Source organism: Euphorbia lathyris, chromosome 5 (genome assembly GCF_963576675.1).
Source record: "Euphorbia lathyris chromosome 5, ddEupLath1.1, whole genome shotgun sequence".
In the NCBI taxonomy this organism is placed as follows: domain Eukaryota; kingdom Viridiplantae; phylum Streptophyta; class Magnoliopsida; order Malpighiales; family Euphorbiaceae; genus Euphorbia; species Euphorbia lathyris.
The window spans coordinates 8,103,272-8,175,360 of NC_088914.1; the positions used below are offsets into that span (position 1 = coordinate 8,103,272).

At 35.4% G+C, this 72,089-nt stretch overlaps 3 protein-coding genes, 2 long non-coding RNA genes, 1 other non-coding gene and 1 pseudogene across 7 annotated transcripts; 6 read left to right on the forward strand and 1 right to left on the reverse strand.

Moving 5' to 3' along the window:
- Nucleotides 1-11,347: 11,347 nt before the first annotated feature.
- LOC136231269 (uncharacterized) lies at nucleotides 11,348-16,331 on the forward strand. The gene is made up of 2 exons (XR_010689741.1): nucleotides 11,348-11,782; nucleotides 15,970-16,331. It is a non-coding gene; the product is annotated as an uncharacterized lncRNA (long non-coding RNA).
- Nucleotides 12,363-14,326, forward strand: LOC136229024 (receptor-like protein EIX2). The gene has a single exon (XM_066017567.1). It carries the CDS (start codon nucleotides 12,363-12,365, stop codon nucleotides 14,046-14,048), a length of 1,686 nt encoding a protein of 561 aa, XP_065873639.1. The 3' UTR covers nucleotides 14,049-14,326.
- On the forward strand, nucleotides 14,090-15,065 carry LOC136229025 (receptor-like protein EIX2; annotated as a pseudogene).
- Nucleotides 16,332-19,576: 3,245 nt separating the features above from the next.
- LOC136229658 (putative F-box protein At1g67623) lies at nucleotides 19,577-20,335 on the forward strand. The gene has a single exon (XM_066018578.1). It carries the CDS (start codon nucleotides 19,577-19,579, stop codon nucleotides 20,333-20,335), a length of 759 nt encoding a protein of 252 aa, XP_065874650.1.
- Nucleotides 20,336-31,181: 10,846 nt separating this feature from the next.
- LOC136231739 (U4 spliceosomal RNA) lies at nucleotides 31,182-31,332 on the reverse strand. Its single transcript, XR_010690105.1, has one exon. It is a non-coding gene; the product is annotated as a U4 spliceosomal RNA (small nuclear RNA).
- A 26-nt stretch (nucleotides 31,333-31,358) lies between these two features.
- LOC136228639 (uncharacterized) lies at nucleotides 31,359-37,272 on the forward strand. Of its 2 annotated transcripts, XR_010688789.1 has the most exons (3): nucleotides 31,359-31,676; nucleotides 36,063-36,257; nucleotides 37,139-37,272. It is a non-coding gene; the product is annotated as an uncharacterized lncRNA (long non-coding RNA). The 2 variants fall into 2 exon arrangements; XR_010688788.1 differs by lacking the exon at nucleotides 37,139-37,272 and having other exon boundaries at nucleotides 36,063-36,381.
- Nucleotides 33,070-36,052, forward strand: LOC136228637 (receptor-like protein EIX2). The gene has a single exon (XM_066017085.1). The coding sequence runs from the start codon at nucleotides 33,270-33,272 to the stop codon at nucleotides 35,652-35,654; it is 2,385 nt and encodes a 794-aa protein (XP_065873157.1). The 5' UTR covers nucleotides 33,070-33,269; the 3' UTR covers nucleotides 35,655-36,052.
- Nucleotides 37,273-72,089: the final 34,817 nt, after the last annotated feature.

Genomic DNA, 72,089 nt, shown 5'->3' on the forward strand with positions numbered 1-72,089 from the left:
TGTCAGAACCACAAAAACATCATATGGATGCAGCCATACATGTCTTGAGGTACTTGAAAGGCACTATGGGAAGGGGCATTTTCTATCCTCAACAAACATCTATGTTGCTCAAGGCATACTGTGATGCTGACTGGGCAGTTTGTAAGGACACAAGAAGATCAACAACTGGCTACTGCATTTTTGTTGGTGCTTCAATGATTGCTTGGAAGAGTAAAAAGCAATCCATTGTCAGTACATCTTCAGCAGAGGCTGAATATCAAAGTCTTGCAGTGACAGCCAGAGAAGTGAAGTGGATTTCTTTCTTAATGAAAGAGTTCAGAATTTCGGTTTCATTGCCTATATCAATTCATTGTGACAACACATCTGCTATAGCAATTGCAGCCAATCTAGTTGATCACGAGTGAACTAAGGATTTTGATATTGACATTCATTTTGTAAGAGATTATGTGGAGCAAGGTTTTATTGCTACACCACATGTTTCAACTCTCAATCAGCTAGCTGATCTTTTTACAAAGATAATGACTGGAGCACAGCTGAACACTTTCTTATCCAAACTTGGTATTGTAAACTACAAACCAGTTTGAGGGGGGAATGTTGAGAATTAGTGATTCCAGGATACTATAATGAGGTGTCAAGCACATGAATAAATCAACAGAAGTTAGTTAGTTTGTTAAAAGTTATTAGCTGTCACATTCTTTGTGTATATAAGATAGTTAACTAGCTGTACTCTGTAATTCATTCTGTTATAACCATTTCGTTGAATATCAATACAATTCACTTTCTTCTTCTTCCATTTCTGTATTCTTCAATATACCTTGAGTTTGAACATTATTTCACCTTATAAAAAATATCTTGTCATATTATCTTCAATTTTAAAATAAAACAAAATAAAAAAATATCTTATGTCATGTTAACTTCACACTCTTTTTAGTCGTTTTCATGTCTTTATGAATCTTCACACTATCACTTTATTCCTTTATGGATATTCAGGCTATCACTTTATTTCTTTATGAATCTTCACGATTTTTATAGTCGTTTTCAGCATATCTTCGTATCTTATATTGCCATTAATCTTGTTTTCATGCCTTTATGAATCTTGTATTTTCATACGTTTATGAATCTTGTATTGATATGAATCTTGTATCTTGTTTTCATCATTTTCATATTTTATATATTTGTATACCAATCTTATACTAGTCGAAAACTCGTGCGATGTACGAGATATGAAACTTTTATATAATTTAAATAAATAAATTGACATATTTACTTTTAAATAGTTTTATATCATGTTATGAAAAAATTATATTATGTATATTTGAAATTAATATATATTTTTTAATAATAATTCAAATTAAATTAATTTTAAAAATAATTAACTACTTTTTTTTATAGAATTTTAACTAAAGATGAATGATTTATTTATTTTTACAAAATTCAATGATTTGTACTTTTTAGAAATTTTAATACATTTTCATATTCCAAATATTCTGTGAAACAATAATAATAAAATAGCAGATTAATTAAGAAATATATTAGAATTAATAAAAAACCAAAAATTAAATATTACGAATTTTTTTTTTAAATGTAACATATTGAATTGATAAAGTTTCTTCATATACAACATTAGAAAAGTATTGATTGTAATAGTTTATAGAATAATATATTGATGTGGCTTCCATTTTAACATAGATTGTAATTCTTTTGTGTCGTAGATGTAATATTTAATTTTAATTGTAGTTTAATTCAATTTTTCTTGATGATAATTATTTTGGTTGATGGAATTTCATGATCACCAAGTATTCGAATTCAATTATTCATTCTGCTACAATAACTCATTATATCTAATTGAATCAGTTTAAGATGATGATTTCTCCTATTTTCATCTCGTAATATCTCATCAAGACATTCGATCAATTTGTTCTTCATTATTTCACTATATAGAATATTAGCCATACTCGCAGATATCACTTATTTGACTTCATTAATATTTTCTAATAATTATATATTCTTGAATTTTGTAAGTAAGAAAAACAAACAAAAGAATTGAAAAAAAAATGAAGGGACGAAAAAGATAATTAGGAGAGAACCATCTTCCTCTCGGGTTTTTTTTTGAAAATAAGAGAGAATGTCGAGACATAAGCGTATAAAGAGCAGAGTGAAAATATTTTTTGCTCATTAATTAAACATTTTATTTTTTCTTAATGAAGTATTAAGTCCATAAATTAATTTTAGTTAAATAGAATTAAATCGCAATTGTAACCACTCAGTAGAAAAAAACATTTTATAATTAATATGTGAAATTAATTATATTAATTAGAATCATTATGCTCAACATTTGAGAATTTGAAGAGATTCAAATAATAATATTTTCTTAATTAATATTTTTCAATAATTTTTCCTATGATCATATTTCATTTTCATCTGTTAAAAACTCTTGAAATACTAACAACTTTGTCTGAATCATAATATAATAGTAAGGGTTGCGATTACGAAGAGTCTCTGCTAGGGTTTTGGCGCAGGCCTCTCTACCGCCGCCCCGCCTCACTACTGCCGTCGCCGCTCTTCTGCCTCCGCTCTACTGCCGCCGTTCCTCTTGCACCGATCTCCCTCTCGCCGTCACTGTGTGTTCTGGTGGGTTTTATTTCGCAAGATCGTTTGGGAGCGGGTTCGTTTGGAAGATCCGCCACCTCTCTTCCGCCGCTCCTCCTCTCGCCGTCGCTCTGCTTTCGCCGTTTTCTTTCGCCGATCTCCCTGCCCCTGGATCTGGTGTTTTGCGGATGTGTGACCGTGCCAAACATTTAAAATCAATATTTGACAATATAATTATCAAATTTGTTAATAATTTGAGGTACATAGATGCTGATTAATTTTAACCAGAAAGATAATCACTGGGCTTGGTAATCTGCTAGGGTTCTGGTTCTCTACAGCTCTGTCTGAGTTTTTTTCTGTAAGAAGCCGCAGATCTGCCGCCGGTGGTTTTCGGCTTCTTTTTGTATTCAAGTCTTAATTTTTTGGACGGTTTGATTTTTTGCCTAGGGTTTGTGTGGCTTATGTGATGGAGATGGATTGCTCCATTGCCCATATTTTTTCTAGAACATCTTTTTTAAAAAATGCCCGGCTCGAATCTAGTAAAGCTATGAATTGTCCTCCTTCGCGACCCGGGCCCTCTGCTGGCCCTAGGTCCTATGCGGCTACACTTGTTGATGCTGTTACTTCTGCGGCTATTTCTCCGGATGTTCCTCTCCCTATGAATCAACCTCTTATATCCGAAGAAGGCGGTTTTAAAGCCGTCAAAATACAACAGGATATTTACAATGAAAGACTCGATCTCTGTAAGCACTCTATTATCGGGCATATCACTCTGGCTAAAGGGGAATCCCCTTGGAAGCAACCGGACTTGAAGGCCAAACTTTCATCTATTTGGGGTTGTTCCCCTAATTGGAAATTGATTTCTTTGGGCAGAGGTTTTTATCACATCATTTTGTCACCCGCAGAGGCTCTACAATCTGTTTGGAGTCGTGGTTCAATTACTCTTAGGCCTGGGATTATGCGTTTCATTCATTGGAGCCCGGGATTTAATCCGGACTCTCACAAATCAACTTCTGCTCAAGTTTGGGTCCGATTCTACAATCTCCCTTGGTAATTCTGGGATAAGCGGATCATGGCAAGCATTGCAAGGGCGATTGGGGTGCCCATTCTTTTTGACAAGAATACTATGGAGGGTGAAATGGGTTATTACGCTCGTATCTTGATTGATGTTGAGCTTTCTAAGGAAATTCAATACAAGCTAAGGGTGGATACTGACACCTCTATGTATTGGATTTCCCTTGAATATGAAAGACTTCCTGACTTATGCTCCACTTGCCATTCCATTGGTCATTCTGCTGGAGCTTATAGGAGAAATCTTCGCCGTGAAGAACCTGTTGTAAAAGCAAAGAAATGGGAAGCAAAAGATGGGATCTCCCGAGCCCCGAGGTAGGTCTGTTACTCAGATTTGGCAACAAAAGCCAGGAATTCACATTGATACTGGTGAATCCTCTAAAGAGGCTTCTCCCAGCTTAGAGTCTGACAAGCCTACTAACCGTGAATTGCAGATGGTACTATAGTTCTGTCAAGATAAGTGAGCCAGTTCTAGATTCTGATTCTGGAATGACCCCTGCCTCTCCTTCTCTTGGCTTTCCATCTTATCAGCTTGATAAAGATCTGGGAGTCTTGGGTTGGCAAACCTCTCATCCCAATCCTCAAGATTCTGAATTTTCTAATTTGCAAATCATTGAGCATTCAAAAATCAGTGATAGTTTGCAGGTGGTTAATGATACTGAGGAAAAGACTTGGTCTAAAGTCCAGAAAAGGAAGAAGCACAAGGATAATAACATTCCCCTTGAGGTCAGTGGTAAACGGCATAGCAAGCCGCCTGTGCGGTTTCAATGATTGTGTTATTTTGGAACTGTAGGGGCATCGCTAATGATCGCACTCAACGAGCCCTGAAGCTTCTGTGACAACAACATTGTCCTGATTTTTTGTGTCTTGTAGAACCTCTTGTTTGTTTTAGTGACACTGCTGATCGGTTCTGGAGATCTCTAGGTCTTTCTCTCTTTGCTTGGAATGATAAGGATTCGCCGACTCTTTGGCTTCTCTCTAGGGATGCTTCTTCTATTTCTCTTCATTCTTCTCATACCCAACATGTTACTGTTCAACACCAGATGGGTGACAAGTCTTTTCTGCTTTCTTTTGTCTATGGTAGTAATCTGGCTTCTGAAAGAAGGGAGTTGTGGTCTTCTCTTTATAGTTGTGCCTTTCCAAATAATAATTGGTTGGTGTTTGGAGATTTCAATGCTATTACGGGCTCTCATGAGAAGCTTGGTTCACCTCCTGCTGCTGGATCCTGCAGGGAATTCAGGAACTTTATTGATGATTGTGGTCTTATTGATATTGATACTTTAGGGCAGAGATTTACTTGGTCCAATGGTCGACATGGGGCGGCTCATGTTGAATGTCGACTTGATAGAGCTTTACTGTCTGAGGGTTTTTTTGGATTCTTGGGACTCTATCTCTTGCACGGCTTTGGCAAGGTATAGTTCTGATCATCCCCCGATGCTCATTCAATGCAGATTTATGGAACCAAGGATTGCTAGGTTTAGATTCCATGCAATGTGGATCACTAATGATTCTTTAAAGGGGGTAATTGCTAATCACTGGACTACTTCCCACATCTCTCTCCCTCCTGCTCAACTTTTATGTCATAAACTTCGCACTCTTAGGCCTATTCTCAGGGAATGGAATAAAAACGTGTTTGGCAGAGTTGATTCTAATATTCACCTGGCAGAAGTTCATCTTGCAGATATTCAAAAGCAAATTGCTGAGCAAGGAGATTCTCCGGAGTTGAGTAATGCTGCTTCTGCTGCCTGCTCCAACCTTGATTTACAACTCCTTCGGCAGGAGATGATGTACATAGAGCAAAGCCATGTTAAGTGGCTTAAAGAGGGGGATAGAAACACTAGTTTCTTCCAAAAGTCTGCTAGAGTTAGAAAGACTTGGACCGACATCAATCACTTACGGATTATCGATGATGGTCCCACTTCTGAGACTGGAATATTATCTGATCATGTTATAGAGTATTTCTCTAATCTCTTTCGTAGTTCTAGGGAGCATATTGATCTTTCTCCAATTAATGAGGTAATTCCCAACTTAGTAACTTCTTTGGATAATGAGGAATTAATTTCTAAACCCTCATTTGAAGCTATTAAGGACACAGTCTTTTCCATGGATCTGGACAGTGCCCCTGGTCCTGATGGTTTTGGGGGTATTTTTTATCGCTCATTTTGGGATATTGTTGGGATGGATGTTTGCAATATGGTCAAGGCTTTCTTTGATCATGGTTGCATCCTGCCTGGTTTAAACTCTAGTAGTATGTCTCTAATTCCTAAAGTTGCTGAAGCGGACAGAATTGAGAATTTTCGGCCTATTGTAATGATTAACTTTAGTTTCAAAATCATCTCAAAAATTCTGGCTGATCGCCTTGCAGTTATTGCTGCAAGGATTATCTCTCCCAACCAGTATGGTTTCCTTAAAGGTAGAAACATTCATCAGTGCATTGTCTTAGCTTTTGAGGGTGTTAATTTGCTTGTCAGGAAGCGTTTTGGTGGACACATGGCCTTAAAAATTGATATTTATAAAGCTTTTGATACTTTAGATTGGAACTTCCTTTTGGATGTACTAGATTCCTTTGGTTTTTCTCTCACTTTCAGGGATTGGATCCTTAACATTCTGGCTTCTGCTCGTATTTCTGTGATGATCAATGGTTCTCCAAAGGGTTACTTTTCTTGTTCTAGAGGGGTTAGACAAGGGGACCCTCTTTCTCCTATTCTGTTTGACATTGCTGAGGATTTTTTCTCTCGTTGGCTTGATAAAATGGTGAGGGAGGGTAATTACTCTCCTATGTATTACTCTGGAGGGAACATTTTTCCCTCTCATCTTCTTTTTGCTGATGACATGCTCATCTTTGGAGTGGCTTCCTTGAGCAACATGTATGCTCTCAAGGATTTCTTCATGCTCTATGGTCAGATATCTGGCCAGCAGGTTAGTTGGAACAAATCTGCTGTCTTTTTTTGGTTCTCAGGTGAGTACTCCGAGGAGGGTTCGTCTTGCTCACTGTCTTGGTATCCGTTTTGAGTCTCTCCCTTTCAGTTATTTAGGAGTCCCTTTATTTATTGGAGCTCCAAGGGCTCGTCATCTGAGCAGCCTTGCAGACAAATTTCTCTCTCAATTTAGCAAGTGGAAAGGTAGCTCTCTCTCCTTTGCAGGGCGCTTAACTCTAATTAAGTCTGCTATTACTGGTTCTCTGGTTACTCTTTCTTGATCTATAAGTGGCCTGTGGGATTGTTGAAGAAGCTCAATAGAAGTGTGAGGAATTTCCTTTGGTTGGGTTGTATTGATAAGAGGAAGCTAATTACGGTTCCATGGCAAACTTGCTGCAAAAGTTTGGAGGGTAGAGGTTTGGGTATTAAGGACTTTAGGATCTTTAGCCAGGCTCTCTTGGGTAAAATGTGTTGGGATTTAATTCAAGGCTCCAGTCTAGCTATTTCTCTGATGAAATCTAGATTCCTAGCTGTCTCTGGTCTGCCTAAAGCTACCATTGCCCCTTCCTCAATTTGGTCTTCTTGTAAGTTTGTTTATTCATTCATTTGGGATCAGACCTTTTGGTGGATTGGCCAGTCTTCTACTCTCAACTTCTGGACTGATCGGTGGATCATTCCATCGGTGGCGGACAGATTGGGTCTTGATCAACAGGAAAAGCGTACGCGTTATAATTCTGCCGATGACTTTTTGACAAATTCAGAGTGGCTTGACTTTACTCTTCCCTCAGTTGTTCAAGATAGTATTCGATCTATTCACGGGGGTAGAGATGATTTTGATTTATGCGCTTGGCAACCCTCTACGAAGGGTATTTTCTCTGTCAAAGAGTATTATTCAGTTATCAGTCCTTGCTCATCGGTGGACTAGTATAAATTTGTTTGGAATGATCACACTCCCCCTTCTCGTTCCTTCACTTTCTGGAGAGTTTTGCATGGCCGGGTTCCGACTCACGATTTCCCGCAGCGTCTTGGAATCTCTTTTGCCTCTCGATGTGCTCTTTATGGTAGGGATGCTGAGTCCATTAACTACTTATTCATTAGCTGTTCTTTTGCAGATTCTCTTTGGAGAGCCATTGAGATTCATTTCGACTGTTCTTTGCCTCGATATTCCCAATTCATTAATTTCTTCAGCTCTCTTCGTAGCATTCATTTTGGCTCTCAAGTGTTGATGATCTGGTGTGTTGCCGCTGTCACTTGCATATGGTTAATCTGGCATTGCCGGAATGAAGCAATCTTTAATGACGTTCCTCCTTCTATTCAACACTCGAAGATCATCCTCTTCCAAAAGATTCAAGAGTCCTTTGCCACTTCTAAAGGTTTTTGCTCTTCGCGGAGAGATGCTATTGTCTTATCCCGTCTTCTGGCTTCTCCTAGACCGCCTCCTGCTCCCAACATTATTCCAGTCCATTGGCTTAAACCTCCTCCGGGGTGGGTTAAAGTCAATGTGGACGGCTCTGCTTTTGGCACTCCTGGCGAGGCTGGAGCGAGAGGTATTTTTCGCAACTATCGAGGCTTTTCCAAAGGTTGTTTTGCTTTCTCTACCTCTCCATCTTTTGCTTATTTGGCTGAATTAAGAGCCGCTATTTTTGCAATTGAACTTGCTTGGGAGAAAAATTGGCACCAGCTTTGGGTCGAGTCAGACTCAATGTATGTAGTTAATCTGATTCGTCATCGTTCCTTGGATGTTCCTTGGAGTATTCGACAAGAATGATTGCACTGTCTCAACATTTGCTCTAGGATGAACATTCTCTTTTCTCACATCTTTAGGGAAGGTAATAGAGTTGCTGATGCATTGGCAAAGTTTGGAGTCTCTTCCTCTATGATCAATTGGTGGCTTTCCGCTCCTGCTTTTTGCCACAAGTTTATCAATGATGACATTTGTAGTATTTCTCATTTTACGTTTTTCTTGAATTTCCTAAACTTTTCTCTTTCCCCCTTCTTTTGTTGGTTCTCCTTCCTCTCCTCTTGTTCAAACACTCTTTTTTCCTTTTTAATATATTTGCGGGTTTGGAAGTTCTTGGGCCATGGGTGCTCACCCAGCCCTAGTTCTGTCTCGTCCCAATTTTTATAAAAAAAATAATATAATAGTTAAAAATTATATAAGCCAATGTTGCAAAAGCAATTATCTCAATATGCATAATTAATGTACATTTTTAGGATTTTGAGCATCAAAATTTATTTTTATTTACCTTGATTTTGAATTCGTATCTAGCATAATCCACATTCATCAAGAATAAGCGTATTAGACGCTTACAATCTCCTTGTCTAGAAAATTGGGAAAAAATAACTTCTTGATAATAATAATAATAATAATAATAATATAACATAATTTATATTGAAATAAACTTCATTGTAAGTATTTTGTAAGTATAATATTCCAATATCTCTTTAATATTTTATTTAATATGTCTCAAACTTCAATAAAAAAACTATCATGTGAAACTTTATATCTATTTGTACCAAAATGCATAAAAATAAAAAATACAATCCATATCAATTAGCTAAACTCAAACTAAAAAAATGAGTGGATTTCAACATGTTCCGAATTATAAAAATTAATCTAATTTCAATTAAAACTAAAAATTGAGTTCATAAAAAGCCGAAAATCTAAATTTTAGTTAGAGTTAACAATCAAAATGATAACACCTAAGAACATATACTAAAAAAGAATGCAAATATACAAAATCTTTATTTTAGTCATTTTGAAAAATAAATAAATAAAAAAGAAAACATGGATAAGATAGCTAGAGGTATGGAATCTGGATAACGACAGAAATGAATTTTCATATCTGAAAGATGAAACTACAGCAACAATTGTTTAATAAAAATAAAACAACAGTACAATTGAGAAAGCAAAAAATTGAGTTCATATAAAGCCGAAAATCTAAATTTTAGTTAAGAGTTAGCAATCGAAATGATAACACCTAGCAACATATACTAAAAAAGAATACAAATTTATAAAATCTTTATTTTAGTAATTTTGAAAAAAAAAAGACAAATAAAAAAGAAAACATGAATAAGGTAGTGAGAGGTATGGAACCTGAGTGACGAAAGAAATGGAATTTCATCTCTGAAAAATGAAACTATAACAACTATTGTTTAATAAAAAGAAAACAACTACACAATTGAGAACAAAAATAACTACAACATATGAAAAAAATCGAATAATTACATTGAGAAATATAAAAATTTCTTGTAATTTTTGACACTTTTGTGTTTTCCGGTTTTAGTTGTTCATGCATCTTCTATTTCTATCGGATTTCTTCAATTGAAACTATCAGTTTGAAAAAAAAAAGACAAATAAAAAAGAAAATATTGATAAAATAGCGTGAGGTATAGAACCTGGGTAACAACAGAAATGAATCTGAAAGATGAAACTATAACAACTATTGTTTAATAAAAATAAAACAACATAATTGAGAACAAAATAACTACAACATATGAAAAAAATCGAATATTTACCTTCAGAAATATAATACTATCTATCGTGACCAATGAATATAATAGTAGAATACTATTTATCATGCTTTATATAGAAGTTTATTTGTGACTTTTGGATTTCCGTTGCTTTGTGTTTTTCATTTTCCCGTAACTCTTGCTTTCTTTTATTATTTTAATTAATATGTTAGTAATTATTTAATATATTATAAATATAAATTTGTTATTTTTAATTAATTAAATATTTATTTTTAATTAATTAAATATTTTTAATCTGATTTTTTTACTACGTTGAGAACTCATCAAAAAGACATTTAAAACACTTCTTCTCATTTTTCTCTGATTCCGTAATTATATATAGTATAGATTGGTAAAATATTGGTATGAATCTTGTATCTTTTTCATTTTCATCGTTAAGATATGAATCTTATATTGGTAAATATTGGTATGAATCTTATATCTTTTTCATCGTTTTCCTGTTGAAATCATGCTTTTATAATTTCATCATAGTTTTCATACCTTTAGAATCTATTTCATTGTTTGTCTTTATAAATTTTGTACGACTTAGCATGTAAATATGTCTTTATGTTACTCAATTCGTTTCATATTTGCATTTATGTTACTCAATTCATATTTATGTCTTTCTAGATATTTATTTTTGTCCGTTTCATATTACATATCTTTTTTCATATTACATATCTTTCTAGAGATTTGTTTTTGTTTTTGTTTCATATTATAGGATCAATACACATTAAATTACATTCTACGTGCTATAAAACGTGAATTTATAGCGATTAATTAAAATAATAGATTTATTATAAAATAGTTAAATAGATCAATAAATAAATAAGGAAAACAAAATCTTTTTCATAATATTCCTAATTTCAATGCAACTTAGGAGCCGAGCTTTGGCCTGTTCAAGCTCGGCTCGCTATAAAATTAACGAGCTCGAGCCCGAGTCTGAGCCGAGTTTGCTATAAAATTAACGAGCCGAGCTTTAAGCTTATTTCGGTCCAAAATCCTCTTTTGGACTTGGTTCATTAAGAAAATTTATATTGTTTATGAGTAAATTGTTTGTATGTTATAATTAATTATATTTGTGAAGTTTGCTTACAAGTAATAACTCTTTTAATTTGTATATATAAACAAGCCTTTAATGTACTTCTTCAATTTCTAATCTAATTAAAATATGAAACATTTTCGTTAAAAAAATAAAAAATAGAACAAAATAATAAAAAAAAAAACTTATATTGTAAGGCTTTGCCCCAAAGGGAGCCCTTCCAGAAATTCTCTAGGCTCAGGTCAAGCCCAGGCCTCAGAGGGGGTTTGGAAATAGTTCTCTAGGCTCAGGTCAAGCTGCGTCAATGCCCCAAGCGCAAAGAAGCTTTTCAACTGTGTGGCGCTACCATATTTATAGTCACACAGGTCCCTGCTTCAGTTCTATCTGACCGATGTGGGATAAATATCAGTCTTCAATGCTCTTTACTGCTTCTCCGATTTCACCAAACATGGCACTAAAATTATTACATTATTACACCTGAGCTCAAGCACCAAAATTTCAGGTCCTTCACTCAGATTTTGTTCAATTCAAGGGAAAAATCATTGTAAATAGAGGTGTAAATTATCGGGTTGGACTCTCGTTCCACATCATAGTATTGAACTTCAGATGCAGCGATGGAATGCGGATTTCCAGAATGAAGCAGATATAGGTAGCTTTGTTTCAGTATGTAGAATTCACTTAATTCTCTTTATACTCCTACTCTTTAGCTGGTTTGTTGCTCATTTTAGGGTTTATTTTGGACTTTGCCCTCTGTATTCCCTGTTTCTTTTTAAAATATTTGTCGGGCATCTTTTGATGTGGAGGGCGTGAATATGAGTTATATTGATGATACTTTTGAGTATTTGAAATTCAATTTCATGATTATGATTATGGTTATAGTTATCTAAGTTTGTCAATAACCATCAGTTTTTGTCACTTTGTTTGATTTCATCATAAAATAGGGCTTCTGTCTCATGTTAGGGCTACTGCTACATTTGACTTCTCACTACAAGAAATGCATAAAAAGTTCATATTTTCATTTTCAATTGGAAAATGAAAGCTACTTCAACATTCAGGAACTTGTTAGAGGTAGTTTTCATTGTCAATTTCCATTTGCCGTGCTGACCAGCTTTCTGAAAACTGCCACTGGGGGTGAATTTATTATTTGAAGATAATTGTGTGTGAAAATTTATTTATATTTGGCTATTTCCAAAACATTTAACTGTTAGAAAATTCTGAATTGTGTTTCTATGGCGATTAAGAGAGTCTGCTTCCAGCTTTTGTTCACCCTTTTCCTATTCTGGAAACTTTTTCCTCTTGAAGCTAATAAATCTATTACCAATGCCACAAATTCTGAAGTGGGTTGCATTGAGATAGAGAGGAAAGCACTTCTTAACTTCAAGAAGGGTCTTAATGATAATGATTCTTCAGGTCAGCTTTCAACTTGGGTTGGTGAAGATTGCTGTAAATGGTCTGGAGTGTGGTGCAACAAGCAGACAGGAAATGTACTCAGGCTTCAACTGTCAAACTTAAGTGGTAAGATAAATCCTTCTTTGTTTGACTTGAAGCATTTGAACAACGTTAGTCTAAGTTCAAACGATTTTGAAGGAGCCCCAATACCCAAATTCATTGCTTCTTTTAGTGAATTGAGTTATCTTGATCTCTCCAATTCATCATTTTCCGGACGGGTTCCTCCTCATCTCGGAAACTTATCAAACTTGCTTTATCTTAATCTCAACGCAAATAACAAGATGTGGGTTTCTGGTTTGAATTGGATCACTAAATTCTCTCATTTGCAATATCTAAATCTAGGAGATGTGGATCTTAGTTTAGCATCAACCACTTGGCTGCATTCTGTTAGCATGCTTCCATTTCTTGAACAACTCCATTTGCCTCGTTCCGAACTGCAGAACTTTCCTGATTTTATACCACAATCAAATTTTAGCAATCTTAAAATCCTCAACCTAGAGAACAATCTCCTCAACACTTCATTTCCTCAATGGTTGTTTAATATTAGCACCCTTCTGAAACTTCAATTCATGGGTTGTCAAATTATAGGGTCTTTGCCCGCTGATGGTTGGGGAAAATTATGCAACCTGGTATCTTTAGATCTGCCTTATAATGAACTTAGTGGTCGAATAGATGAGTTTTTTGGAAGTTTGTCAGAATGTAGCAATTCGAGCTTGGAGGAACTAGATTTCTGGGATAACCAATTAAATGGAGAGATACCCGAGTCAATAGGAGGGTTTAAGAATTTGAAAATCCTATGGTTAGGGGAGAACTCAATTTCAGGTTCAATTCCACCGTCTATTGAAAATTTATCATTTTTGGAGTCATTTTATCTACCTGCCAATGCAATGGATGGGACTCTTCCTGATACCATTGGGCAGCTATCAAATTTAGTCTTAATAGATCTTTCTAGAAATTCTTGGAAAGGTGTTCTGTCTGAAACTCATTTTCTTAGGCTAACAAAGTTAAAGACTTTTGGTGTGTCATCTCTGAGGATGTCTTTAGCTGTTAACATAAGTCATGATTGGATCCCTCCTTTTAGTCTTGACTACATGGAAATCTCTGCTTGTAATTTGGGTTCAGTGTTCCCTTCGTGGATCGAAGCTCAAACGGATCTTTCGTTTCTGATACTGAAGGATGATGCTCTTTGGGGTGAAATACCGGATTGGCTTTGGAAGCTTTCTCAAGAACTTATATCTCTAGATCTTTCTGGTAATCAATTCAAAGGCAAAGTGCCGAGTTCACTAGTTTTCGGTTCTGAAGCTTGGGTTGATTTGCATTCCAATTACTTGGAGGGCTCACTTCCAATTTGGACTAATGTCAAGGATCTGAATTTAGATGACAACACATTTTCTGGTCCAATTCCTATGAAGTTTTGTAAAGAAATGCGGTTGTTAAGAACCTTCTACTTTCTGGAAACTTCTTAAATGGAAGCATTCCTCAATGTATAAGTGGTCTAAAAGATTTGATGACCCTTGATCTTTCAAACAACAATTTCTCTGGGAATCTCCAAATTCCGTGGGAGGAATTGAGTGTACGTGTTGTGGACCTATCTAAGAACAATCTAACCGGTGAAATTCCTTCCTCAATATGCTCCTCACCCAACCTTAACGTGCTGAAGTTGTTTGGGAACCATCTTTCTGGGGAAATCTCACGGTCCTTGGAGAACTGCACAGGCTTGAACATCCTTGATCTTGGAGAAAACATGTTTTCCGGAAACATACCGGAGTTGATTGCTGAATGGCTACCGGATCTTGAAGCTCTAGACCTACGGGGAAACTTGTTTGACGGAATCTTTACTGAACAGCTTTGTCGTCTTTCATACCTCCATATCTTTACTGAACAACAATTTCTCAGGATTCATCCCCTCTTGTATCGGCAATCTTTCTGGATTACAATCTCCTTCTCTCTACTTCCCTAATGTTATATACTCACTTGTATTTTATGAAGAGAAGTAGGAGCTGATTATGAAAGGAAGGCAAGTTGAACAGATTCGAATACTTGGCATTGTAAATGTGATAGACTTGTCAAACAATGATTTCAGGGGAGATATTCCTGAAGAGATAGCAGATCTTGCATATTTGGGTTCGTTGAATTTATCCTGGAATCACTTGACAGGAAAGATTCCTGAGAAGTTCAGCGACTTGAACCGACTCGAAACTCTAGACCTCTCCTGCAACAAACTTTCAGGTCCTATTCCTCTCAGCATGGTTTCTATGACATTCTTGAACTACTTGAACTTGTCAAACAATAACTTGTCAGGGCCGATTCCGACTGCAAACCAATTCCAAACTTTCAATGATCCTTCCATTTATGTGGGTAACTCTTATGATGATTTTCCAAGGGTGAATGATGTTGAAAGTGAAGACGATGATTGGATTGAAATGAAATGGTTTTACATTGGAATGACTCCAAGGTTTGTTTTAGTTTTGTGGACAATGTGATGTACAGAACTTGTCTGTTTTTTAGGAAAATTCTAGATTGGTCCCGGACCAGATTGATCAGGGACGGTTGAGATCAGATGCAATGGACCTGACCGATGGACATAAAACATGAATGAAAAAGTGAACTTTTGGGAATTGGAAAAACCAGAACAGGTGCTTCAATTATAATAGGAACTCCCTTTTGTTTATGTGATAGATAGATGTGTATATAATATGAAGGTTTGTAATTCCTCAATGTTAGGATGTTTTTCTTTGAAGGTCTGTCTGTAAATCATCAATTTGAATAACAGGTTTTGTTGATATGAGAAATACCAATAAATTCATCGAAATAAATGATCAAATTCGTGCTTTTCTATTGTTTGCTTCCAAATAAGGAGAACATGACTATGTAATGGTTTCTTTGCATTTGCTTGCTTTGGCTTTTAGGCCTTGAAGCTTGTTATGATCTTCTGTCGAGTCGAGTCGGGTCTTCCGCTGAAAGTTTGAAATGCATTTTCACCTTGACAGTTGCTAGATAAATTCTTTATGGGGATTGTCTATTATCTGTTTGAAAGAGCCATGTTGACTTAGTTATGTTATGTTCCAGCAGTATGATGTGCAGAACAAAATTTAGGGGGAGGATGAAAATGGCTTTCTTGTTGTTGCTTCATAATATGTTTCTAGTAGGGTGCACACGCCCATACTTTTGTGGGATTCATTTGATGTGTAGAACTAAAACATGTTGGCAGAAATTTTCCTACACTTTATGAATAGAGTGGTTGGCATCCATAATAAGAACAGCAATTTTAAAAACTTGCTATAAAGGAGAAAAAGATTAGACGTTGTGGTGGTTTAGCTATAAACTTGTTATCTACAAATCACTATTACTCGATATGGATGGTAACAGCTAGGTTTTGTTCTGCAGGTTCGGCGTGGATGGTTCTTACCCCATTCATTTATAAAGTTCGACAGGATTATCTTCAATTTTCCTCTTGATGGCTTTTGCGGAAAGGAAGATTACATCCGTTGATAGAGTATATAAAGAAATGGTTCGGGCAGAAAAATAGGTAGAAGTGGTTCGGGCAGAAACGGACTGAGGCAGATGTTTTTGTAATCTTGGAAATATTCTTTTTGTACCCTTATTGGGTTTATATGTATAGGAAATATTCCTTTTGTAATTCATGCCCTTATTGGGTTTATTATATGTATAGGATTTTTTTTTCAATCTGCTATTTGGGTTTAAATGAGCACAACATTGTGAGTTTTATTATATGCAGGTTCTATTGTCTTCTCGTAAATCAAGTGTCTGTTATATAATTGTATTTGTCTATAGGGGTTGAGCCATTGACGTGGGTTGTAAGAATAAACTGACACTAATGACAAAGACATTGGCGTTGTTAGGGTCAGTTGTTCGTAATAACCAACACCAATGTCTTGTAATTGGGGTTGTTTGTTTGCTAACAACCGAATACCCATTCAATTATCGAGAAAAAATGACATTGGGTCGATTGTTTGCTAATGATTGACCCTAATGACATCCTTTAGCGTCGGTTAGAACCGATGTTAAATACTTTATTATTGGCGTCGGCTCTACAATCAATGCCAAACTTTAGCGTCGCCTTTGGCGTCGGTCACAGAACTGTCGGTAATTACAAAAAAAACTGTCCCTAAGCCTTTTTTTTTTGTACTCAGAGAGAAAAGTCCAAAAATGATATATGTAATTTTACAAAACGATGTTCTGTAGTAATTGTAATTCTAAACAATTAGAATTCTTAAAATTTTTTATTTTGAGACCGTCAACTATCATTTTGAAGTCATTTACTTTCATTAGAGGTCATAATCTTTTATATTAATAAATGTAAAGTTGAGTGACCATAAGTGTAATTTAGCCTTGATCTAAATACTCTTAGAAACATGGTATAAAATGCGTTGAAGATAATAAAAGTTTGAGGTATATTTCATAAAAGTCACTCATTACTTCTTTTTTTTCATTAAAATCATTAATCTTCATGTTTGGCTTTAATGGTCATTCCAACATATTAATAAGTATCGCTCACTAATTACTTGACTTGACTGTTGGCGGGTCTCTTTAATATGTTGTCCGGAAAGAGGAGGACGTATCACATGAGATAATTGAGTATATACCAACTAAAAGTTACGTCGGATATATCTCACTTTTATGATTAACATAGTAGAAACATGTTAAACACGTAGTACATCTAAAATCATATTTTAAAAAAATACATCATTTATTATTATTCTATTTAGAAGATCGGTTTTGGATTTTCGATAGCCATGTAATTTTTTTTAAGAAAAATGGTCAATTAATAAAATAAAAATGCAATATTTTAGAATTTAATTACCAAAAATTACTTTTTAAAAAATTACTAAAAATTAAATAAAAATAATTCTCCTTACATTTTATAAGTTAATATATATATAATGTCACAACCTCAAGGATGAGTGGACAAAATTCTTGTTTTAATATTATATTAAAAAAGTAAATTACACCGGTCCACACTGGAATTTGCTCATTTTTTCAGTTTCACTACTAAATTTTAAAATTTGTAACATAAAAGTCACTCGACTAATGTTGTGGCCACTAAACTTTAACTAATGCCTTATTAACAACCTCAAACTTAAACTGTTCGAGAATTAATGTTGTTTAAAACGACATTTACCATGAAGCCACATTTTTTATTTTCCAAAATCACAATATCTGGAGCTTTCTCTCTCTAAGCACTTACTTTCTCTCTTAACTAAACAACACCTAAATGTAGGACTGTAAATGAGTTGAGCCGCTCATGAGCAGCTCGGTAGTAGGCTCGATAAAAGCCTGGTTCGACTCGAGTCGGCTCGATTTGTAAACGAACCGTTCATGAGCACGATTTATTGGCTCGATTCGTAAACGAGCCGAGCTTGAGCAAGCCAAAGCTCGGCTCGAAAGCTCGCGAGCAGGCTCAATTAGAATATTTATGAATAAATTTCAGCTTCATAAAAAACTATTGTTATTAGATGAGTTCGTTCACAAACATAATAAATGAGTAATATACAAACTATTTGTAAGCATCTTGTTTATTTATTCACGAACTTTGCTTGTGATCTTGTTTATGTATACAATTAAAGAGCTATTTGCGAGCAAACTTCATAAATATAATTAACGTTTTACCCATAAACAATTCATGGTTAGATAATTTTCTTAATGAACCAAGTTTAAGAGGATTTTAGGCTCGAAGCTCGACTCGAGCTCGTTTATTTTCTAATGAGCTGAGCCGAGTTTGAGCAAGCTAAAGCTCGGCTCGGGCTCGTTAATGTTATAGCTAGCCGAGCTTGAGCAGGCCAAAACTCGGTTCAGTTCGGTTCGATTACGGCCCTACCTAAATGATCAATTTTGAACAAGTAAAATTACTTAGAATATCATCAATTTTTGGAATTTTTTATTTTGAGGCCTTAATGATCATTATGAGATGTTGAATGAAGTTTAATGACTATAATATTAGAAAGTGTAAAGCTGAGTGATTTTTATACTATATCTGTTCCATAATATTTGTCTTTTAAGGTTAAAACACAAGAATTAAGAAATGAAATTAATTTTTAATTAGAAATCTTTGTTATCTTTGATTAATTGCATCCACTGATTAATTTTTATTTTTTCTTAAAATAAAAAAACAACTTAAATAAGGGTATATTTGGTAAAACATCAACTTAGAGTTTGTTTGGACGGAGTGTAATTAAAGTAAGGTAATGTAAGGAGAAGTAAGTGTGTATGAATTAACTTGTTGTGTTTGGATGAATGGAAGGTAAGGTAAGTGATGGTTTAATAATGTAATTATATATAAAAATTATTTTTATATATTTTTATTTGTATAAATAAAATAAAATAAAGTAATTTTGGAAAAAAAAAGATATATACCATTGATTCCCTCCAATTTGAGGTGTAAGGAAAATTACCAAAATTCACCCCATCTACCTTCACTTACTATGCTATTCAATTACATTGATTGAATCAAAAAGTCAAATAATATGGAACAAAAAAAATTCTCTAGAAAGACAAATATTATAGAACGGAGAGAGAATTGTTTTAAAGTTTAGTGGTCTTACGAAAATGAAAATGAGTAGTGTCCATGAGTGTAATTTACCCTATATAAAATGTACCACAAAGTTAAAAAAAATTGTTACCAAACGACGTCAATGCATAGTGATTAATTGTTTCAATAATCTAGTGGTTTAGTTATGTGTCATTTTATAATGTCGTTTCATCAAAACACTATGTCGTTTTAAATCGAAGCAACTGTTCTGGTTTATGTAATTCCCAGAAATGCACTCTTTCATTAATAAAATAGGAATACAAAATAAAATAGAAAGCAGAAAAAACAAATCCATTATAAATAGAAATCCTAAACCAAAAAGAAAACAGAAACTATTCCTAATCATTCAAGGATTAAGATTATTCATCCATCTATATATTAAACATCTCCTTCTTCCTTCCTTATCTCTACAATTTGCTCATTCTTCTACGAATTCAATCTTCAATGGCAATTCTAGCTTCAAAAAAACTTATAACCAAACGGAGAAGAAAAGAGAAACATTCCGACTTACCAATAGAGTTACTATCTGATATTCTAGCTAGAGTTGCTTCAACATCATGCACCGATCTTTTCAACGCCAAATCAACCTGCAAAGAATGGTTCAAAGGAGCATCAGAAGATTATGTTTACGAACATGTTTCAATTGATTCTTTACCCGTAATTCCATGCAGGAATACGAGTAAACCCGTTGTCTCTTTTCTCGAGAAGTGCATACAAGTCGGAAACCCTGAATCATTATTCCGACAAGGAATGGTTGATTATTTCAGCCATTCAAAACCGGATTCCGGGCTTGAGTACTTGAGAAAAGCGAGTGATAAAGGTCATTTGGAAGCCAAATATGTTTATGGTATAATTCTTGTTTGTTATGGCGGGAAGTTTAGGGAACAAGGTTTGAAGTTGGTTGGTGATTTGAAATACGAATTGGTGGATGAATGTAGGGAGAATGTGAGGAAGGTTGTTCAACCGATATGGAAGCGTAATTTTATAGTTGAAGCAGGAGAAGAAAACGAGTTGAGATTGAGAAGAAGAAATTGTGGTTGCAAAGAAAGATCACCGAGGATGAAGAAGAAATCAATGGGATGGAGAGATGTGGAAGAGTTTGATGATGGAGTTTCATGTAATGGTTGTTTATGGGATACTGAAGCAACTCGGTTCTGTGGTATGCTTAGAACTGGCAGGTTCTCTTATAGATTTGTTTATTAACTTCAGTCTTACTGTAGATACACAAATAAATTTTTAGATTTAGGGTATTTACAAAAATATTGTTCCTAGTTAAAAAAATTTTTTTTTTCTTTTTTAGGCAATCTTAGTTTAAAGTTTTTATTAATGTTCATTGTAATAGATACTTTCAGGAATAAAAAAACAGGGAAAAATACCGTTTGCCTTAGGAAGTATGTTTACTTGTGTACTACTAACCATTATTCTCACAAAATTGGTTTAAAATTCTCCATACATGACATACGAAAATCGCCAATAAAGATTACGCAGAATATAATTTGTAAACTCTGGTAAATTGAATCGATGAGATGACATTCAAGTTTGAAATAATAAAAATTCCGATCAATTTAGATAGAAAAAATCATTGAATGATAAAGATTATTGCACATCCTAATCTGATGACAGTAAAAATGTTAAATTCATCAATATCTGTAAATATCTGTAAAAATGTAGTCAAATATATATGTTGCTCTTTCAATAAAAATTCTCAATTTTTCATTTTTATCAGCAAATAATTTTAAGCAATATCGCATAGTCGGTTAATTGTCATAAAAAAAATCACATTAACTCTATAATTATTTAGTTTTAAATAAATATATAATTATTTAAATTTACATCTTTAATATTTATAAATTGAATCAATCTTGTTGTTAACTATAATTTTACTTGGCAATCACGAAATAAAAAATAGATGTACATATATGAAAAAATAAAATAAAATAAAAAATTCAAAAAAATATGCAGTATGTATATGTGTTTTTATCTGGTTCAAAACATCTGTTACTATTACTGATGAATGATTAAAAAAAATTGTTCAAACTTTCAAACATTCAGAGTAAAATATATCTAACTCCTTAGACAATTTTTACATACAAACATAATTAACAAAACATTTTTCATATTGCATTAGAAAGTAATTTTTTTAATATTTATACACGAGTTGGTGACAACCCTAAAGCTCCAAATTGATTTTTTTCATTCATTTACTTTCATCCGCAGTCATATACATAAAACCTCTATAAATTAATAATGCTTACCTCTATAAATTAATAATGCTGGGACTATAAAATTTTATTAATTTATAGATATATTAATTTATCGAGGGTAAATTGACTAAATTGGCTTAAATCGAGACCAGAAAAAATTATTATTTTAAAGAGGTTATTAATTTATCGAGTTTATGAAGGTTTTACTGTATTAGTAAAGACAAAATTAAATAATTTTTATATTAATAAATATAAAATTGAGTGGTTATGAATATAATTTAACCATGATCTACATAGGTAAAATGGGTTGAAGATAATTAAAGTTTGAGATATATTTCATAAAAGACATCAACTAAATCATATTATCAAATTTAATTCTTAATATATCATTATTTTCTATATATTACAGATTAAATATGATTTTACATTCTAATTTAAAAATTCTGGACCTAATTCATAAATTTTAAACTCAGAAAATATATCATAGACATCTAATTTACAAATTCTAATTCTTTTTTTTTTTTTTGATAAAAAGAGACACTTGTATTAAAAAGAATAAACAGCATCAGTTTGAATACAAGTTGAAACAAACAATGGGAAATCTTCAATCAAAATTTCCTCATGTGATAGAGTAAAAGCCCAAGCAGCGAGAGAGTGTGCAACCGTATTGGCTTGTCGCTTCTCATGAATGAATTCTATCTGTACAAAAGCTTGTGCTTCCTCCAAAATATCAGTAACAATCACTCCAATCCAATTAGAAATAATTTCATCTCCACGTAGGAGACGAATTGCAGATAATGAATCTGAAGCAATTAAGACAGAATGGAAACCAGCATCTTTAACAATTCTGACCGAAGAAAGGATAGCCATTAATTCCGCATGTAAAGCAGATAATGCTTTACCAATCGGTCCCCCTCCAGATAATGCGACGAAACCAGTTGAATCCCGTACGACCAATCCAAAAGCAGCATGGTGAGATTTTAGAGAAAATGAAGCATCACAATTCACCTTATATATGCATGATGGAGGAGCAAACCACTGTACATTAGATGATAAACTCTGACCAGGTCCGAAATTCCTATCTGCTGAAGTTGTAGTTATTAAACCTGCCGCAAAACCCTGCAACGTCGATCTTACACTTTCTGCAGCCACTTGAAAACCTAATCGTTTCTTACCATGAACCATTTGATTCCGTTCAAACCACAAAAACCAAACCATTCCATAGAATAAAGCAGCTTCTTCCCGTGAAATTGATGATAAAACAGCAGCAAACCAGTCTATGCAGTCAAAACCTGTCAACTTATGTACCATAACAGACAGATTTAAAGATTTCCAATACAACTTCGTGACAGAACAAAATTTAAGCAGGTGAATTATAGTTTCCTCAGCCATTCCACACAAAGGACATCTATCATACAACGAAATTCCTTTTTTAGAAAGATTATTAAAACATGGAAGGATATTCTTCGCTGCACTCCAAACGGTGTGAATAAATTTGGCCGGTGCATGTATTGACCATAAAATCTTCCAAAAATGTTGGAGAATGAAAGATGTGGAACCCAAAGAAGATGATAATTGCAAATATTGAACTGCAACTTTATATCCTGATTTGACCAAATAATCACCCTTTCGTGAATGCTTCCAAAACATTGAATCTGCAACATTCCGTCTGCTTAAAGGTATTCGTAAAATAGCCTCAGCCACCTCAGATGTGAAACAAAAATTGATTAAATCCCTTTTCCAACAAAAAGAATCAAAATCAATCAAACCTGAGACCCAATCAGATGGAAGATCATTGAGAAGAATCAAAGGTCGATTACAAGGAATATCTGGTATCCATCTAGAGTGCATAACCTTCACTGAGCGACCCTCTCCAATCCTCCAGCAACTTCCATCAAGAATAACATTTCGAGCTTGCAACAGGCTACGCCAGACATGACTTACACAATAACCAACTTTAGCTTCCATCAACCCCTGTCTTGGAAAATATTTATGTCTAAAGATTTGGGAAATCAAAGAATTTGGGTTATCAATCATACGCCAAACCTGTTTAGCAAGCAATGAAAGATTAAAAGCAAATATATTTCTGAAACCCAAACCTCCATCTTCCTTTGGTAAACATAATTTTTTCCAACTGAGCCAATGAATTCTTTTTGAACTAGAGTCATGATTCCACCAAAAGCGAGCAATTAATTGTTGTAACTCATCACAAAAAGTTTTCGGAAGCAAAAAACAACACATAACATATTGGGGGATAGCTTGTGCCACTGATTTAATCAGAACCTCTTTCCCCCCCTCGTGATAGGCCTTTTTCATGCCACCCACTGATCCTTTTCAACATTCTGTCTTTTATAAAGTTAAACACAGCTTTTTTAGATCGACCCACAATCGATGGAATTCCCAAGTATTTTGCAAATGAAATCACCTCTTTAACACCCAAATGTTCAACACAACGAACACGACAATCAGCAGTCACACCAGAACTAAAAATAACATCTGTTTTATCATAATTAATTCGTTGCCCAGATGCCTGCTCATATACCCAAAGTAGAGATCGGATAATCTCACACTCTGTTGAATTGGCTCTAAAGAAAAAAACATAATCATCCGCAAAAAATAAATGTGAAATTATGGGACTAGTCCGACTCACTCGAATACCATGCAATGCTCTATCAGATACAGATTTCCTAATCAATGTTGAAAGCCCTTCCGCACAAATCAAAAACAAATTCTAATTCTTAAACTATATTAAAAATGTTGATTTTACTAGTTTGATATAATTCAAACTCATTACTTGACATAGTTGTAAATAATTTTTCAAATCTGAATTTCTGTGTAAATTTTTGTTTTTAATTAAAGTTGTTCAGAACGATGTTTACCATGAAACCATATTTTTTATTTTCTAACATCACCGTTTTTTGAGCTTTATCTCTCCTAACCGAATAATAGTATATAAATAACCTCAATACGGAAATTTTGAAGAATTAAAGTTAGTTTAATACATCAGTTGCCCCATGAACTTGTTAGACTTTAAAAATAGTAATAATTAAAATAAATAAACTTATAATAATAATAATGGTTCTAATAATAATAAATAATGATTATAAATAGTGATAAATTACTGAACTAAACTGAATGTTACTGAATTGAATTGAACTGAACTGAAATTACTGATGCTGAAATTAAGGTGTTGTTTGATAAAACTGAAAATTAAGTGCTGAAAAAATAAGTATTGAATTTTAAGTGCTAAATATTATAAGTGATGAAAATTTTGAGTGATATAATTATTATAAAAATATTAGTCGATAATGTTTAACTTATGCCTAAGTAACAAAAGAAAAATAGTATTTCAAAAAAATTAACAAAGAATAGGGTCTCAGGGATCGCCGTAAGCAAGTTTAATAAATCACTAGTTTTTGGCCCGTGCGATGCACGGATTCATCTTAATATATAAATATTAATAAAAATACAATCTAATAATTACAATTAATGACATAAATGTGTTATATAAATTAAATATTATTATTTGATTTTCACATTTACTTTAAATAATATTTTTATAGATAAATATAATAATAAAATAAAAACTAATATATTATATATTATATTATATTTTTTATCAGTAAAAAATGAGGAAGTGACACATCAGTTCCATCGTTACTGTTTTATATTATATATAGAATATAGATATGTAGAGAATTAGAGAGATTTTAGGGATTAATTTAAATTCTGTAGTACTCTTAGATATATGGGATAAAATAATCTTTTTATAGATAAATATACATAATAAAATTAAAATTAATATATTAAATTTTTTATCACTAAAAAAGGAGGAAGTGACACCTCAGTTCCATCGTTACTGTTTTATATTATATATAGAATATTATATATAGATGTGTAGAGAATTAGAGAGATTTTAGGGATTAATTTAAATTCTGTAGAACTCTTAGATATAGTACGGATAAAATAATCTTTTTATAGATAAATATATATAATAAAATTAAAATTAATATATTAAATTTTTTATCACTAAAAAAGGAGGAAGTGACACCTCAGTTTCATCGTTACTGTTTTATATTATATATAGATGTGTAGAGAATTAGAGAGATTTTAGGGATTAATTTAAATTCTGTAGAACTCTTAGATATAGTACGGATACAATAATCTTTTTATAGATAAATATATATAATAAAATTAAAATTAATATATTAAATTTTTTATCACTAAAAGGAGGAAGTGACACCTCAGTTCCATCGTTACTGTTTTATATTATATATAGATTATATATAGATGTGTAGAGAATTAGAGAGATTTTAGGAATTAATCTAAATTCTGTAGAACTCTTAGATATAGTACAGATAAAATAATCTTTTTATAGATAAATGTATATAATAAAATTAAAATTAATATATCAAATTTTTTATCACTAAAAAAGGAGGAAGTGACACCTCAGTTTCATCGTTACTGTTTTATATTATATATAGATGTGTAGAGAATTAGAGAGATTTTACGGATTAATTTAAATTCTGTAGAACTCTTAGATATAGTACGGATACAATAATCTTTTTATAGATAAATATATATAATAAACTTAAAATTAATATATTAAATTTTTTATCACTAAAAAAGGAGGAAGTGACACCTCAGTTCCATCGTTACTGTTTTATATTATATATAGATTTTAAATAAATTTTTAACGAGACAATTTGGAAGAGAATTGGTATGTTCTAATCTCTAATAAGATTCCTTCTTTCCTAATCTCTAGTATAATTTGCTATTTCTTCTACGATTCAATCATCATGACTATTCTAAGTTCAGAAAAACTTATAACCAAACGTCGAAAAGAGAAACATTGCGACTTACCAACAGAATTAGTATTTGACATTCTTGTCAGAGTTGCTTCAACATCAATCACCGATCTTTTCAATGTCAAATCAACTTGCAAAGAATGGTTGCATCAGAAGATTACTTTTTTGAGCGCGTTTCAATTGATTCTTTACCCGTATTCCATGCAAGAATACGAGTAAATCCGCCATCTCCTTCCTGGAGAAGTACATAAAAGTCGGAAACCCTGAATCATTATTCCGACAAGGAATGATAGATTATTTCAGTCATTCAAAACCTAATTCCGGGCTTGAGTAGTTGAGAAAAACAAGTGATAAAGGCCATGTGGAAGCGAAAAATGCTTATTGTATAATTCTTGTCTGTTACAACAGAAAATTTAGGGAACAATGTTTAAAGTTAGTTTGTGATTTGAAATCTGAATTGGTGGATAAATGTAAGCACAAGGTGAGGAAGGTTGTGCAATGGACGTGGAAGAGTAATTTTATAGTTGGAAAAGGAGAAGAAAAAGAGTTGAGATTGAGAAGAAGAAATTGCCGCTGCAAAGAAAGATTACTGTGTGGAGATGAAGAAGAAATCGATGAGATGGAGTAATGATGAAGGGTTTGATGGTGGAATTTCATCTAATGGTTGGTTACGGGATAATGAAGCAATTCGGTTTTGTCGGTTTTATCGTATACTCAGAACTTGTCTGGTTGTTTATTAGTTTTCAGTTTTTATCTAGTACAAAAAGAAACATTTAGATTTAGCATATATACAATAATATTCTTTTAGTTGAAAATTCTATAAATACTGAGATATTTGAATGAATAATTTTTTTATTATGAGAATCTATATATAATATAAAACAGTAACGATGGAGCTGAAGTGTCACTTCCTCCTTTTTTACTGATAAAAAATATAATATATTAACTTTAGTTATATTATTATATTTATTTATAAAAAGATTATTTAAATTAAATGTGAAAATAAAATAATAAAATTTAATTTATATAGCACCTTTATATCATTAATTGTAATTATTAAATTATATTTTTGTTAATATTTATATATTAAGATGAATCCATGCATCACACGGGTCTAAAACTAGTATATAAAAATATTGTTTGCCATGTTATCAATTCTAATATCGTCGAGAAAGATCAATTTTATCCTTAAAATTGAAGTCTAAAAGATACAAGTTAATTATAAAAAATTGGATAAATTCCAAAAACAACCCCCGTGGTTTAGTGTTGTTCAAAAAAAACCCTTGTGGTTTGTTTTTACAAAAAAAAAGGACCGCGTTATACGCCGTTACACGAATTAAGGAAAATGACTTAACACTGTTAAATGTGATGACGTGGCAAGGGGTAAAACTGTCCAAATTAAAATAAAAAAAGAAAATAACAAAAAGAAAATAACAAAAAGAAAATTAGAATAAATAAAAAAAAATCTTGGACCACCATTTTCTTCTTCTTCTCTCTTCTCTCTTCTTCTCTCTTCCTGTTATTTTCTTCTTCTTCTCTCTTTCTCGATATTTTCTTCTCCAAAACTAATTGCTCTACTATCCTCGGTGATTCTCAAATCTCCGATCAAATTGTTCATTCGTTTACCACCGATTATACAGTTCTGAATAATCGAATTGACGGTTGGAAATGAGTTTCTTCTGGCATCAGATATGGAATGAAACATGTACAAATAGCGGTTACACTTGAGAAACTCTGTACAATGGAATGAAATTTTGATTCTCCTGATATCGCAAGCCACCATGAAAGTTGCAAAGTGTTTCATTGTTTACAAGAAGATACTCATATTTTATTTCCGTAATTGTATTTCATGATTTTCCTTAATTTTGTGTTGCCTCATTTTTAAAATTTGAGAATTCTTCTGAAACCTCAAATGGCCGGAGCAGTGCGGGACGTTTTCTGTGAGAGATTCTGTTGCAAATTATGAAATTTTACTGGGTTGATTTCAAAATATCAAAACAGACTGGGTTCAATGAGTAATTCGTTGAAGATGTGCATAATACTAATTTCCAACGCTCACTCTCAGAGGACCATTCCCATCCTCGGCGACGTTGTTTCCGTCTTCCTCAGATTCATCTACGCGACGCTGTTTCCGTCTTCCTCAGATTCATCTACTCCTAAAGGCTAAATATCTTGCTGTTAGATTTAGAAATATTCAAAGAGGAGGAGGAGAATAAGGAGAAGGAGAAGAAGAAGATCTGTAGAAGAAGAAGAAGAAGGTTAGGAGAAGAAGAAGAAGATCTGTAAAAGAAGAAGAAAAAAAATTTGGACAGTTTTAGCCCTTGCCACGTCATCACATTTAACTGTGTGAAGTCATTTTCCTTAATTCGTGTAACGGCGTATAACACGGTCCTTTTTTTGGTAAAAACAAACCACATGGGTTTTTTTTGAACAACACTAAACCACAGGGGTTGTTTTTGGAATTTACCCTAAAAAATTTATATAAAATGCATACTATGTTATTAAAAAAATTGTAAACAACCTGTACTTGCTTTATTTTATCGATAAACTTGTTTGGAAGGTTCGATGTGATAGTCGAATAATTGTCAAATCAGGATGTTTAAATTTTCGGTTGTACAGGGGTAAAATTGAACTTGTTTGACAATGTTAAGGGTATGCACCATATCATACATTAAGGTTAAACATACACTTCTCTAAAAACGTTGGGGCAAATCTAGAACTTAATCTCAAACATTAAATATGAATTATTTTTTGGTAAAATAATAGGTAAAATTTGAGAGAAATTATCAATGTTATAAGAATCGGACTGGATATCAAATCGGATTTATAGAGGGATCACGAGTTACTTTATATATATATTATTTATATATTATATATATATATATTATTTATATATATTATATATATATAATTAATTTAAATTTTTTTTATAAATTATATTTATCCAAAACAAATTATAAACAACTTTTGATTTGTTATTTTTTTTTTGTCAACTTGAACCCTTTGGCCCACCCAACCCGCACATGTCCGCCTTTTATGGGTTGGGTTTGGACATTCATATTTCATATTTGGTCTGGTCCGATCCAAGCCCGGTTATGCCCGCACATAAAATAGGTTAGGCTTGGGATTGGTCTCAAAATCCCAATTGAACCCGACCCGGCTCGATTTTATGTTAATCTAATTAGTTGAGATTATCGAATGGAAAAACTTAAGAGGTTATTTTAATTTTTAACCGATCAGGTGGTGTATTCTAAAAAAAAAGAATTACTCTTCTTGCCAGAACATATTAGATGGGTGGACTAGGCCGAGCTTGGAAATTACATTTTATACTCTAGCCCAACCCGATATAAATATAGGTGGACTGAGTGGTTTAGGACAAAGTAATTATATGTAAAGCCTAATTAGGCCCGACTCAGCCCATGAACAGGTCTGGCTTAGAATAACTTGAATCATGTCAACGTATTCTATGCCATGGGATTTTTTTAACAGTATATTATAAACTCAAAACGGACCATTGATGAAATTTTATGAGTCCTATGCGAAATAAGAGATAAGGGCCGTTATAAAAAAAAACACAAATTTCTATTTTAAACTTTTAAGACCTAAAATATCATATTATTTGGTCCATTTTTAGGCCTGAATCGGTATTATAACTACATTTATAATTAAAAATTTACAATATTATAACTCGAACCCGTGACTTCTTGGTCACACGACAACAACGTTTACCGTTACGCCAAGGCTCACTCTCACACACACACACTCTCTATATATATATAAAGAGAAATTTGGAAGCCTGATGATAAATGCGAAATTAATGTTCAAAGGGGTTCTCCATGTTAAAGAAGCCATCCCATTAAATTTGAAGATTTGAACCTTATCTTTTTTTTTTTTATAAAATACTATTCATGATTGTTAGCATGATCGATTTATCAATTGCTCTTTAACTACCAAACTTAGAAAATTTTAAACATTAAAACTGACTGTAAATATTAAAATATTATTTCACCTTATAAAAAAATATCTTATGTCATGTTATCTTCAATTTTAAAATAAAACAAAATAAAAAAATATTTTATGTCATGTTAACTTCACACTTTTTATAGTCATTTTCATGTCTTCATATTTTTATAAATCTGGTTTTCATGTCTTTGTGAATCTTCACGCTATCACTTTATACCTTTATGGATCTTCACGATCTTTATAGTCGTTTTCAACATGTCTTCATATCTTTGTATTGGAATGAATCTTGTATTTGTCAGAGATAAATATAAGATATATGATTGAATCTTAACTATCAGCTCGAACTTTTAGTTCAATTGGTTTCATGATATAGTATCAGAATCTCTAGGACTAAACAGTATATTATCAAGGAGATAGAGTCAAATCAGATCAACATATATCAGTTCAATTGGTTTGTATGAATCTTGTATCTTTTTCATTATTTTTATGTCTTTAGAATTCATCATTTGCCTTTATAAATTTTCTACTCCCTCCGTTCTTTTTTTTTGTCATTTAAGGTTTTTCATCAAAACCAATGTATTAATGAGGTAATTAAAATGATTTATGCAATTAAAATGACTTACTTTTCTCCTATGTATTAATGAGGTAATTAAAATGATTTATGCAATTAAAATGACTTACTTTTCTCCTGATCTGTAATCTCTACTTTCTATGCAAAATTTCAAAATTTCTCTTATTAATTTTTATGGTTTAATTTAAATAATTTACATTTATTAATTTTTATGGTTTAATTTAAATAATTTACATTAATAACTATGATATATAAAATTAGAGAAAGCATTGTACTTACCAAAACAAAACAAATTGAAAAGAACTAAAACGTCATACATATAATAAAAAATATAATAAAAAAACAGGAAAGAGAGTATGACTCAGCATGTAAATATGCTTTTATGTTAGGATTTATTGTTTAGAATTTTCTCAATGTACTTCTTCAATTTTTAATCTAATGAAAATATAGAACATTTTCATTAAAAAGAATAAAAATAAAAAAAACTTAAACTTGTATTGTAGGGCTTTACCCCGAAGGGAGCCCTTCCAGAAATTCTCTAGGGCCCAGGTCAAGCCCAGGCCTCAGAGGGGGTTTGGAAATAGTTTTCAACCAGCAATTGACGCGCCTCGGTTAGAACCTCACTAGCTGCGTCATTGCCCCAAGCGCAAAGATGCTTTTTGCTGCTGTGGCGCTACCATATTTATATTCACACAGGTCTCTGCTTCAGTTCTATATGAGCGATGTGGGATATATATATCACTCTTCAATGCTCTTTACTGCTTCTCCGATTTCACCAAACATGGCACTAAAATTATTACATTATTACACCTGAGCTCAAGCACCAAAATTATACTCCCTTCACTCAGATTTTGTTCAATTCAAGGGCAAAATCATTATAAGTAGAGGTGTAAATTATCGGGTTAGACTCTCCCGTTCCACATCATAGTATTGAAGTTCAGATGCAACGATGGAATTCGGATTTCCAGAATGAAGCAGAGATCGGTTGCTTTGTTTCAGTATGTAGAATTCACTTCTCTTTATACACCTACTCTCCTTAGCTGGTTTGTTGTTTCATGATGCTCATTTTAGGGTTTATTTTGGACTGCCCTCTGTATTCCCTGTTTCTTTTTAAAAATTTTGTCGGGCAGCTTTTGATTCTGATACATTGGGACAAGGTCTGGAGGGCGTGAGTATGAGTTATATTGATGATACTTTTGACTATTTGAAATTCAATTTCATGGTTATGGTTATATTTTATCCGAGTTTTTCAATACCGTCAGTTTACTTTTGACTATTTGAAATTCAAAAAAGGCTTTTGTCTCATGTTAGGGTTATGGTTGAAACATTCAACGTTTCTCTTATCAATATCTTTGAAACTATGGAGGTTGAAGCTAGAAAGTAATGTTTGCATAAGATATATGTTGATCTGATTTGACTCTATCTCCTTGATAGCCATAGGACCACAATTAGAAAATTAAACTAAAGATGGTTTTTTATTACTTCTCAAACAGCAGTTCATAGAAACTTGTATATAGTAATAACAAGATAACTTGTGAGATATGAACTCTGAATGGAAATTTACATCAAGACCTTGTCAAAGGCTTAAATGAATATATACTTAAATAATAAACTCCTGCTTGTGACTTTCATTTCGTTGCTGATGGATTCAGTGTCATCTTTAGGACATGTGGGAACAGTTTATCCACATTGCAAGCATACCAGTTTAACTTATATGCCATTTTACGACATGTGGAAACAGTTTATTAGTTAGGTAGGTCATGTCCAGCCATTATTTTATGAAGCCAGAAAAGTTGGAACCTTAGATTGTGATGGGATTTTTGTGGAATTATTCTACTGCTACATTTGACTTCTCACTACAAGAAATGCATAAAAAGTTCATATTTTCATTTTCAATTGGAAAATGAAAGCTACTTGAACATTCAGGAACTTGTTAGAGGTAGTTTTCATTGTCAATTTCCATTTGCGGTGCTGACCAGCTTTCTGAAAACTGCCACGGGTGAATTTATTATTTGAAGATAATTGTGTGTGAAAATTTATTTATATTTGGCTATTTCCAAAACATTTAACTGTTAGAAAATTCTTATTGTGTTTCTATGGCGATTAAGAGAGTCTGCTTCCAGCTTTTGTTCACCCTTTTCCTATTCTGGAAACTTTTTCATCTTGAAGCTCATAAATCTATTACCAATTCCACAAAGTCTAAAGTGGATTGCATTGAGATAGAGAGGAAAGCACTTCTTAACTTCAAGAAGGGTCTTAATGATTCTTCAGGTCAGCTTTCAACTTGGGTTGGTGAAGATTGCTGTAAATGGTCTGGAGTGTGGTGCAACAAGCAGACAGGACATATACTCAGGCTTCATCTGTCAAACTTAAGTGGTAAGATAAATCCTTCTTTGATTGATTTGAAGCATTTGAACAACCTTAGTCTAAGTTCAAATGATTTCCAAGGAGCATCAATACCCAAATTCATTGCTTCTTTTAGTGAATTGAGTTATCTTGATCTTTCTAATTCATCATTTTCCGGATCAGTTCCTCCTCATCTGGGAAACTTATCAAACTTGCTTTATCTTAATCTCAATGCAAATAACAAGATGTGGGTTTCTGATTTGAATTGGATCACTAGATTCTCTCATTTGCAATATCTAAATCTAGGGGATGTGGATCTTAGTTTAGCATCAACCACTTGGCTGCATTCTGTTAACATGCTTCCATCTCTTGAACAACTCCATTTGCCTCGTTCCGAACTACAAAACTTTCCTGATTCTATACCACAATCAAATTTTAGCAATCTTAAAATCCTCAACCTAGAGAACAATCTCCTCAACACTTCATTTCCTCAATGGTTGTTTAATATTAGCACCCTTGTGAAACTTCAATTCATGGGTTGTCAAATTATAGGGTCTTTGCCTGCTGATGGTTGGGGAAAATTATGCAACCTGGTATCTTTAGATCTGCCTTATAACGAACTTAGTGGTCGAATAGATGAGTTTTTAGGAAGTTTGTCAGAATGTAGCAATTCAAGCTTGGAGGAGCTAGATTTCTGGGATAACCAATTAAATGGAGAGATACCGGAGTTAATAGGAGGGTTTAAGAATTTGAAAATCCTATGGTTAGGGGAGAACTCAATTTCAGGTTCAATTCCATCATCTATTGGAAATTTATCATTTTTGGAGTCATTTTATCTACCTGCCAATGCAATGGACGGGACTATTCCTGATACCATTGGGCAGCTATCGAATTTAGTCTTAATAGATCTTTCTAGAAATTCTTGGAAAGGTGTTCTGTCTGAAACTCATTTTCTTAGGCTAACAAAGTTAAAGACTTTTGGTGTGTCATCTCTGAGGATGTCTTTAGCTGTTAACATAAGTCATGATTGGATTCCTCCTTTTAGTCTTGACTACATGGAAATCTCTGCTTGTAATTTGGGTTCAATGTTCCCTTTGTGGATCCAAACTCAAACGGATCTTTCGTTTCTGATACTGAAGGATGATGCTCTTTCGGGTGCAATACCGGATTGGCTTTGGAAACTTTCTCCAGAACTTATATCTCTAGATCTTTCTAGTAACCAATTCAAAGGCAAAGTGCCGAGTTCACTAGTTTTCGGTTCTGAAGCTTGGGTTGATTTGCATTCTAATTACTTGGAGGGCTCACTTCCAATTTGGACTAATGTCAAGGATCTGAATTTGGATGACAACACATTTTCTGGTCCAATTTCTATGAAGTTTTGTAAAGGAATGCCATTGTTAAGAACCTTGCTACTTTCTGGAAACTTCTTAAATGGAAGCATTCCTCAATGTATAAGTGGCCTAAAAGATTTGATGACCCTTGATCTTTCAAACAACAATTTCTCTGGGAATATCCAAATTCCATGGGAGGAATTGAGTGTACGTGTCGTGGACCTATCTAAGAACAATCTAACCGGTGAAATTCCTTCCTCAATATGCTCCTCACCCAACCTTAACGTGCTGAAATTGTTTGGGAACCGTCTTTCTGGGGAAATCTTGCGGTCCTTGGAGAACTGCACAGGCTTGAACATCCTTGATCTTGGAGAAAATATGTTTTCCGGAAACATACCGGAGTTGATTGCTGAATGGCTACCTGATCTTGAAGCTCTAGGCCTACGGGGAAACTTGTTTGATGGAGGCATTACTGAACAGCTCTGTCGTCTTTTTTACCTCCATATATTGGATCTTGCCAACAATGATTTCTCAGGATTCATCCCCTCTTGTATTGGCAATCTTTCTGGAGTTCAATCTCCTTCTATCTATTACCCTAGTGTCATATACTCACTTGTATTGTATGAAGAGAAGATGGAGCTGATTATGAAAGGAAGGCAAGTCGAACAGATTCGAATACTTGGGATTGTAAATGCGATAGACTTGTCAAACAATGATTTCAGGGGAGAAATTCCTGAAGAGATAGCAGATCTTGCATATCTTGGTTCATTGAATTTATCCTGGAATCACTTGACAGGAAAGATTCCTGAGAAGTTCAGAGACCTGAACCGACTTGAAACTCTAGACCTCTCCTGCAACAAACTTTCAGGTCCTATTCCTCTCAGCATGGTGTCTATGACATTCTTGAACTACTTGAACTTGTCAAACAATAACTTGTCAGGGCCGATTCCGACTGCAAACCAATTCCAAACTTTCAATGATCCTTCCATTTATGAGGGTAACTCTTATCTTTGCGGGGTTCCGTTGACAACGGAATGTTCGAACTCCAATGCTGATGATTTTCCAAGGGCGAATGATGTTGAAAGTGAAGACGATGATTGGATTGAAATGAAATGGTTTTACATTGGAATGGCTCCAGGGTTTGTTTTGGGATTTTGGGTTGTTTTTGGGACTTTGGCAATAAAGAAGTCTTGGAGACATGCTTATTTTAGTTTTGTGGACAATGTGAATTACAGAACTTGTCTGTTTTTTAGGAAAATTCTAGATTGGTCCCGGACCAGATTGATCACGGACGGTTGAGATCATGTGTTTTTTCTATCATATTTTCGTACAGTGTATATAATATGAAGGTTTGTAATTCATCAATGTTACAATGTTTTTCTTTGAAGGTCTGTAAATCATCAATTTGAATGACAGGTTTTGTTGATATGGGAAATACCGATAAATTCATTGAAAATAAATGATCAAATTCGTGCTTTTCCATTGTTTGCTTCCAAATAAGGAGAACATGACTATGTAATGTAATGGTTTCTTTGCATTTGCTTGCTTTGGCTTTTAGGCCTTGAAGCTTGTTATGATCTTCTGTCGAGTCGAGTTGGGTCTTCCGCTGAAATTTTGATATGCATTTTCACCTTGACAGTTGCTAGATAAATTCTTTATGGGGATTATCTATTATCTGGATGGTAACAGCTAGGTATTGTTCTGCAGGTTCGGCGTGGATGGTTCTTACCCATTCATTTGTAAAGTTCGACAGGATTATCTTCAATTTTCTTCTTGAGGCTTTTAAGGAAAGGAAGATTACATCAGTCTGATAGAGTATATAAAGAAATGGTTGGGGCAGAAAAATAGGTTGAAGTGGTTCGGGCAGAAACGGACCATCAGCGGACTGAGGCAGATGTTTTTGTAATTTTGGAAATATTCTTTTTGTAACTCATGCCCTTGTTAGGTTTATATGTATAGGAAATATCCATTTTGTAACTAATGCCCTTATTGGGTTTATTATATGGATAGGAATTTTTTTTCCTTCTATCAAGTGTCTGTTTATATAATTATACTTGTGTATATTGAGCCATTGACGTCGGTTGTAAGAATAAACTGACGCTAATGACAAAGACATTGGCATCGGTTGTAGCGAACAATCGACCCCTATGACATCTTTAGGGTCGGTTATTCGTAATAATCAACACCAATGTCTTGGAATTGGGGTCGGTTGCTTAACAACCGACCCAATGACACCTTTAGGGTTGGTTGTTCTAGAAAACTTATTCAATTATCGAAAAAAAAATGACATTGGGGTCAGTTGTTTACTATTGGCATAGGTTCTGCAATGCCAAGCTTTATTGTGGCTCAGTATTGGCGTTGGTCGCAGAACTGTCGCTAATTACCAAAAACAACCGTCCTAAAGTCCATTTTTGTACTAGTGAGAGAAAGCTCCAAAAATAATATTTGTAATTTTAGAAAAAACGTTGTTCTGTAGTAATTGTGATTCTAAACAATTTTAATTTTTGAAAATTTCCATTTTGATCGTCAACCGTTTTTGAAGTCATTTACTTTTTTCATCAGCGGTCATAATGTTAGTAAGATAAAGTTGAATGTCTTTAAATTAATAAATGTAAAGTATATTTCAAAAAAAAAAATGTAAAGTTGAGTGACCATGAATATAATTTAACCATAGTCTAGTGTAAGGCATAAATTGACTAAGTTTAACTTGATATTTATAAGGGATTTGGGTGTTATTTATGCTATATTGCAAAGAATAAGGACTGATTAATGTCTTTATGCAGATTAGTAAAGATAAATGCTAAACACGCTGGAAACAGCTTGTTTTGCTACGGCCAAAGAGGAGTGGAGCCTTTCTTATGTACAGCGGTTAAACGCCGGATTATTCAATGACGGACAGCGACAGATCAGAGGTGGCAGAGGCAGAGACAGAGACAGAGCAGCAGGTGGAGAAGTGTAGAGGCGGCATTACCTAAAGAAGCATGATGACATGAAGTATCAACCCTTGAGTGTTCAAGGGTCAAAGGATCTTTAATCATTTTAGTTTATTTTTGTTTTAGTTTTTAGTTGACTTGTTTTTCTGGAATGGTACGAAGGTTGTACCATTTTTGCCCCTGTCTTTCTCCTTTAAGTAGGCGTAGCAAAGGAAAGATAGGGAGTTCGGAACTTTAGTAATTTTTAGAAGTAGAATAGTTGTCTGTAGAAAGAAAGAAAAGAGAGCTCGAATGGAGTCTCTTAAGGTTTCAAGAACTACCGATTACTCACTGCTCGATATGAGTGAGTAGTCTATTTTGAATGGGCACGGCCAGGCCGAGCCGGTAATGTAAGTTTTACATCGTTTTTAATGAATATTTAGTATTTTGTCAATACTGTGATTGATGAGGATTTAACTTTCATGCCTCGGCATTTATGCATGTGTTAGATGGATGATAGGACACTGCTTACATCTTCACGGATATCTCTATTAATCTCCCAACCTCGAAGCTGACCAGTTAGATGGTTGTGTCAAGGGTTTTCTTAATCAGAAATGCAGTTTTGTTCTTAATGCAAGAAAGAACGTATCTTTAGGACGTTAAAGGTTCTAGTAAATCTTAGGAGCTTGAGAACATATGAAAGTTGACTCAAGCTCACATTAAAACTGATACTTTGGCTTCATTGGCATTATCTTGGATTCATTGGAATGTTGTAAGGCTTAGCACAACCTGTTCGGCAGTGTCGAGCCTATTCTATTTTCTAAATCATTACCAAGTTATCTTATTTCTTACTGCGCCAGTCTTCTTGCATCCTTCGTAACCAACATCACACAATCAAATTAAAAAGGAGAAACATGTTTGACCCACACGCTGTTTAGCAACAATTTCTGATAGACATTTGAATCTCAATCCCTGTGGAGACGATACTTAACTTATCACTTTATTACTTGTATCTAGTGCACTTGCTAGAGTCTCATTTGAGGACAACATCTAGATACTCTTAGAATAATTTAGCATAATCTAGATACAATAATTTCATCAGCGATCATATGACAAGTTGTTGAAAAATATTAATTAAAAAATATTATTATTTGAATCTCTTCAAATTCTCAAATGTTGAGCATTTGATTCTAATTAATAGAATTAATTTCACATATTAATTATGAAACTTTTTTTCACGTATTCGCCTATCTCTTGTCAGATTCCTCCTGTTCTCGTCTGTACTTTTCCATCGCTTCCTGTTGCTGTTGTTGGATCCTTTCGAGAATGATCTCGAAACGGTCTTTCACTGGTGGACCTGTTCGTCCATCCTGGGCCTCGAGCTGGTTAACTGTCTCAGCTACCTGTTCGGTGGCTGGGATTTCTTCGAGCGTCTCCTGTCCCTGGACGTGCTACTCTTGGACACTTCCTTTCCTGTCTTTTTAGGAGGCACCCTGCGTGTATAAACTTTCAAAAAAAATCTTTTAAATTTGGAAATCAAAAGAATGAACAAGTTGAAACTAAATGCAAGCAATAGTTTAAATGTGCAAATGACATTTTTGAAATTGAACTTCAAGCAAAAATTCAAATAATATTCACAAATTTGAAGCTAAATGAATGTGATGATTTTGATTGATAGGGTTGAATTAAAATTGTAGGAAAGGAAAATCAACCAAAATATGACTCAAAATTAATTGAAAATCTTGGATGAAATTATAAATATGGCAAAGCCACGGGAAACAGGGTGCTTAAGAAAGCTAGGATCACGAAATTTTTTAGTGCTCAGTGATAGGCATATAATTGATCCTAATAAACATACCTTATGTGATAAAAATGGGGCTAATAAAGGTTTAAGATTGCATGAATAGAGGGCTAAAAAGGGTATTATGCAGATCTTGATTGAAGAAGCCAAAATAGCTGCCGTGCAGTCTGTTTTGCAGCAAAAAGGAAGAAAGCAACCTTCGGACCAACGGATAAAGCTGCGACCTGATACGGACAGCGACAAGAGGGAGCGGATCAGGAGTAATCGGCCTAAAAGCAACATGATGATAAGAAATTTCAGACCTTGAGTGTTCAAGCGTCAAACAAGCAACCACCCGTTTTTAGTACCCGAACAATTTCTACCCTTTTGAGAACAATCTTTTAATTGTAATATTTTAGTTTTATATCTTTTTGGGGGGAACCTTCCCTCCTATATATTGAGAACAGAAGTGGAGGGAAGAAATGTTCTTCTTCCTTGGATAATTTTGGAGAGAGAGAAAAGCTCTCTAAGAACTGAAAGGAAACTATTTTAATGGAGCATCTCTGCTTAAGCTCAGGCTGTTCACTCTTCGCTATGAGTGAGTAGTCATTTGAATGGGCTAGGCCAGCAATGGGCTGGTGCTGTAAGTAAACTTATCCTTTTTATGAATGAATGTTATTATATGTTGAAGTGTTTGATGATGTTCTTGAATGCATGTTAAATACATCTATCCTAGTGATCAATGAATGATAGGGAACTTCTTTCATTATCATGTATCTCTCATCAAACTTACAAGACCCGAAATAGGAATATAAGGGAATTGTATCAAGGGTTTTCTAGATAGAAATGCTGCTTCATCTGTAATGCGAGAAAGAACCAACTTTAAGGACGCTTAGAGTTATAGTAAGACTTATAATCTTAAGAACACACGAAAGTTGATTTAAGTGAGCCTAAAGCAGAGACCTTTACTCCGCTATATTACATTCATGAATAAATAGGTGAAAGTTATGATATAAGCAACCTGTTACCACCTTGGCTTAGCCTGTTCCTTCATTTTATTGTTACAAACCAACATCTTTTGACCAAAAAAGTAGTGACCCATTCAAGTTAGTTATTTCTGATCAAAACCATTTTCAACCCACGAAAGAAGTTACGTTACCACAAACACCCTGTTTTATAAAGTTTTTCTGCTAAAGTTATTCATCAATCCCTGAGGAGACGATACTCTACTTACCGAGATATTACTTGTATCTAGTGCACTTGCGAGAGTCTACTTTTAGGACAATAAGTTTTTGGCGCCGTTGCCGGGGATTGAAAGCAACAACTTTTCTGAAAATTTCTATGAAACAAGGTATTTTTAATCTGTTTGTTAATAGTGCAGCAAAAGTTAGTTCTGTCTTATAGTATATGCGCAGAGCTGGACCACCAGATTTTCCTATCGATCTTGAACTAGAAAGAACGTGTAGAAATCGGGCGGGGGCTAGACGAGCTAGACAAAGAGAAAGGCAGAGGCAAAGAAGAATGGCTGGCCGAATACCAGAACAACCTCCTCCAGAAGGAGAAGGTGAAAACAATAACCCACCACCAATGAGAATAAGAGATTACTCGAGACCTACCACTGAAGGACTCTCATCATGTATTGTGATTCTAAATAAGGGGAACAATATGTTCGAAGTCAAAGCATCTATGATACAGATGTTACAAGTTGTTGTGCAATTTAGCGGGTACCCTAATGAAGATCCAAATTCTCATGTGCAAGATTTTTGTTACAATGTGAAACACCTTCAGAACGAACATGGGAGTTGCCGATGAGGTGATCAGGTTGAAGTTAATTTCCTTTCTCTCTGAAAGACAAAGCAAAGAATTGGCTGAAGGATTTGCAGCCGGGATCCATAACAAATTGGCAGGACATGGCCAGTTTTAATTAAGTACTTTCCACCTAGACAAGCTATCAAACTAAGAAATAAAGTGTCTCACTTTGTGCAAGAAGAGGACGAGTCATTGGCGGAAGCTTGGGAGAGGTATAAAGAGATGTTAAGGAGGGTACCAAACTATGGCATTCCGATGTGGATGCAGGTACAAAACTCTTACAATGGGGTCACCAACACGTACAAAATCCAGATTGAATCCACTACAAACGGTAACCCGGAGGATCTTGAACCGCAAGCCCTATATGACCTCATGAGAGAATGGTAAGCACAAGTTAGAACTGGCATTCAGTTAGGAGTGATGGCAAAAGGATTCCAGAATCTGACACAGTCTCCAAGTTGACAACACAAGTGGAACAACTTGCTAAGCAAATTAGCAAAATGAATGTATCATCCATTCATAGTGAACCACCATTCTCTGACGAATGTGATTTCTGTGGAGGGCCCCACTTCAATATCAACTGTCCAGGACTGAAACAAAGGAAGTCTAACCAAGAACAATGTGATTATGCTGCCTATAATCAAAGAAATCCACCCAACCCCTATTCAAATACATACAATCCTGCCACCAGGAATCATCCGAACTTTGGGTGGACTCAACAGCAAGGCCACCAGGAGCAGCCTAGATACCAACAGCAGCAAGGAGGACAATACCAGAGGCAGCCTCAGCAACCTTACAAACAGCCTGTTCAGGCCAAAGAGGAGATTGAACCAGACTTGAAGACCATGATGATGCAGTTTATGAAACAGACCCAGGCGTCCATAAAATTTTTGGAAACCCAGGTACACCAAATGGCAGCATCATCTTCATCAAAAGGAAAAGGGGTTATTCCAAGCAACACTGAGCCTAATCCAAAAGGAGATGTCATAGCCATCACACTAAGGTCAGGTAAAGAAACCTCTAACCTTATGATATCTAACAAGAGTGTTGATACTGCAGGTACCTCTAAAAGGGCTAAAAGTGTGGATGAACATATTGTTCAGGACAAGGAAAGACCAGTTTCTACAGACCAAGGGTCTGATCTGAGCCAGGAGGAACATGGGAAGAAATACTATCCACCTCCTCCCTATGTGCCACCCGTGCCTTACCCAGCCAGATTAATGAACAAAAAGTTAGAAGAACAGAATTCTAAAGTGTTGGACACATTAAGGAAATTGCATATCAATATTCCATTTGTGGAAGCTCTTGCTCAGATGCCAACCTATGCAAATTTTTTGAAAGACATTCTATCAAACAAGAAGAAATTGGAGAACATCTCCATGATCCATGTAGTTTGAGAAAACTCAATAGCGTATTATTGGAACAATAGGTATTTATATACAAAGTGGTATAGATGCTAATAGGTCCCTGAACTAATATGCTAATAGGTCCCTAAACTAATATCTATATACAATTACATACATTACACTCCCCCTCAAGCTGGAGCATAGATATTTGACATGCCCAGCTTGTTACAAATGTAATTTACCCGTACCCCATTTAAGGCTTTGGTAAAAATGTCTCCAAGCTATTCATTGGTGCCAATGTAGGTTGTAGCAATGATGTTTTCTTCTAGCTTTTCACGAACAAAGTGACAATCTATTTCAATGTGCTTCGTACGTTCATAGAACACAGGATTGGAAGCAATATGAAGAGCTGCTTGAATATCACACCATAATTTTGCCAGAGTGGTGACGTCGAACCCAAGTTCGGAGAGGAGATGGTGAATCCACATAATCTCACACATTGATTGAGACATCGCTCGATATTCAGATTCTGCACTGGAACGAGAAACAACATGTTGCTTCTTACTCTTCCAAGAAATTAAATTACCTCCAACAAAAACACAACAACCGGTAGTGGATCTCCTATCATCTTTGTCTCTTGCCCAATCTGCATTGGAGAAACACTCAATCTGGGTATGACCATAATTCTTGTAAAGTAAGCCCCGGCCAGGAGTTCCCTTTAAGTAGCATAAGATCTGTTCCAGTGCAGTCCAGTGATCAACAGTGGGAGATGACATAAACTGGCTAACAATACTGACAGAATAGGCAATATCCGGTCTAGTCACTGTAAGATAGTTTAACTTTCCAACCAAACGCCTATATCTTCTAGGGTCTTCAATGGGCTCTCCTTCTGATGTGAGATGCGCATTCAGTGTCATAGGTGCACTGTATGGCTTAGCTCCAGATTTTCCAGTTTTGGACAACAAATCAAGAACATATTTTCTTTGAGATAGGAAAATTCCTTTCTTACTCCTTGACACCTCAATTCCTAAGAAGTACTTCAAAGCTCCTAGATCCTTGGTATGAAACTGGCCATGGAGAAATGATTTCAAAGACGAGATTCCTGACATGTCACTGCCTATAATAACAATATCGTCTACATAGACGACCAAAAGAATGATACCTGAAGCAGAATGTTTATAAAAGACAAAGTGATCACACTTACACTTCTTCATCCCAAAAATCTCAATTGCTTGAATAAACTTTCCAAACCATGCTCGAGGACTTTGTTTCAACCCATATAGAGATTTGCGGAGACGACAAACTTTGCCATACTCCCCCTGAGCAACAAACCCTGGTGATTGCTCCATGTAAACTTCTTCTTGAAGGTCCCCATGTAGGAAAGCATTTTTTTATATCTAACTGATGCAAGGGCCAATTAGAGTGGGCAGCTAGGGAGATAAAAAGACGAATAGAGCCCATTTTAGCCACTAGAGAAAAGGTGTCAGAATAATCAACCCCATAAGTCTGAGCAAAGCCTTTTGCAACAAGACGAGCCTTTAGTCGAGCAATAGAACCATCAGAGTTTCTTTCACAACGAACATCCAACGATATCCAACGGGTTTCTTACCAACAGGTAAATTTACCAAGTCCCAAGTACCATTAGCATCCAAAGCATTCATTTCATCAATCATAGCGTGGTGCCAGCCCGGATGGGATAACACCTCAGATACAGATTTACGAGTAGTAGAGTCAAGGGAAGCAACAAAAGACTGTGAAGGAGAAGATAAGCGCTCATAGGAAACAAAAGCAGAAATAGGATGGGAGCAAGATCTTTTACCTTTACGAAGGGCAATGGGAAGTTCATTAGTGGTTTGGCTTGACTTAGGAGCAGGATCTGAAGGCGGAGGAGAAATTAGTACTGGATCAGAATCAGGAGGTCTCTCACGTCGTGAATATACCTGAGTAATTGGTAGCTTAGAGGGACAGCCATCCGAGACCTGGTGAACTTAATAGACCAGCTCATTATCAACATCAGTATCACCTGTGGAGATATCAGATGACATGGGAAAGAACGGAAGATGTTCCATAAACGTGACATCAGAAGACACAAGATATTTATCAAGAGAAGGAGAAAAACAACGATACCCTTTTTTTAAGACGAGAGTATCCAAGGAAGAAACATTTAAGGGCTTTGGGGTCAAGTTTAGTGACTTGTGGACAAACATCCCGAACAAAGCAAGTACACCCAAAAATACGAGGTGACACAGGAAACATAGATTTATGAGGAAAGAGAGTACCATACGGAGTCTCGTCTTATAACACAGAAGAAGGCATACGATTGATCAGAAAACATGCTGTAGAGTCAGCATCAGCCCAAAAATGTTTAGGAACACGTGTTTGAAACAGAAGAGCTCTAGTAGTTTCAAGAAGATGACGATTCTTGCGTTCAGCAACACCATTTTGGGATGGTTTATCAACACATGAAGATTGATGAAGGATACCATTCTGGATCATGAAAGACTGAAATTGTCCAGAAAATGATTCTTTAGCATTGTCACTTCGGAGTATATGAGCAGAAACATTAAATTCTGTTTTAATCTCAGCACAAAAAGTAGTAAAATGAGTAAATAATTCAGAACGACTTTTCATTAAATATAACCAAGTTCGAGAATAATCATCCATAAAAGTAACAAAATATCTGAAACCAGGTTTTGACACAATGGAACAAGGACCCCAAACATCAGAATGAACTAATTCAAATGGAAAACTTGACCTTTTATTAACTCGGGGAGGAGAAAACAAACGGTGATGTTTAGCAAACTGACACGACTCACAATCTAAACTAGACAAATCCTGAAACTGAGGACATAATTTCTTCAATAGTGGTAGAGAAGGATGTCCCAACTGACAATGTTCATCAAAAGGTGTGGATACACTAGAGAGGGCAACCGGTCTTCTAACAGTTGTATCCAAGATGTAGAGACCGCCATATTCCCGTCCACTACCAATAATCTGCTTCGTCATTAGATCCTGAAATAAGCAATGATCAGGGGAAAATGAGATAGAACAATTAAGTAAACGAGTAAGCTAACTCACAGAAATTAGATTGAATGTAAATCTAGGCACATTAAGAACAGAGGAGAGGGAAAGAGAAGAAGTTGGGTTAATAGTGCCAGAACCAATAACAGAGGAATGTGTACCATCAGCTATATCAACATGTGAAGGAAAAGTTTTATTATGGGAGGTGAACAATTCAGAATTACTTGTCACATGGTCTGTTGCACCAGAATCAATGACCCACTTTGAAGACGAAGAAATGAGGCACTTATTAGAATTACCTGAATCAGCAATACTAGTGATAGGTGAAGTAGAATGCTGAGGAGCTAATGATTTTTGATATTTAGCATATTCATCTATAGTAAGGGTGTAGGTCGGGCCAGAGGATGTAGCATCACTAGCGATAATGTGAGCAGACCGGTGCCTGTGCTGCCCCTTTGCCTTAAGTTTGGGACAAGTACGCGTGGTATGACCCTGCTCATGACAGTAATAGCACTCAAAGACTATGTTCCCTTCAGTTGGATATCTGGTATCCCGAGTACCACCCTTAGTCGGACCCTTATAAGAGCAGTCAGATGAAGGCTTGTGCCTGACTAGTGCACTGGAAGCAGGAACAACAGGAGTGGGTGACAAAACCAGCCCACTTTGCAAAACACGGCTAAGAGCTTCCTCAGCATCAGGAATGGCGGCACTAGAGAGAATCTGAGAAGTAACACCCTCAAAATCAAAACCAAGTCCACACAGATAGCGAAGAACAAACATTTGTTCTCGTTGAGCTTGCGACACTCTTATATCAGTACTCAAAGGCAGCAATTCATTCAACTGCTAAAAAATTTCCCTCAACTGCATATAGTAATCCTGAGCAGATTAACCCTGACAATCAGTAGTATAGAAGGACTTATACGTATCGTATAAGCGAGACAAATTATCCTTCCCAGCATACATATTTTGCAGATAGTCCATAAGTTGTTTGAGATACTCACAATGACGAACCAAACCAACAATAGACGCATCAATAGAGTTCTTAATACCCAAAAACAAACATGCATCATCTTCCATCCAATCCTCATCATCTGTCTTAGGATCATCAGTTAAATGATGGGTCTTCTTGATGCTACACAAATAAATCTTAATTGTTTTAGACCGGTCTAAATAGTTGGAACCCGTCAATTTATGATCAGTAATCTTAGGAGAAACTGTCATAATGCTACTAACCACATTTTTACTAGATTCAACTCTCTTATCCTTGTCCTGAGTCATTTTAGCAAAGAAGAAACACAACCCAACATGTTTCAACAAAAAAGAAACACAAACAGGGACCAACCTTCACAAGGTGCGAAAACAAAAGTCGCCGAAACACAAAATAAACTGGACAGGGAGGCCGATCGGAGGAAGACGAAGCCAACGGTGTTGGTCGAAGTCGAATCGGTGGCCGGAGGTGGCCGGATGCGCCATCACGCACTGGTGCATGGAGGAGGGTCACTGGAATCAGGTGGCGCGTGCGGTGCACTTGCCGGTCGGAATGTCGCCGGACTGCCGTGAAAAGGCCGATCTGAGGATGGGTAGACGGCTGGGCCGGGCGGTGAGACTAGGTGATGGCCGGAAAAATGGAAATCGGAAGAAGGTGGAACCCTAAACCAGTTTGCACATTAGGGCAAACACAAAAGAAAAACACTGCACATTAGGGCAGGCTCTGATATCATGTAGTTTGAGAAAACTCAATAGTGTATTATTGGAACAATAGGTATTTATATACAAAGTGGTATAAATGCTAATAGGTCCCTGAACTAATATGCTAATAGGTCCCTAAACTAATATCTATATACAATTACATACATTACAATCTAATTGAATAGAGACTGTTCTTCAATATTGCAGAACAAGCAGTAGCTTCCCAAGAAGCTAAAAGACCCAGGAAGTTTTTCTATTCCTTGTTCTATTGGCAAATTGAGTATTGAAAATGCATTATATGACCTAGGGGCTAGCATCAATCTTATGCCATATTCTGTTTATGTCAAGTTAGGGCTAGAACCCTAACCCACTAGGATGTCTATCCAATTGGCCGATAGATCTGTATGTTACCCTAAAGGAATTGTGGAAGATGTGCTAGTTAAGCTAGGGAAGTTCATATTGCCTATGGATTTCATTATTATGGATATTGATGAAGACTTGCATGTTCCCATCATTTTGGGTAGACCATTTTTAGCAACTGGTAGAGCTTTAATAGATGTTGGAGAAGGGCAATTATTTTTTAGAATAAATGGTGAGGAGATAATTTTCAAAATGAATGAAGACATGAGGCGTGCTCACACTAACGATGATACCTGTTATTTCTTGGACGAGTTCCGCACTTTATCTGTTTCGCAGGAGCAGGATCAAGACACATTAGAAGCACTGTTGGGAGAAGAGGTAAACCTCTGTGAAGGAATAAGCTGTTCCATTGAAATAGAAACCTCACCACTTCCCCCGGACACTACTGAACCCACATATAAAGAACCACCAGATATACCCACTGTTCAGATATCCAGGCCAGTGCTGAAACCACTACCATCCCACCTTGAGTATGAATTCCTTGAACCACCACATGGTAGCCTGGTCATTATCTCTTCTAAACTAACACCTGACCAGGAAGCTCAACTACTGGCAGTTTTGATGCAAAACAAAGATGCAATTGCCTGAAAGATGGACAATATCAAAAGGATAAGCCCAGCAGTGTGTGTTCATCGAATCCTTATGGAAAAGGACCACAAACCATGTGTCCAACCACAAAGAAGGCTGAAGCCGCATATGAAAAAGGTAGTCAGAAAAGAAGTGATCAATCTGTTAGATGTCGGGATTATCTATCCCATCTCGGATAGTATATGGACAAGTCTGGTGCATGTTGTTCCGAAGAAGGGAGGGACTACGGTTTGTTCTGAATGAGAAAAATGAATTAGTGCCTACACGAACTATAACATGATGGAGGGTATGCATCGATTACCGTAAACTAAATGAGGCCACAAGAAAATACCATTTTCCCCTACCATTCATAAATCAAATGCTTGAGAGGTTGGCGGGATATGCATTTTACTGCTTCCTCGACGGGTATTCCGGGTACAACCAAATCCCAATTCACTCGGAGGATCAGGAGAAAACAACCTTTACCTGCCCATATCGAACCTACACCTATCGGAGGATGCCTTTTGGTTTGCGCAATGCTCCAGCAACATTTCAGAGATGCATGATGTCAATTTTCCACGACATGGTGGAGAGAACAGTCGAGATCTTCATGGATGATTTTTCAGTCTATGGGAACTCATTTGGAGACTGTTTGAAAAATCTGGAGGCTATTCTGGTTCGTTGCAAGGAGACTAACCTTGTGCTAAATTGGGAAAAATGCCACTTTATGGTCACTAGAGGTATTGTGCTTGGTCACCAAATCTCAGAGAAAGGAATGGAAGTTGACAAGGCAAAAGTTGAGGTCATCGAGAAACTGGTTATTCCCAGCAATGTGAAAGATGTGAGAAACTTCCTCGGCCATACTGGGTTCTACATGAGATTCATTAAGGATTTCTCTAAGATTGCCTTGCCATTATCTGCATTATTGCACAAGGATGTAGAGTTCAAATTCGGAACAGACTGTGTGAAGGCCTTCGAAATCCTTAAAGGAAGATTGATCAACTCACCAATACTTGCTACACCGGATTGGGATTTACCATTTAAGATGATGGGTGACGCCAGTGATACATGTGTTGGAGTTTTTCTTGGCCAACGGATTGAGAAAAAGTTCAGACCAATTTACTATGCAAGTAAAACTCTAAATAAAGCACAACAGAACTACACCACAACTGAAAAAGAGCTCTTGTCTGTTGTGTATGCCTTTGATAAGTTCAGACCATACTTGGTCTTGTCAAAGGTAGTAGTTCACATGGATCATGCAGCCTTGAGGTACCTGTTTGCCAAGAAGGATGCGAAACCAAGGCTAATAAGATGGCTGTTGTTGCTCTAAGAGTTTGACTTGGAAATCAAAGACAAGAAAGGGACGGAGAATGTAGCTGCTGACCACTTATCAAGAATCTCTGTTGAACAACCACAGGAACAACCAGAAATCTTGGAGACCTTCCCAAATGAACGGTTGTATTCTCTTAACCTTACCCCTTGGTTTGCTGACATAGCTAACTATCTTGCTAGCTCCATTAAGCCAATTTAATTTTTCCACCAATCAGAAGAAGAAGTTCTTCTCGGAAATCAAATACTACTTTTAGGAAGAACCTTATCTTTTCAGGTTATGCGCGGACCAAATCATATGGATGTGTGTAACTCAGGAAGAGGGGCATGCTATTCTGAGTCATTTCCACGACAGAGAAGCTGGATGGCATTATTGAGCGATTTCCGCAAGTGCACGGTTTCACTTGTAGTAATAAAAAGATATCGAACCCACAGGGAACGCTTTTTAACGAAAACTTATATTAATACGATTTAAATACGTCTTAAGGTTTATTTAATAGATAATCGTTATTTGAAATAGTTTTTGAGATTGATTTAATAAGAATTAGGTTAGAATATATGAAAAATGTTAGAAATCAATTTTGTTTTGAATATGAATTACAAAACAGAAACGTTTAGTGTTTAAAATAAGAGATTAATTATGTTCGTTTGCATTAAGCAAAGAAAACAACTTTAAACTTTGTATAAATTATAAATGTGTAATAACGTAAACTCCTTCAATTAAAAGGCTTTGAACCGCAGATAATCCTCCTACGGCTGAGTTAGATTGCTACCTTAATCAAATTAATACTTATTTCCGATAAATCGACTTAACGATCATATCGTCATTAAGAATGAATTTGCCTAAGTGTTCAACAAAGTTTCCTTGTAAAGATATTGAATTTAACTACGTTTTAATGAAAACACCAGAACTCACTTCAGGTCATTTACAGAAGTGCTACATAAAAATATATTGAATTGCATGAACTTTATTAGATGAAGTATGAATTTGATACAAGTTTATAGAGAATAAAAACATGGAAGCATTCAAAACGACGTGAGAGTTTCAGGTCATCAATCCTTTCCTCAAACCTCGTTAAAGTTTGTTAGGCTCCGGGGTTGAATCCGCTACTTAATCTTCTCGCTAAATCTTCGGAATAGAGATGGTTCGTCTATTACCAAAATGTAAACTAGTTTGAACAAATCTTAATCTAAATCTAACTGCTACTGTGTTTGTAATTAATTGAAGAACAACTTGTGTACGGCAAGATTGCTTTCACAAAAATGAAATCTAATCTCTGACTCCTTTCTGAGTCAGAGTTTCTGCATAACTTCTGCACTAATCTTATAAATCTAACTCTCTCTCAACTCTGAAATCAATACTTTATTTATAGATGTTGAAGACTCGTGTTTGAAAGGTCATGTCCGTTGTGAAGAGTCGTATCCGCTGCGAAGAGACATTTCTATCCATCCGAACGAACGCGTTTTTTGGAATTTAAACATGTGAATTTAGTGCTGCAAAGGCTGCTAATCTTACCGAGATTAGGGAGCAATTGTTATCCTTCGGAACGAAAGGGAGGGAGACCGGATTTTAGCGTGTCGCGACCGAGATTAGGGAATGTCGGTCGTGACACGGGATTTATTTCCCGGATCCGCCTTCGTTCTCGTCCTTCGTATTGGTGCGCTGAATTCCTCGTCTTTTTGGCACGTAACTTAGGGTTTTTTTCCTTCGTTTTTGATCTGTTTGCGTTCCTATTTGGATTTTACCAAATATTTAGGTACCTTTCATGAAAGAAACATATTCAGACGTAAAAGTACTCTAAATAGATATAAACAACACAAATTCGTAGTAAAACTGATGTAAATAAAGATGATATTTTGGGCTTAACAAATCTCCACACTTAATCTTTTGCTAGTCCTGAGCAAAATTTCATTGAATTTATCCTTTAACTAATCTCTTTATGAAAATAAAACATATATCTTTATATTCCTTTTTAAATTAGTTAAGCCGAAAAGATTAACTTCTCATGGCAAATTTATACGCAAAATATCAAACTAACTAGTATAAAGGCGATATATCATTTGTCTTATATTTCCCATTTTTAAATTGAAGTACTCGGGACGATATAAGCACACATGTTATTGAGTCTTTCGTCTCAAGGCATTTCAAAGCACAAAATTTCCTTTCCCAAACCTAAACCATTATATGATTTATATTAAATGAATTAAATACTTAGGTTAATTTATTTGCTTAGTTACGCCCGAGATAAGGGTGGTCTTGATCGTAACTTTATATGCATTTTATTTGTGTTCGCTTAAGAGGTACCGACCATGCCATGGGTGGACGCAATCGTTACTTTAAACTTTAAACACGCTTAATTTTTGCTTGTGTTCCTTCCATACCTCGATTGTGATAAGGGTGGTCTTAATCGTGGCCAAAAGTACCGTTTACTTAATTTTTCTTCCCTTTCATACTTCGATTGTGATAAGGTTGGTCTCAATCGTGGCCAAAAGTTAAGAATATGACTAATTGATTTAATTAACACGAATTATAAAATTAAAATTGTAAATTGGGAAAAAGAAAAATAGCACATTCATCCTATATTGACTTAAAATTCAACATGTATTATCGCTAAAGTTTCCTTAAAAACTTCAATTGGTGTTAATGTAGACGAAAATCAAACCGAGCTAAAAATTGTTAGTTCAATTTAATGCCTATAAACCTAATTGAAAATTAAAAATAAGATTTATTTTATCATGAATTGCATGATATAAAATAGAGATTAAAAATAAAGAATTTATTTACTTAAATACATTTACTCGAGGCGATTTTACTTAAAATCGTATCGGAGATTTGTAAAAAATTTAAAAAATATTGCCCGTATAGAAATATTATTTCTATTGATAATGATAACCTAAAAATAATCATAAGTTAAAAATATTTTTTAAATATATGAAATTGTAAAGTTAATAAAAATAATGTTTATAAAATAATATTATTCTTGGAAAATAATATTGCATATTGAAAATGTTGCTTAAAAATTTATTAACATGTATTTATGTTAATATGGATGTCATTTATTCTTATTCGTTGCATTCATTCATACTAAAAATAAAACGATATATGCAATATCTCCTCCCACACTTAATTTGGATCATGTCCTCATTGGTGCAAAAATGGATAAAACACGAAAAATTGTACGAAAATAAATCAGACGAATTAAGAAAGAAAAATTGTGAAAGTAAATCATCCAACATAATATAATAAAATTGAAATTGTACCAAACGTAATAATAAAAGCATTGTACCAAACTTAAGTAAAAACAACACAAAAAGATAAATGAATGGAGAAAAGATAAGATAAAACCTATTCATGTGAAGGTGAACCCGGTGGAGATGGTGTGGTCACGACGCCTTGACGACGAAAGACTGATAACAACCGGCGTCAAGTTGACATGTGCTCTCTCCTCAATGTATTAATATTGGTATCCACTGTGGTGATTCTAGAACTCATCTCTTGGTTGCATTAAATCTAACCACAAATTCATTTGACGGTTGTGTGCATTCATGTGGTTCAAAATTTGTTGCAAATTAACGTAATCATGAACATTGTGCTCATCACCAACATGCCCTTGTGCTTGTGTTCGTCACCATCAACTTCTTCTTCACCCTCTTTGGTACCTAACCCATGAGAACTAGAAGCTCCGCCACCCGTGCGAACATTTAGGTGTGTAATACGTGTCTTATAAGAGACAAATACGGGGGGGAGGCACGGTGTAAATTTTCGAATAGCATGCCAATGCTAACAACTTGAAGACCTTTGAAAATACAATCAAGCACAAACAAATCCCTAACTTGAATTTTAGAACTCTCAACTCTTCCAAACAAGGAGAAAGATAAAAACTTATGAAAGTAAAATACACAATTATCCCTAATCCACTTGCTAGATGTATTTTTGGGATAAAAAGTATCATGGGTAGACAAAGAATGCCAAACCGTATGTGTATCAAAGTTGCTAGTAGGAAAACCAAACGTCTCACCCATTGCTTCATAGACAATTGCATATCTAATCCCATTATTTCGAAAAGAAATAAGTTTTATTCTTCTTATCATACTTCAAAGTGCGGCATAATCTTGAATCGAAAAATAATTATGAGTAACTAATCGAAAACTGCTCCAAAATACCCGTAGCACCCAAAACAAAAACCCGTAATCAAATGACCAAAGGAACTTGCTTAGTTGTTGAAACAGAAGCATGGACTTAATCGACTACGAAACCCTTGAAGATGTAATCCAAAATGAACAAATAAATCCTGACTTGGAACCCTTAACCTTTTTAACATAGGATAAAAATTTATAGAAATAGAAATTACTATTATCCTTAATGAACTTGCTAGAAATGTGTTTGGAATTAAATTATCTAATCTAGGCAAATATGTCCAAACCGGATTGGTTTGAAAATTGATGGGTGATAAGTGCATAATTCAACAATAAATAACCCCGCTTTGTGCTTTATAATTGTCATGTTTTGTTATTTTTGCGGGTTTTATTGCTTGTTTTTGGTATTTTCATCTCTACAGGCCAATGATGACTAAAGGGAGATAAATTGGGCTTAATTTGGGCCGAGATGATGTAGGGTCGTGATCTGGAGCTGATTGGGCAAATATTGGTCTGAGTGAGAGATAGTCTTGCACAAGACTAAGGCAGTTACGGGCTGACAGTTTCCTACTTCAAATAGGATTGCTTTCCTAATCCGGATTGGAAGATTTGAGAACAAGATTTTCAGCTAGAGCACGAATATGTAGGAGACAAATGAGGAGGCAATTAATTTCAAATTTGAAAGGAGATTCTAAAGCGAATTGAAGGGATTTAGTTTCCTATTTTGAGGAGTCGTAATAGACTTGAGAACGACAGATTTTCCAAGTCGAGGATATATCAGTTTTTTACATTTTATTTTCCAGCAGAAAAACATATACGTTCATGGTTATTGATAACTAACTTTTTAATTTCAGTTAAGGGATAGTTCAAGGGATTCTTCTCCGTTATCGTGAGATCGTTGTATTTCACTTTTCTCCATTTATTAAGTCGTTTATTGTTCATTGTGTTCAGGGAATTATCCTCAATTGATTATTTATTCCATGAATGATTACTGTAGGTTGTTTGTCGAATTGAATAATCATTAAGCTGATTCGGTTTATTAGAGTTTCACCTAAGACAACTGAACTAAGTAGCTATTGACTGTTTGAACCAAGCTAGTTTCGTGTTTGGAAGAACGGATCCAAGTTTGACAAACCTAAGTTCGTATTCCGTGTGACATTAACACGAATCAAGCTAGGTTTATCTAAGTCAAATGAACAGATAAGTTAGTTTATAATCGCCGACGCTGAGAGACGATTAACTAAGATCAGGTTCTTCTATTTCTTAAGCTGTCAGTAAATTAAATCTTAGGCGATGAGATAGGATTGTCTATTGATTAGAAACAAGCTATTTGTCGTGCTTAGCTAGTTCATTATTAAGGAAGAACATTCAAACTGACCCGGCAGAAACATGGGAATATAACTTTATCTGTCAATGATCGTTAACGAATGAATCATCCTGCGATTCCCCTTAACTGAACTTTTCCAAATATTATTCACAAACCATCTTCAATTTCTGTTCTGTTTTTTTTGCCATATCTTTTACTTGCTACCTTTAATTTAATAAGCTTCACAATTTCAAACACCCATTTAATTATTTTGTTAGGTCATTAGAAGTTTTAAATCAATATTATTCCCTTGGGTTCGACCTCTACTTGCTCTATTACAAATTATTCGTTTAGTGAAAGTTGGGATTATTTTTGGTGGATTCGGCACTCATCAAATTTTGGCGCCATTGCCGGGGATTAAAGCTGCTGCCCAGCCATCTAAAATACGTATATTTGGGCAGCGAGAACACTCTTCCAGTCATCATCTCCAACAAACTAGAGTCAAATGAAGAGGAGCGGCTGGTTGAAGTTTTGAAAGAGTACAAGGAGGCTATAAGGTGGACCATAGCGGATATTAAAGGAATCAGCCCCGCTACGTGCATGCACAAAATTCACATCGAAGACGATGCAAAGCCTAAACGGGAAGCACAAAGAAGATTGAATCCGCCTATGATGGAAGTTGTTAAGAAGGAAGTTCAGAAGATGTACGACGCCGGTGTAATTTTTCTGATATCCGACAGTAAGTGGGTGAGCCCGGTACATGTCGTGCCAAAAAAGACCGGAATCACTGTGCTTGCTAACAAAAAAGGAGAATTGGTTCCCACCCGAGTTCAGAATGGGTGGAGGGTTTATATCGATTACAGGAAGTTAAATACTTCAACTAGAAAAGACCATTTCCTACTTCCATTTATCGATCAAATGTTAGAACGTTTAGCCGAAAAATGTTTTTATTGTTGTCTTGACGGTTATTCGAGTTTTTACCAGATTCCAGTGGCACCGGAAGATCGGGAGAAAACCACTTTTACCTGCCCCGTTGGCACTTTCGCGTATCGGAGGATGCCGTTCGGACTTTGCAATGCACCAGCGACGTTCCAGCGATGCATGGTAAGTATTTTCTCTGAGTATGTTGAACAAATAATTGAAGTGTTCATGGATGATTTCACAGTATATGGAGACTCATTTAATCACTGTTTGTATAACCTCGTTAAAATTTTAAAAAGATGCCTAGAGTCTAATCTGGTTTTGAACTATGAGAAATGCCATTTTATGGTTGATCAGGGAATAATTTTAGGCCATATTGTTTCAGCAAGAGGAATTGAGGTAGATAAAGCAAAGATAGATGTTATCCAAACTTTACCTTACCCCGTTAGTATTCGGGAAGTTCGTTCTTTTCTTGGCCATGCAGGTTTTTACCGGCGGTTTATAAAAGACTTCTCGAAGATCACTCAACCGATGTGTAAGTTGCTTCAAAACGACGTACCATTCGATTTCAACCAGGAATGTAAGGATTCTTTTGATTTGTTGAAAGACAAGTTGGTTTCAGCACCGATTATCCAACCACCCGACTGGAATCGTCCTTTTGAGATCATATGCGATGCAAGTAATTACGCGGTAGGAGCCGTGCTAGGATAGCGAATCGACAAGAGTCCACACGTGATTTACTATGCTTCGAGAACCTTGGATCATGCTCAATGCAATTATTCAACAACAGAGAAAGAACTCTTAGCCGTGGTTTTTGCTTTAGAAAAGTTTCGTTCATATTTATTGATCATGCAGCACTTAGGTACCTAATACAGAAAAAAGACTCCAAACCTCGGTTAATACGGTGGATTTTACTCCTCCAGGAGTTCGACGTCGAGATTAGAGACAAAAAGGGGTCCGAGAATCTTGTGGCGGACCACCTAAGTCGTTTACCCAACAGTGCGGAAGCACCACCGCTGAGTGAAGAATTTCCGGATGAGAACTTATTTAGTGTAAGTGAAATAACCCCATGGTATGTTGATTTAGTGAATTATTTGGCCACAGGTGCTGTTCCAGACGATCTTAGTAGGCACGCAAAAGATAAACTCAGAGCAGAAGCCAAATATTACATTTGGGATGACCCATACCTGTGGAAACACTGCTCAGATCAGTTGTTAAGATGGTGCATTCCTGAAAGTGAGGTGGAATCAGTGTTGAAATTTTGTCATACAAAGGCTTGTGGAGGCCATTTTGGCCCAAAGAGAACGACTCGCAAAGTACTAGATAGTGGTTTGTTTTGGCCTAATTTATTCCGCGATGCTTACATGTTTTGCAAATCTTGTTTTCGTTGTCAAAAATAGGAAATATAGGACGACGAGATCAAATGCCACTTACACCGGTTTACTCTTGTGAAATTTTTGACGTTTGGGGAATAGACCTCATGGGTCCATTTCCCATTTCGTTTGGTAATCTTTACATATTTCTTGTTGTGGATTACATGTCTAAGTGGGTCGAGGCCAAGGCCACCAGAGCCGATGATGCTCAAACAGTGATTCAATTTGTTCAAGCTAACATTTTTTGCAGGTTTGTCATAGCTCCCATTTGTATAGGGTTTTTAGGCCCCTTTTAGCTTCCTTTTGCTTTATTTCCTTTTAATTTCAATAGCGTTTTATTATCTTTTAGTTTAAATTAGCAATTTCCCTTATTTTTGGTATTTTTGGTATTTTCAGGGATTTTCAGGGACCTTTCGTGCATTTTTGAACCAGACCCAAGCCTATTGGAGCATTTCCGGATCATTCAGGGACCATCAGAGCACTTTTAGGATTCGTCAGGGACCATTAGAGCACTTTTCGGAAGCCCAGGGACCTAAACAGATAAAAGTCGGAGCCACAGTTCCTCAAATAGGACCTATTTTCGACGAGACATCACCTGTCTCATCGAGACATCACCTGTCTCGTCGAGACAGGCCCTCGTCTCGTCGAGACATGCCTTGTCTCGATGAGCGCCTTCCCCTTTGCTGAAATTCGCGGATCAAGGCCCCAAAAGCCTATTTAACACTTTGTAAATGCCATTTTTACCCCTGAGGCATTAGGGTTTCCTCCCTAACTCTATAAATAGGGAGCTAATCCTAGTCCTTAAGGAGGGATTAGCCAACGAATAAATCGGAGAGCCGTTAGGGCTTTCTCTCCTCCATAATGTAGTTTTATTTCTTTTTAGATTAGATTTTCTTGCTTTCTAGGTTAGATTTATTTCCTATTTTTATTTCTTTCAAGAACAATCGATGGGAGAAGTTCCTCGTCTTCTATTTCTGTAATTGGAATCGGCAAAACAGGTTTTGGATTTCTATCTTTTTCCCTTTTATCTTTTGCGATTATATTTAATTGAAGCCTTTTCCATTATTCTTATATGCCTATTGCTATGATTAATTTGTCTATGAATTAATCCCCATCCAATTTGGGATGGGGATGAAATTGATTATATGAATATGTATGATTAGGGATCTAGGACCTTTGATTGATCAGTTTATGCATGGTTAATGCCTAGATATTGTTAGGAACAGGATTTATGCTAGAATGAACATTGATAATGATCAACTAGCCTGTTTATGTATATAATGTGCTTAATGCCTGTGACCTTGACATTAAATAGGATTATAGATAGATGAGAACCTGACCACGGAATCGTCTATACCGAACTTGTGTAAATCTGACTTCGCTAGAGACCACTAGGAATGAGGCTTGTGGCTGGGCTACGGCTTTAGCCTTAGTTGTCAATAAACCTAATGCTTTGCATGACCTAGGGTATATGCCTAATCAAGCCGTCACCCGAATGCATGTGAATAGGTTAGAAAAATCCCATACAAATTTGTCTTTCACTTAGGACAATTACCTTCAATCATTGGTAAAACACAAATCTGAACTCCCTAAACCCATACCTAGGATTTAATCAAAGGAATCCTCAACCTATATTGTGTCATCCGTCAATTCACCTTCTACCCTGTCAATTGTTCACTTTATTTTTTTTATGTTTATTTCCTTTAATTCAATTAGTTAGTTATTAAAAACCCAAATCTTTATCTAACCCTCTAAACAATTAGATCATTCTAAGTAGATTTACTAGTTGTAACGAATAGTCTTTGTGGTTCGATCTCGTGCTTAGCACAATATTACTTGTTGCGATAGGATACACTTGTCCTATTAAATGCTATATACTTTATGAGCATCAAGTTTTTGGCGCCGTTGCCGGGGACTATTTTGTTTATAACTAGATTTAATTTTCGAAATACCCGACAACACCACCATCAAGTTTTTGGCGCCGTTGCCGGGGACTATTTTGTTTATAATTAGATTAAATTTGCCTAGACCAATGTGTTTATAATTAGATTATATTTCAAAATACCCGACAACAACACCATCAAGTTTTTGGCGCCGTTGCCGGGGACTATTTTGATTATAATTAGATTAAATTTGCTTGGAACTATTTTATTTATAATTAGATTATATTTCGAAATACCCGACAACAACACCATCAAGTGTTGTCGGGGACTATTTCGTTTATAATCTGTGTAAACTGAATAGGTTGAAACGATTGTTTAGATTTGTATATAATTTTTTTTTTTTAAAAAAAAATTTAATTAAACTTTTTTTTTCTTTTTCTTTCTGTTGCTTTCTCTATTTTTATGTTTGTTTTCTTTTGTTTTCTATTGACAGAACAGTCTAATCGGAATACTCACCGACGCCGGATTGATTTTCAGGACTGCAGCTTGGAATTGAAAATGTAGCATCGGAAATTCGGGGTTGGATTGACAATCCACCCTTGAGGGAGTTTTTCTATCCTATTTCTTTTCTGCACTTTATGTTTTACTTTTATGTAATGATGGAAGTAAATGCATGTTGTAAGTGTGAGGAGGAGATACTAGGATATGATGATTTTTGATTCTGCCATTTGCATGTTTTTAATTTCTTTTTGTTTTTCTATATTAGGTTGCATGTTTTTGTTTAATTTTAGGATTTCATGCTTTTTGTTTTTGTTTGCTTTTTAATTCTAAGAATAAAAGAATCCTAGGCAGTTGAATTTGATCATTTAGCTATCCCGCAATACCGTTAACAATGCGCTTAAACATTTGCACATTCTAAATGAAATTGATGCATGCGAAAAATTTTGAACAACGTTTGAGTCTCCAAAGAGTATTATTTGCCTAAAATTGACATGGAACGGAACGTTAGTTGATGCTAGGATTGATACCAATAACCCTTCAATTGTGAGTTAGAGCCATAAAGATCAATATTTTAGACTCATGATTAGGAACAATTGATCTCTTAGGTGTGGGATTACATTTATTGTCTTTGTGCTCATAGGAATTGCATCTAATACTGGTTGAATTTTGTGTTTTTATTAAACTTGAAATGATTAGGCAACCTAGATAGCCCTTTGTGAAATTTAGCCTATTTCTTTATTTAGCCAAAATCCCTTAACAATTCCACTAGATAAGCCCATTTGAGCCTTTTACCCCTTTCTTTGATCAACCATGTTACAAACCTTAGCCTTCTTAAATATCCTTTCTCACCCAAGTTAATTGACTCAATTTAGTTTTGATAAATCCTTAGACACACTTATCCTTCAAATTCTCGCTAGCAATCATTAAAAGGTTGTAATTAATAGAAGAAGCAACCTTTACCCAATTGAATTTCACTCTTTCCCCCCTCTATTCAAAGAAAAAAAATGGTTAAAAACCAAATCCAAATAAAAAACAATAAAATAGAGGAAAGGATAAAAGACGTGTTTATATTTTTAGTTGCTTCCCGAATACTTCATTGCCTCATAAACACAACCTTGAGCTTCAACCTTCATATACATAGCGGAAATAGTGTCCCTTTTGGATTCTGAATTGCTTGAGGACAAGCAAAATTTTAAGTGTGGGGAGGTGGTTTATAGCTCCCTAATGCGAAAAATGTGTCATTTTTGCAAATTTTTTAACTATTTGAGTCATTTAACTTTTTGCCTATAAATTCCCTTTTTCCTACCCCAACCTTTAGCCAATGTTACAACCCTTAAATATCTATGATTTTGTTTAATTTTAATGCATTAATTTTGACCGGATGGATGATGCAATCCCAACGTGACCACTTTGTGCAATAAAATGTAGAGCGTTTCCAAATAAAAATTTACACCCAAACACTTGAGCGTTAGAGTGACCACTTGTGAGCTATCAATTTTAGTTCTCTTCTTTCGTTTTCACGAAGTGTTGATTGATAAAACCAATTAATCAGTTTTGGAGACTCGCCTGAGGTTCATTATGTTTTTAATTGCAAAATGAGTAGTCTGAACTGTTGTGGATAATAAAGTGTAGTAGATTCTTGTTTTTGTAAGGGAGCTATTTGTTTATTTTTCTCTGCTTTAGATTCTGTCTTGCTTGAGGACAAACAAGATTCAAGTGTGGGGAGGTTGATAGCTCCCATTTGTATAGGGTTTTTAGGCCCCTTTTAGCTTCCTTTTGCTTTATTTCCTTTTAATTTCAGTAGCGTTTTATTATCTTTTAGTTTAAATTAGCAATTTCCCTTATTTTTGGTATTTTTGGTGTTTTCAGGGATTTTCAGGGACATTTCCTGCATTTCCGAACCAGACCCAAGCCTATTGGAGCATTTCCGGATCATTCAGGGACCATCAGAGCACTTTTGGGATTCATCAGGGACCATTAGAGCACTTTTCAGAAGCCCATGGACCTAAACAGATAAAAGCCGGAGCCCACAGTTCCTCAAATAGGACCTGTTTTCGATGAGACATCACATGTCTCGTTGAGACAGGCCCTTGTCTCGTCGAGACAGGCCTTGTCTCGACGAGACGAGGCGGGGGAAGGCGCGCCTGCGCCTTCCCCTTTGCTGAAATTCACGAATCAAGGCCCCAAAAGCCCATTTAACACTTTGTAAATGCCATTTTTACCCCTGAGGCATTAGGGTTTCCTCCCTAACTCTATAAATAGGGAGCTAATCCTAGTCCTTAAGGGGGGATTAGCCAACGAATAAATCGGACAGCCACTAGGGCTTTCTCTCCTCCATAATGTAGTTTTATTTCTTTTTAGATTAGATTTTCCTGCTTTCTAGGTTAGATTTTTTTCCTGTTTTTATTTCTTTCAAGAAAAATTGATGGGAGAAGTTCCTCAGCAAAGCGGGTTTTGGATTTCTATCTCTTTCCCTTTTATCTTTTGCGATTATATTTAATTGAAGCCTTTTCCATTATTCTTATATGCCTATTGCTATGATTAATTTGTCTATGAATTAATCCCCATCCAATTTGGGATGGGGATGAAATTGATTATATGAATATGTATGATTAGGGATTTAGGACCTTTGATTGATCAGTTTATGCATGCTTAATGCCTAGATATTGTTAGGAACATGATTTATGCTAGAATGAACACTGATAATGATCAACTAGCCTGTTTATGTATATAATGTGCTTAATGCCTGTGACCCTGGCATTAAATAGGATTATAGATAGATGAGAACCTGACCACGCAATCGTCTATACCGAACTTGTGTAAATCTGACTTCCCTAGAGACCACTAGGAATGAGGCTTTGTGGCTGGGCTACGGCTTTAGCCTTAGTTGTCAATAAACCTAATGCTTTGCATGACCTAGGGTATATGCCTAATCAAGCCGTCACCCGAATGCATGTGAATAGGTTAGAAAAATCCCGTACAAATTTGTCTTTCACTTAGGACAATTACCTTCAATCATTGGTAAAACACAAATCTGAACTCCCTAAACCCATACCTAGGATTTAATCAAAGGAATCCTCAACCTATATTGTGCCATCCGTCAATTCACCTTCTACCCTGTCAATTGTTCACTTTATTTTGTTATGTTTATTTCCTTTAATTCAATTAGTTAGTTATTAAAAACCCAAATCTTTATCCAACCCTCTAAACAATTAGATCATTCTAGGTAGATTTACTAGTTGTAACGAATAGTCTTTGTGGTTTGATCTCATGCTTAGCACAATATTACTTGTTGCGATAGGATACACTTGCCCTATTAAATGCTATATACTTTACGAGCATCAGTTTGGTACGCCTCGAGTACTCATAAGCGATAGAGGAACTCATTTCTGTAACCGGATTATGACAGTCCTCTTGAAGAAATATGGCGTACAACACAGGACGTCAACAACCTACCATCCCCAAGCTAATGGCCAAGCGAAAGTGTCAAACAGAGAATTGAAGTACATCCTAGAAAAGACAGTGAATTTCACTAGGAAGGATTGGAGTACCAGATTAGAAGCAGCTTTATGGGTTTACCGGATGGCGTACAAAATGCCCATCGGAACCACTCCGTTTCGACTAGTATACGGGAAGGCTTGTCCTCCCAGTTGAGCTTGAACACAAGGCATTCTGGGCAATAAAGAGCTGTAATATGAACCTTGATGAAGCAGGGGAAGCCCGGAAACTTCAGATTTAGGAGCTCAAAGAGTTGAGGAATGATGCTTATGAGAGCTCAAGGATATACAAGACGAAGACTAAAAAGTTCCATGATGACATGATTGTCCGGAAACAATTTCAGGTAGGACAGAAGGTATTACTATACCATTCTCGATTGAGACTGTTTCCCGGGAAATTAAAATCAAAGTGGATAGGGCCTTTCATAGTTGTCCAAGTTTATTCACATGGAGCTGTGGAAATTCAGAGTTTGGAGAATGGGAAAGTGCAGAAAGTGAATGGTCAACGACTGAAATTATTTTATGAGAACATCACCGTTGGAGTCCCTGAAACAGTGCAGTACCTTGACCCAGGAGATGAGCCTTAGTGCTCGGATGTATCTAGCCGAAGACGTTAACTAAAGGCGCTATTGGGAGGCAGCCCAGAGTTAGTCTTGCTCAAGACTAACACGTATCCTTTGTTCTTGTTTCTTTTGTTATTTTTATTTTTATTTTTTTTATTTTGGACTAACTAACTTAACTGACATCTGCTTCCTCAGTGGGCTCTGTCTTTCCTTTGATAATTTCTTTTTACAGGTTAAAAATGGTGACTTGAGGTACATGGGCTAAGAGATGGTTTGAAATTTAATAAAGCAAAGGAGGCCCAACATTGAGAAAATAAAGGTAAAAAAAAGAGGGGGGTCAATGGTTCTTTTAACCCTAATTACCTATCCAAATCACCGCCCTTTTCTTTTACCCCCCCCCCCCCCCCCCCTTTATCTCCCACTTTCTCATTCAATTTGAACTCACCAACCACTCACTCTCTCTCCTCCTATCCTATGTCCGCAACATCGCCGCTTCCACTCCCTAAAAACCCACTCACACTTCTTCTCTTTCAATTTAACCCACCACCATCACTCCTTTCCCTTCAAATTATTTCCTGCTCCCACTCTTAATTTCTTCTAGCTTATTTTAATTTCTTTTTGATTCTTCAAGAAACACCACCGCCATCTTCCTTTCGTTTCCTCCACCCAACAAAAAAAATTACCGCCATCTCCACTTCACTCCTCCAATCAATACCGTCGACGTCAAATGGAGGAGAAGCCGCCGCCTCTGTTGATAGTGCCACCGTCACCTGAACACCTATCACCTGCGAACTTGAGCATGGTAGCTTTTAGCGAACCTGCTCTGACCGTTGGCGCTTCTCCAATGCCGACCACTATACCAACTCAAACGGAGAAAGCTGAAATGCAAAGAAAACCTCCTGCTCGAGCCGCAACAACTTCGAAGAAGCGGGAGCCGAATCCTTCTCCAATGCCAACCACTCTACCAACTCAAACAGAGAAGGCAAAAACGCAAAGAAAACCTCCTGCTCGAACCATGGCAACCTCAAGATAGCAGAAGCCGAACCCCATCCCTTCCACAACACCTAGGAGGTCTACTAGATCTCAGTCTGGCAAAGAGACGACAACACATAAGGCAAAGCCACCAAAGGTGAAAACTCCAGCTCCAGCCTCCAGTTCAGACATCGAAACCACAGAGGTTTCAATTGCTTCAGACAGTTCGGATAGTTCGGTTGGTTCGGATAAGGCTGACAGTTCGGACAACTCAAATCCAGAACCGAAAGCTCCATCAAAGAAACGTGCTCGGCTCGGACACGGGAAGAGCAAATACGGTTCACTCACCACTCCATATGTAAGTGACCTGAAGTTCTCCAACTCCGAACACACTGTGAGGTATAAATTTCTAAAATCCCTACAAATTTTCCATGCTTACAGTGTTGATGAAGATGCTTTGACTCATTTAAAAATGCATGCTAATTTTTATGGATTAGTGGATGGGATTGGTTGGAGAGAATTGTTTGCCATGACATTTCCTGTGTTTGTTGATATGGTTCACGAGTTCTATAGCACATACGCATTTCATTGTGATACGAGGAGGTTAGATATACACTTTAAATGCATTCATTTTAGGCTCTTAGATAAAGAACATCACTTGTCTATAACCGAGTTCAATGTTGCATTAGGACTTATGGATGCCACTTATGCTGCCTCCGATGATTACTTTGACTTGCTATGTGATTATCCCTCGAACTTTGATGATGCACACATCTTTAATGAGTACATGGTTGAGTCTGCACCAGAGTTTGTCCCTTCTAAAACATCGGCCCACTATTTTCGCAACCCCGTTGTTAGAGTGATGCATAGGTTTTTGGCGGTCAATTACTCGACCAGGAATATGGATTCAACCAAAGTTTCAAAAGCTGAGATGTTTTTCTTGTGGTGTATGGTTACAGGTCAAAAGGTGAACTTGGGTTATTGGCTAGCTGACAAATTCCAAAAGCTAGTCCAAAAACCCAAGTGCATCTATCTAGGACACTTGATAACATCGTTGGCAGTGCACCTATGTGAATTTGATGTTGCACACACTGATAAACACATTTCATGCCCTACACCGCCTCTTAACTTGAAAGTTCTACAGAATATGCAGTTATTACGCCGAGAAGGTCAAAATTTTGTGTTTGTGGATGCAGGGAAATTGGCAACAGATAAGGAGCTACTGCCAGATGATGGTACTGACGGGACAGCAAGCCAACGTCCTCGTTTCACCAAGGCAGTAGCGGTAAGGAAAGCCCCAACTGAGTCGCCCGTTTCGGATTTTTGGGTTGTGCAAGGGCAACTACAAACCTTGGGAGCACTCGTTCAAGATACTACGACCACCGTGGAAGCCTCTCAATGCACCCAAGAGTGCATATTACAAGAAATCCAAGAGATGCGTGCTAACCAAGAGGCCTATTTCAAGACGGTCAATTTTGACCCACCTTTCCCTCGAAAGGATTGAGGCTCGGGGTCCCCTCCCCTTAAAAAGGGCAGTAAGCTTCTCAATCACTTGTTTAAATTTTATCTTTTCATTTAATTGGTTGTTAAGGTTGCTGCCCTTGCCCCTAATTGATTAATGCCGCACCAAGGATGGTGCGAGGAGAAAAGAGGGGGAGGGATGATATGTTAGAAGTGCTTTTATGTGAATATGGTTGTTGCGTTTTGTTGCTTTCTATAGATGTTTTGCTGTCCATGTCCATTTTGTTACTAGTTTTGCGCATGTTTAACACACATTCTTTAAGCTGAAAATTTGTGCAACTGTTGGTATAAGTCTAGAACAGTGGGAGGTGGCTTCCCTTTGCCTTGTCTCTTCAAGATTTTATCATTGCTAGCTCATTATCTTCCAAATGCTTGACAAAGTTACTTGTTGTTTTAGTACTGAGTCCCCTAAGTGTTATCGAGTCTTGCGAGTACCTTTCTGAATAGTCGGAGTCAAGTAATGCTTTGCCTACATGCTGACAAACTGAATTGTTTCCAACATTGCATGAAGACCGTTTTAATAAGTTGACTTAGAAGCAGCAGCACCACTTTACACCCTATTTCTGATAAGCATTTGAGCCTAATGGAAAGAGCAAACACATTACGCATTTGCTCTATTTTCTTTTTTGAGTGCGTCCGCATAGTATGTTAGTTCTAGAACTTGCCATGATATACGTTTCAAGACCCGATTGATGAATTCGAACTATTAAAATGATAAGGGCATTAGGTTTCTTTTGATGTCAACCTTTCCACACTTTTGAACCCTGAAAAAGTAAAAAAAAAACTTACCAAAAATTTAACCAGCCTTTAGACTGCCAATTTGAGCCTTTTTCCCCATTATTTTTTGATACCTTGTTTATTCCTTTGGCCAAGGATAAGTTTTAAGCCTTCAGAGTCCAGTTGGTGTTTGTACAAAAATGTCGGGTCATTTGATTTTGTTTTTCGTGTCATATTTTGAACCACAAGTTTTTTAAAGAAGAGACAACAAAATTGTTGTGCTCCATAATTACTTGTTGTGGTTATTTGTTCAAAAAAAAAAGAGAAAAGAAAAAGCCTCAAAGAAAAAAGAAAAAAAGAGAAAAGAAAAAGCCTCAAAGAAAAAAGAAAAAAAAGAGGAAAGAAAAAAAAAGATAAATAGGTTACAGTCATTTGTCTGTCCTAGTTTGTTTACTGTTTTAGTTTCTTTTGTTTATGTTCTCGTTAGTTTCCATGATTATCTCGAGTTGTTTTCTAGATATTCATATGAGATTATGAGTTTGTCGTCTTGTAAATATGCAGTTTTACTTTTGTTTTGGCCTAGTTTGGAGTAGTTTGCACTATTTTACTACTCTCGGATCCCCTAAAGTTTTTGTCCCCTCTCTCTTTTCCAACCCATGAGCCTAACCTACGTTACACCCTTGTTAAGTCCCTTTGATTTTCTGTTTGAATTCATACTATGTGGTGGAGGTTCAATTGATTGGCAAGCCTATGATAACTACATTCTATGATTGTGACTTGAGTGAATCCTCTAAAATGAATTATAAGCCTAAACACAAGAGTGCATAGAGTGATCACGTGAGGGTGTTGTTGCTTCTAGTTTCTTGTTTTACACATTACGTGCAGTGTTGTTGAGACGTTTTTGGGAGTTAGAAGTATTCTAAAATTCGAAAGATTCTTGACTTGGATGATTGGTAGTCAATGTCTTTATAACGCTTAGGGGAATTAGGAACGAATGGCAAGACAACCTAAGAGTAAGCGGAGCTAATGCCATGATCTGGTATGCTTGAGGGCAAGCATTGGGCAAGTGTGAGGTGTTTGATAAGTGCATAATTCAACAATAAATAACCCCGCTTTTGTGCTTTATAATTGTCATGTTTCGTTATTTTTGCGGGTTTTATTGCTTGTTTTTGGTATTTTCATCTCTATAGGCCAATGATGACTAAAGGGAGATAAATTGGGCTTAATTTGGGCCGAGATGATGTCGGGTCATGATCTGGAGCTGATTGGGCAAATATTGGTCTGAGTCAGAGTTAGTCTTGCACAAAACTAAGGCAATTACGGGCTCACAGTTTCCTACTTCAAATAGGATTGCTTTCCTGATCCGGATTGGAAGATTTGAGAACAAGATTTTCAGCTAGAGCACGAATTTGTAGGAGACAAATGAGGAGGCAATTAATTTCAAATCTAAAAGGAGATTCTAAAGCGAATTGAAGGGATTTAGTTCCCTATTTTGAGGAGCCGTAATAGACTTAAGAACGGCAGATTTTCCAAGTCGAGGATATATCAGTTTTTTACATTTTATTTTCCAGCAGAAAAACATATACGTTCATGGCTATTGATAGCTAACTTTTTAATTTCGGTTAAGGGATAGTTCAAGGGATTCTTCTCCGTTATCGTGAGATCGTTGTATTTCACTTTTCTCCATTTATTAAGTCGTTTATTTGTTCATTGTGTTCAGGGAATTATCCTCAATTGATTATTTGTTCCATGAATGATTACTGCAGGTTGTTTGTCGAATTGAATAATCATTAAGCTGATTCGGTTTATTAGAGTTTCACCTAAGACAACCGAACTAAGTAGCTATTGACTGTTTGAACCAAACTAGTTTCGTGTTTGGAAGAACGGATCCAAGTTTGACAAACCTGAGTTCGTATTCCGCGTGACATTAACACGAATCAAGCTAGGTTTATCTAAGTCAAATGAACAGATAAGTTAGTTTATAATCGCCGACGTTAAGAGACGATTAACTAAGATCAGGTTCTTCTATTTCTTAAGCTGTCAGTAAATTAAATCTTAGGCGCTGAGATAGGATTGTCTATTGATTAGGAACAAGATATTTGTCGTGCTTAGCTAATTCATTATTAAGGAAGAACATTCAAACTGACCCGGCAGAAACATGAGAATATAACTTTATCTGTCAATGATCGTTAACGAATGAATCATCCTGCGATTCCCCTTAACTGAACTTTTCCAAATATTATTCACAAACCATCTTCAATTTCTGTTCTGTTTTTTTGCCATATATTTTAATTGCTACCTTTAATTTAATAAGCTTCACAATTTCAAACCCCCATTTAATTATTTTGTTAGGTCATTAGAAGTTTTAAATCAATATTATTCCATTGGATTCGACCTCTACTTGCTCTATTACAAATTATTCGTTTAGGGAAAGTTGGGATTATTTTTGGTGGATTCGGCACTCATCAATGGGCTTAACAATAAACTGTTTTGTATGATATCCAAACCAAATACTCATCTCTTCATCCCCAACCTCATAAATTGGAAACTAATTCCTAAATGTAAATATCTGTAGCAAAATCCAAAAGAGAATATCGTGAAACACGAAATTGGCCCAAAAGAGTGCATATACCGCTTCCCTCCCTCACTGGAAATAAAGCCAAATGTGGCCACGAAGAGACAAATCAACTTATTAGAGGTGGAAGTGGAAAGCTTGTGAGTAACCGTATGACCAGGTGATATGGTGTGGAAAGCTTGTGTAAAAGATAGAAAAATGTGATTGAAATAGAGTTGATGTAATGTTTGTGTAAGTGATAGGTTCATATAGGTGTTAGGAATTAGTGTAGGAATAGGAAAAAGGTTAATTTTTGTGCAAAATTAGGATCTCCCCCTGCCTACAGGTCACGTGTCACGACCGAGATTCATGAATCTCGGTCGCGACATGGCCATTTCAGGGAGATTCGTTTCTCTTGAAACTTGTTGCCTTTGCTGAATTTGTAGGGATTCCATAATCCCTACCGAGATTCACATCCTGGTAGCTTATAAACGCGTATATTAACTCCGTATTAATTTAATTTCCTTGCAAATATGCCCTACGAATGAATATATTAATACCTGAAACTTAAAACACAAATAAAACATTAAATGAAAAGAAAAACCAAAGGTTTAACCTTGATAAATACTGATTGAAATGAAACAATTAATGCTCTAAGGGAATTAATGTTACAACATAAATGTTCTTAATGAATTGATTGAATACATGAATATTTATTAAACAATTAATTTGAAACATGAATGCGTTTTAATCATAAATGTCACAATTAACTTCTAATTAATATTCATAATTCAGATATATACACAAACATTTAGAAACATGAATTAAACATTTGCATAAATGCAATTAACATAAATTCAAACATGAAAATTTATTAAAAAAACATGTTTACATGATTAACATATATATATATGAATTATAAACAAACTTATATACAATAATTATACACAATCAGAAAATAAAAAATGTACAAACAAGAACTTAGAACATGGAAATGATACATAAACATAACACTATAAATACAATGAATCAAATCTAATCTATTCTTCATCAATTGAAATTCCACGTTCTTGAGTCCGGTTTACTTTACTTGCATTGTTAATATTCTCTCTTATGAAGAAAGAAACCAAGGACCAAGAACTAGAAATAATCAAATTTCATGTTTGACGAATCTGTCGTTCTCCAAGAACTTGAAATTAAGGACTGAAAAAGGTTCATTCTCGTTCCAAAGAATGGAAAATTTGTATTTAGATACAACTAATAAAATTCGCATATTCAACTTTCCCGTTCTTCGAACGATAAATATATATAAAACCATCTATTTAAAATATGTGAAGAATCCACAACATTATGCAATTTTTTTAAAAGGATGAATTAAAACAAGGGTAAATAATTATAAAGTCCTTATGCTTTTACTTAACATACTAGTAGGTCCATCCTATTATTATAAGGTCCTTAAGTTTTATTTTAATCAACTCTTTAGTCCTTCCATGTGTTTTTGTAGATGAAAGTCCAAATTGCCCCTAGTTATTCACATAAAAAAAACTTATTTTTTAATCTCAAATTTAATCGAAATAGTTTTAATAAAGTTTATGAAGTATACATATACCGAAATTTATGTAATTGTATATACTAATCATTAAAAATGTATTTTTATTCTCTTAAATTTTTATTTTTTTAATATGTCTTTAAACTAGCATTAAATATTAATAAAGTTTTTAAAAAATCATATTTTTTTTCATTTATAAAATTTATTAGAGATAAATAAAGATTACTTTTTACAATTTATATAGTTTTGCTCTTATTTTGATAATTTTTGAAATAATTTTCATTCGTTTTTTTAGTCAATAAAATTTAGGCTACTAAATTAAATTTCTATAATTATATAAAATTTAATAAATTAATTACTCAATATTGTAGAGATTATGCAGGAAAAAAAATATTGTAGAGACTATGTAGGAAAAAAGGAGAAAAAACATAAAATAAGAAAAATAGATGTTTTATTATTAAAATATAGAATAAAGGGCAATTTTGGTATTTTTAAAATTTATTTGGTATAGTTTGACCATTGACTCAAACATAAGGACTAAGGAGTTGATGAAACTAAAAACTAAGGGACTATATAATTATTTTTAAAAACAGAGGGACTAACTAATGTATTAAGTAAAAACTCAGGGACTTTATAATTATTTACCATTAAAACAAATAAGGATTAAAAATTTTAAGAAATAAAAAAAAAATTGTAATGTTGAAAAATATGTTAAGATTAAGGAATAAAATAAAAAATCATGACTTATGAAAAATGAAAACGTGTCTTTTGTGCCTTTTGGTGAATAAAATCTAAAATTAGAAATTAATTACGTAGAGAGGAATTTTTTTTTTTTTGGTAGAAACAGGAAAGGAAAACAAACAGACACAAAACTAACCCGGGATTAGTCTAGGAAGGCTGAACCCAATCCTATCCTCTAGGAGAGTAGACAAAATAAAAGGAGGAGGAACAGAAAGGGTAGAAACACCTAACATCCCCTAATGCCCAGCAGCTGCCAAGCGATCCGCCACCCGGTTTTGTTCCCTGTATATATGGCAGAAACTTAAAACCTCAAAGGCAGGACGAAGCCTCAAAATAGCTTTAATAAGATTCTGGCTAGTAAGACAAAAAGCCCGGCTATCAGAAATCCTGTTGATTGCCTCCAAATTATCCGATTCCACAGAAAGCCTTTTAACTCCCAGGCGAATGGCAAGCTTTATACCCGAGAGAATACCCCAAAGCTCCGCAAAGAAGGAAGAGCCCATCCCCAGGTTATGGGTAAACCCAGCTAACCAAGATCCACCTGCATCCCGAAGAACTCCTCCAGCAGCAATTCTGCCATTGCTAAGGCAGGAGCCATCCGTATTCAGCTTCACTACCCCTTCTCT

Excerpts from the sequence above, each read along its gene's own strand:
- LOC136229024 (XM_066017567.1), top strand. The coding sequence starts at position 12,363 with ATGGCGATTAAGAGAGTCTGCTTCCAGCTTTTGTTCACCCTTTTCCTA.
- LOC136228637 (XM_066017085.1), top strand. The coding sequence starts at position 33,270 with ATGTGGGTTTCTGATTTGAATTGGATCACTAGATTCTCTCATTTGCAA.
- LOC136229658 (XM_066018578.1), top strand. The coding sequence starts at position 19,577 with ATGGCAATTCTAGCTTCAAAAAAACTTATAACCAAACGGAGAAGAAAA.